At 34.6% G+C, this 72,089-nt stretch overlaps 3 protein-coding genes across 10 annotated transcripts; 1 reads left to right on the plus strand and 2 right to left on the minus strand.

Moving 5' to 3' along the window:
• Positions 1 to 1,165: 1,165 nt before the first annotated feature.
• Positions 1,166 to 4,312, minus strand: LOC131183040 (40S ribosomal protein S15-like). Its single transcript, XM_058152765.1, has 4 exons — positions 4,162 to 4,312; positions 3,848 to 3,996; positions 3,663 to 3,720; positions 1,166 to 1,559 (listed from the first exon to the last, which is right to left on the minus strand). The coding sequence occupies exons 1-4, from the start codon at positions 4,162 to 4,164 to the stop codon at positions 1,311 to 1,313; spliced, it is 459 nt and encodes a 152-aa protein (XP_058008748.1). The 5' UTR covers positions 4,165 to 4,312; the 3' UTR covers positions 1,166 to 1,310.
• Positions 4,313 to 5,355: 1,043 nt separating this feature from the next.
• On the minus strand, positions 5,356 to 41,016 carry LOC110633383 (calmodulin calcium-dependent NAD kinase-like). Of its 8 annotated transcripts, none has more exons than XM_058152767.1 (11): positions 40,656 to 41,016; positions 40,403 to 40,517; positions 8,916 to 9,080; positions 8,639 to 8,815; positions 8,342 to 8,565; positions 7,965 to 8,026; positions 7,476 to 7,697; positions 7,126 to 7,252; positions 6,191 to 6,513; positions 5,906 to 6,050; positions 5,356 to 5,762 (listed from the first exon to the last, which is right to left on the minus strand). In XM_058152767.1, the coding sequence occupies exons 3-11, from the start codon at positions 8,923 to 8,925 to the stop codon at positions 5,502 to 5,504; spliced, it is 1,551 nt and encodes a 516-aa protein (XP_058008750.1). In that variant the 5' UTR covers positions 8,926 to 9,080; positions 40,403 to 40,517; positions 40,656 to 41,016; the 3' UTR covers positions 5,356 to 5,501. The 8 variants fall into 8 exon arrangements, 3 of the variants coding, with proteins under 3 accessions (XP_058008750.1, XP_058008749.1, XP_058008751.1); XM_058152766.1 differs by having other exon boundaries at positions 40,593 to 41,000; XM_058152768.1 differs by lacking the exons at positions 8,916 to 9,080; positions 40,403 to 40,517; positions 40,656 to 41,016 and having other exon boundaries at positions 8,643 to 8,775.
• Positions 41,017 to 46,767: 5,751 nt separating this feature from the next.
• On the plus strand, positions 46,768 to 60,118 carry LOC110632096 (flowering locus K homology domain-like). The gene is made up of 6 exons (XM_058152109.1): positions 46,768 to 47,079; positions 48,891 to 49,128; positions 49,967 to 50,115; positions 57,562 to 57,831; positions 58,719 to 58,913; positions 59,885 to 60,118. The coding sequence occupies exons 1-6, from the start codon at positions 46,768 to 46,770 to the stop codon at positions 60,116 to 60,118; spliced, it is 1,398 nt and encodes a 465-aa protein (XP_058008092.1).
• Positions 60,119 to 72,089: the final 11,971 nt, after the last annotated feature.

Here is a 72,089-nt window from a genome sequence, read left to right on the forward strand (position 1 = left end):
CAAGTGTTGTCCCCTCCTCATCTGAAGAAAAAGAGCCCTGGTACCATGGCTTTTATGGTGATGTTGACTCTGATAGCTCAGACTACAGGAACTATAACATGTCTAGATCTCCATAAAACTATATGTGCCCGTGAACTTTATCACTGTTGGCTTGTCCCTACTTTAAGCGTGTCAGTGTGTATTAATTAAAGTGTGTTGCCTTATTCAAAGTTTGTAATCAGCTTTCTTTTTGAAAGCTTGTTTATATAATTATTTTTGTTTTATCGTATTCTTAAGGTCTCTCCTCTATATAAAAGAGCCTCTTCCAGTTGTAACTCAAGAACCATCTTAGAGAAATAAAAATCCTGTGTGTTTCTCTCCATGACTTTCTAAATTTCTCTATTCTCTTATGAAACTCCAAGAATGTATAATATTTCTTGTAACTCAGTTGCACGTATGCTCTGCACTTGCCTCATATGAGGATCTTGTGTACTAGAAATACATCTGTTTTGATCTTGTAAGTTACAGTCTTCATACTGTATGCTGTATATGAATACAAAAGAGCCCCAACCAGAAAATACTAAAGGTGAGAAGAGGCATTAAACATGAGTATATGTATACAGTATATAATATGAGGCCCTCGGACCCTATATTGAAAATGAAATAGGCGACTCCTGACATAAATTTAAAATTTTGCAGGAGTCATAGATGGTGAACTTCCAGGTGGAAAGCCATCTGAGGGAGGAACAAGGGAGCTAAATGTGTTTAATAAGCAAACCATGAAAATGATTGACAGAATAGAAATGGAGCTGATAATGTGGACTGGGCTTGGTCCTTGCATTGAGAAAGTGGGCTGACCCTCTACTTCGTATAAAATCCTTATCCAGTTGAAGCCCGTTGGCAATGGATTATGGACATTTGTATACCATTATCTTGGGACTTTTCATACTGGATAGCACCAAGCATGAAAAGACGCTGGTTTTCAAGGTGGCAAAACCCAAAGGCTGAAAATTGATCAGAATGTCACTTCCATTCCATAAGAAGAATCATAAGAAGCTCTGCTGATGCAAAAGTTAAGTTCTGGCTGGTAAATTATAGATCTCTCCTAAAAATGATGTGGACCATTTTCTTTCTCAATATAGATATCAAGGCAATATTTCTAATTCATTAACCCAAAAAAAAAAAATTAAAATAAACTGGTTGACATTCCAACTCTCATTCAATGTGAGGTAACATGTTAAAAACAAAAAAGCAGCAAAACAAATGCCAATTTAAACTAGGATAATAAAGCACTCCCACGAGACCAGTGGTTCATGGCACATGCAACATCTTCACTTGAGAGGAATAAACCTGGATGAGTGGGTAGCACCAATACCAGGTCTTCCGTGCTTCACAGGCTTGTAAGAGATGGAGAACTCAGCTAAATAATGGCCTATCATTTCAGGCTTGATTTCAACCTGATTAAAAGTCTTGCCATTGTAAACACCAATAATGCTACCAATCATTTCAGGCACTATGATCATGTTGCGGAGGTGAGTCCTAACAGGCTCAGGTTTCTCACCAGGTGGAGCCTCCCTTTTCTGCAACAAATTTTAAGTGCTTTTCACTTTGTTTTGGACATGAAAATGAACTCACGCCAACATAAAGAACAATAGCAATATCCACTAATAAAAAAATTTATAGATCACATAAACACCAAATGTAAGCATCAGTATCTTGTTGACCGGCTACAAAAATGAAGACATTTTTTTTTTTTGGCTTTAGAAAAGCCTTTCAAGTTAAGAAAGCAATGAAATATAAGCATAATTCAACAATAAAATAACAAATCAATTAGTTTCAAATACGTACTAAAGCATAACAAATTAATAACACAAACAGTAATGCAGGATATTTTTACTACCCAAGTGCTCTGGCAAACTAAAAACGGACTAATAAATGCAACAAGCACAAAGGCAACTCATGCCCAATTAACGAATAATAGTAAAGGGCCATAACTACACAACACCACCTTAATGATGAGCCTACAGAGAAATCTACAGAGGCCGTAATGCTGCAACATGCATACTCAGCTTTCACGGAAAGACTTTAAAAAGAGACACATGAACACAATGCAATAACACCTTCCATATGATCTTATTATTCTAATAATCTAATGCATCAATCAGATAGAAAGACATTATCTAATCTTGGAATAAAACTAGAGATATCCATCAAAGTGAAAAAAAAAAAAAAATTAACACTTGAAAGTATATTTTTTAAATTCTAAGGGCAAATAAAAGTATCCATCGACAACTTGATAACATCATGAGATAATTCTGCCAAAAGAATTTATAGTCACTCTGTCACAGCAGTTTGAATCTTAAACCATCCACATCATGTTCAGTTTACTTCATTGAACCCACCATTACTTTTCTTCCAGTAAGTCACAGTTATCTCACTTTCCTAATCCCATCCATTGCAGTGTTGTTATTCTTTCCTGCAACCTTATACACTAGCTGACAATTCGGCAAGAAATCTATCAAACCCAATAATGCAACACCAATTAAATAAAAGACACAGCAACTTTCTCACAGCATGATGCAACTGATTAGGCTATGACCCAGGAACCAACATCATAAGTCAATAACACATTCAGCTGGTTAGTCTGCCATCCAGTTGGACTTCTTCAATTTCTCAGTCTGACCAAAAATATCAGTAAACTGCATCATTCTCACTACTATCTCCATTAATCTGAATTTCTTTGAATCCAAATTGAAGGGGTTTGAGCAACCATGTTGACAGAAGATTAAAATGTCAGCACCTAGGGTAAAAGGCCAAGAGTTTGCCTTGCAACGTCCATTTTAGTTTCCAACAACAGGTGATTAACAAAGGAAGTCAATATATCGGAGTGGAAAAGGGCATTGACAAAGGGGCATCGTACATCCAAACAGCCATAACTATGCCCACATGGAAAAAGACAGCCACAAGCACTCATGAATCTGAAAATAGGTAGTTAGAGCTGCACGATTGAGAAGTCAAGTTCAGAAATAGAAGGTTGTGGATTTGAACTAGGATCGGGTTCCTCCAAAAAAAAAAAAGTTCTGCTCTTTATGGCTGTATTCAATTGATTGCATATCATAACCATTAATTGCATAAAACTAAATTTCATTTGGTCACTGATGCAGAGAAAGAAGGAGAAATAAGTGTAAAAAATATAGTTCCTGATCCTAAATCACTTGTTAAGAACAAATTTTATATTATTGTAAACTAATAGTTTTCTATTTGAATGTTCCAGTATGGAAAATAGAAGATGGGAATTTAAGTTTGCTTTCATTAAGCATATTGCAAGTATTTAACAGATCCTCAAAGAACATGAAGTAAAACAAAATGCGGCCAAAATAAAAGAAGTATGGATTTTTATTTATTTATGGATTTTTCTTTATTTTCCTAATCCTAAAAAAAAAGGACGTTTGTAATAAGAATTTTAGAAAATTTGAACTCACAGATAAAGAAATTTAGTTGAAAAAGGGTGAAGAGTGATGTAATGCAGCATAGAGATCATCCAAAAAGGAGATGAACAAAGTAAATGAAAAGGCGAATGTTAAAAACAAGAATAACACGAAACAGAAACCAATAAGTTACACCCCACCATACAAGCAAGGTAAACATTTATAATAATATTATTAACAAACAGAAAACCATACCGCCTTGCGAAGCTTTTTGATCAGCGCCATTGGCTTCCTCTTCAAACCTCGCTGAAACCTGAAATTGAACCAGCACATTGGAGAAATCACAATCTAACTACAAAATCATTTGAGACTTTAAAGAGAGAGAGAGAGAGAGAGAGAGAGAGAGAGAGAGAGAGATGCGATTAGTTACTGCACGCCACCTTCTGCGAGCACGAGCGTGAAAGAGCTTGACAAGCTCATCAGTGGACATGTCCAAGAGAGCATCCAAATCCACTCCTCTGAAACTGAACTTCTTGAACGTTCTCTTCTTTGGCTGGCCTGACGCAGCAACATTGACCTCAGCATCTGCCTGATTATCAACAAAATAACAGATGAGCAATCAATGCGAAATATGAAGCCTCTGTATAATCCTTGGGAACATGATAAGAAAAATTCAGATGATTTTCCATTTGCTTTAACGTTCCATCATCTTCAGAGAAAGTTTTGGAGGCGTGAGAGCATTGGGATTACTCACCATGGCTAGAGATGGAAAAGCAAAGCCCCGATTTGCTTATGCCGCGAAGTCTAGGGTTTCCAGGTCGTAATGGTAATATTTAAAGGGTGCCCGATAAGCCGATGGATTGCTGGTTTTTGTTGTTTGGGCCTGCCGGCCTGAACCGAACCAGCTTGCCAACCCAGTATTCATTAGGTGCAAAGCGTACGGATAAAATTTGGCAATGGTGACATTACAGAAACAAAATTAAGGTTCAGTTGGTTAATAAAAATTAAAATTAAGTTCAAATATTCTGAAATCTATAAGATCCTGTTTGATTTAATTTTATACTAAAATTTATTTAATTTTAAAATAAATTTCATAATGAAATTTATAAATAAATTTTTTTATTTGATATATTTTATATTAAATATAAAATTCAATTCAAATAAAATTCATTTTATGTTTAGAATAAATAAAATAAAATAAAATAATATAATATATAATAAGAAGATAATTTTATCACTTGAAATATATAAGTTTAAAATTTATTTATAAATTTTATTAATTTTAATGATATTTGATTTAGTTATAATAAATTTCATGAAATTGAAAATTTTAAATGAACATTCGTCTAAACCAAACACTAAAATTTTAAATTTATAAATGAATTCTATAAAATTTCGTGAAATTCATTTATATCAAATACTACATAAAACTCTTTAGAGAATTAGCAATAACATCACCCTTAGAGGAAATTTAGATAAAAATTTACCTACATCAGGATTAAATTTTACTTTTAGATGATTTTAAAGGTTCATTATTAGTCTGATACATTAATTTTTTTAATAATTTTAAAGTATTTTTAATAAAAATTAAATTTTAATTAATAAAAAATAAAACTCTCAACTTAACTAACTATGTTTAATTAACTCTTTAACTCTGTTTTATTTTACAGGTTGTGTGTAATCCTTGTTTTGAATTTTAACTATCAGAGCTAATTTAGAATTGACAATAGTTGTTAATAGATATTAACACTTGGTAATTGGCATATGTTGTAGTGTGATTCTTGTTCTTTCTTTTTCTAAGTAGTGTTCTCTTGTGCAATTCCAACGTTGAATATCATATATCTTTAGGTTTTGCATTCCAATCAAATTTACTTGTAAAAATAATACTAAGGGGAATTAGAGGGAGTGCATACCTCCCATTATGTAACCAAACAGATGGGCCTACTAATTGACAAAACGAAAGCCATAAAATAAAAAGAGGAATGCTACACATAAAACTAGTCATATTTAGTACAGCCCAGGAACATGATGAAAAGCCAGATGCCTGCATCTGCCTTGATCTTTTGCCTCATGAAGCATAAAAAGCTCAGAACGTCATCTGCATTGAACGTTGGCATATGATTTTGATCTTTCAACTTTTTGGATGCAATACTTCAATTCCTTTTGAATATTTAACCTTGATGGTGACAGCACTATATCTTTCCAAATTGAACCAGCCGCCATATTTGGGTCAGGGGCCTTGTAAAGCTGATATATGGAGTCTGCTTCCTCGTTCAACCTACCCACCCTTTTTATACAGTCTATTTCATCTGGATCAACCAGCAGAGTCTTGTCTCTTTCCTTCCATCCTATCAACTTCACAGTCATTGTTGTGTTAGTATTTTGATGAAACACTATGTGAGCAGACATTTTAGTCACAGCTATAAGCATGATTAAGACCTTGAAGAAGCTAGCAAAGAATAATGAAAGTAAGAGAGGAATAGTTTGTGACTTTGTACCTTAGGTGCGCCTTCCAAAGCGTTGGTGCAGTATAGCCTGGCATTATCAACGAGTTGGCAGTAGGTTAGAAATGCATTTGCAAATCTTTTGTGGGATTTCAACTGTGACCTCACCCTTACAGCTCTTCTGCACATTATGGCTCTCCTGAATGCACCCACATTGTCCCATTTGTGTATATTAGTATCTTAGGAAGAAATACTCCAGTTTCCTCTTTAATTACGCAGTTAAATTAAGAACATAAAATATAAGACCCTAAGTATTTGATTAATAAGTTTTCTGCTCACCTTATGCCTCTGACAACAGCTAAATAAGCATCGCAAACAACCCCCACCAACTCTATCCTATATGGTTTTCTCTTTTTGGATCCATCTAGTGGTGGTTCTTCTTCTTCAATTTGCTCCCAGTAGTTCTCAGTTACAGTTCCATCATCGTTTACCTTGTAACCAGCTCCCATGCGATAACGTTTGCGATGGACATTTCTGGCCATTGTTATTGTCTGCACAACAAATGGTACCCAAGAAAGTGTGCCATCCATGATCACATCTCGCCCTTCATTTAGGGCTGTCACCAAGAGAGATGATGCTGCATCTGTGGATGATTGGTGCACCTATTTGAAAGGGGAAAAAGTAGAAAAACCTTTCAACTCAATCCTACCATTAGAAATATCTTAAGAATCTAATACTACCAAGTAAGAACATCTAGACTATTTTCAGACATCAAGGTTTTTTTTTTTTAATTTCCCTGCCCCCACCACCACCACCCCTCTTCCTTTGGGTTGTCGAATTGAGATTACTAACAGCTAGTGCTTCTTCAGAATATAACAAAAAAAAAAAAAAGATTCTTTCATAAATAAGAAAATATAATAAATTGACAAAATAATGAAATTGCTCCAGGAAACAACTATTGAAGGACCATGTTGTCTACAACAGCCAGATAAAGAATTCTAGAACTAAGAATTTTATTTTTAGGGTCCATTTGGATAAACAAGAATTTGAAATGTATAGGTGTTTTATTTTTAAACTAGTATTGGTGTTCATGATTTTATACTTTTTGTTTATGATAACACAAATGCACTTTCATTTCAAATGCATATCTATCTAATTCCAGTAGTTCCAACTACATTAAGCTATAAATGCCAAACTACTTGCTAATCCCAGTAGTTAATATGCTGGATGGTTTCTGGTTCAGTGGTGTGGGGAAAAGGAACACATTATCTCACCAATTCAGCAGTGTGGATCATGTCAGCATGTCCTCTGGAGCTAAGTGCTCTGTATATGACATCTGTTTCTTTGAAGGCATCTGCCTCAATAATCACTGCATTTCCTGCTGCTCCTGCCCAGAATGGCCTGTTCATGATGAAAGTAATAATTTTTAGCTTAGGATAGCTTGTTTTATTGATCCATGTATTCATCTTTTAGAGACCTGCTTTGCAATCATTGTAGTCTGAATGTAAGCAAGCGTTAAAGTTTCCATGTCATCTGATTTGAATGTAAGATTCAATACGAGAAACAAGTATTTTGGAGATGCCTACAATTATCAAGAAATCATTAAATACACAAATGTTCTTACTCTTTGAGAATGTCCTTAAGCACGGTGCTCTTCCCAGCACCCATCCCACCACCCATGAAGAGGAGGACTGGACTTCTATCGGAGTGTGCCACTGGAGCCATAACCTCTGTACATTGCGAGTCATCATTTGATGCTAATCCCATTGCTTTCATTTCCTCAACCAATGTATTGAACACCCTAGCTACCTTCAGGTTTTTTGTCACCCTCTCAAATCTCTGTTCCCTAAATTGGAAAGGGGGGGCAAGGAAATTTTACTTCTGCAAATTCTAGTTATCTTAATTCTTGATTTGGTCTCAGTACATATTACTATCCTGATTAAACAATAATAAAAGCTGGGAAAAACAACATACCAAAGCAAGTGTGTGATTTTTTCATCATGTTCTAATTCATATTGGGTATCCAATTCTCTTTCTTCCTTCCATTTTAATATTAGATGATTCCATACATAGGTGATAGTTGCATTTATTGTAACATAATAGTAAAACGCACCTTGTTGCTGCCATGACAATGTGCTTAAATTTCTTTTTGGGTTCCGCATCAGCAGTCAGTACCTGAAATCATATGATAAGAAAGCAAAAGAGACATAATACGAGAAAAGTTTGCAAGAGTTATTAATCGACTGTAAATTTGCCACTTAATTTGATGTGGTGCTCATGTCAATAACGTATTCAAATGATTTGATATTATCATTGTTATCACTAAATACATGTGTAACACATTGCACATCTAACAAAAATAGCTAGAATATTTATGATGATTATTATTGAATAAGATCAATTAGATAACATACAATCCCTAGCTATATCCCACATGATGCTTTTTTAAGAATTAATGTAATGATAATTAAATCTTAATTAGTGAATTACCTGATGCATAATAAGATCAGCGTGGCTCCAATGGAATGCAAAATAACTAAGAATGCATCTCTCAAGCTCCTCAAGAAGTTTTACAAAAAGCGAATCTGCTTCAACTTCCTCTGCAAAAAATGCATAAATATCTTCCTCACAGCTTTCACTCTTGCAAATGTATTCTGCAGCTAACTTGCAGAGATGTGGACATTCTCTCCTATCTGCAAATCCCATTTGCCTCGCTGCACCAATCACCAACCAATCAATGTGATGGAGAAAAAAAATATTTATACAAAAATAAATAAATATATTTACCTACATAATGAGGGAACCTTTCAAGCTTCTCTGCTCGGCCTTGTTCCTTTGGTTTTAAACGAGGGACGATCTTCCGATCCCTGGTCTGTCGAAAAAGATAATGCATTGCTACTGCAATGATTAAACCGATCGAAGAGGCTATAAAGATCTCAGTGAAGGTTGGTTTGCTGTTATAATCTGAAGAAATGAGGAAAGAATATGTCAGTTAATCTGAGGATGAAGATGAACGTAAAAAAAAAAAAAAAGAAAGAAATCCATTGTTTGAATGCTTAATTACCTCTCTGCATTTTTGGGATTTCCTGGACAGAGGATTTTCTGTTTGATTTGATTTTGTGAAGATGGGAAAATTTTTGCTTCCTAGTTGCATGGTCTCCGTTATATTTGCTTGGAGACTTTCATACAAGTGACCAGCTCGTTGCATTTTTCATCACAACAAAATCAACTGCCAACACGTGTAATTGCTTCGGCTTATATGGTTAATTATGATTTTTCCTTTTTCGTTAACATTCTTGAGGAAAGAAGGGCAATTAATCACTCTACATTAGACAAAATCAAATTTAGCCTTTGGATTTAAGGAGGAACATGTTTTGCAACGTGTGGTAATTAAGGGTCTGTTTGGATTAACTTTTGAATACAAATGATTAATCGATAGGCAATTGTTAAGTAGCGATATCGATACCGATGATAATCGTTTATATTAAGTGTTTAGTAAAATTATATTTAGCTGTTGCTGTTAATATGTGAAATGACTAATAAAGGTATATATCATATAATTTATTTTATTATTTAAATAAATATAAAATTATAAATTTATTACATTATATTATTTATTTTATTATTAAATTAAATATATAATTATTAAATTAATATATTATATTATTTAAATAAATATATAATTATTAATCTTTTATATTATATCATTTATTTTATTATTGAAATAAGAAAATAATTATTTTTTAAGATAGTTAAATAATTTTAAAAATATAAATAAAATAATAAAATAATTATTATTGTTAATAGAAAATTTTATAATTAATTTTAAGTTTTTGGATTAAATAAATATTTAATATTTTATGTTATTAATAAAAAATATTTTAATAAAGTTGAAATATTTTAATTAAAATATTAAAATTATAAATAAAAAAATAAAAAAATTTTATGTTATTAATAAAAATAGAGCTGATACAGCTTTGTAATATTATTAATATTTTTATTTTTTATTTATAATTTTAATATTTTAATTAAAGTATTTCAACTTTGTTAAAATATTTTTTATTAATAACATAAAATATAAAATATTTATTTATATCCAAAAATTTAAAATTAATTATAAAATTTTCTATTAACAATAATAATTATTTTATTATTTTGTTTATATTTTTAAAATTATTTAACTATCTTAAAAAATAATTATTTTCTTATTTCAATAATAAAATAAATGATATAATATAAAAGATTAATAATTATATATTTATTTAAATAATATAATATATTAATTTAATAATTATATATTTAATTTAATAATAAAATAAATAATATAATGTAATAAATTTATAATTTTATATTTATTTAAATAATAAAATAAATTATATGATATATACCTTTATTAGTCATTTCACATATTAACAGCAACAGCTAAATATAATTTTACCAAACACTTAATATAAAACAGATTATCACTATCGCTATCGCCATCGACTAACAAATCATCGATTGTATTCAACAGTTAATCCAAACAGGCCCTAAAAATATAGCTGATACAACTGCAGCTGATGGGTATCATATCAGTTACCCATCAGCTATCAGCTCTATTTTTTTAAACTTGTCAAACACTATAATTTACCTATTTAGGTGTCTATCAGCTATCAACTACACCCAACAGGTAAATCAAACACCCTCTAAGTAATTATCCCACCATTCAGCCATCTGCTTCTTAATATTGAAAATCATATTTTAGAACCAAGTAATTATGAATTGTGTCGAGCTGTGGTGCAAAAAATTCGGAAATTTTGTCCTGTAAATTAAAGTGAAGACGATAAGAAAAATGGTGCACATGAGTTATACAGTGATTTGATTCTTAGCAATTAAGAATGCTCAATATTGAAGAATTTATTAGCTGGAGAAGTTGTCCTTAACTGTCAAAGACTTATCTACTAAGAAAATAATAAAATAATGAAAAAGGAAATGTAACTTGTAAAGTTGCACAAGAAGCGGCAACTCTTAGATCCAATATTGCCGACTTTTGCATGCTACATATAGGAGGTCATTTCTCTAACCCAATTTTTGAAAGTGTAATGCAATTTTGAGAGAGAAATTTTTTTCTCGTGAGGTTTTGAGTGTAATTGATTTTGAGTGGTTTGTTTTAGTGCTTACAATTATTTTCTCATAATAAAATATTTATTTGTGAACTAAACTTACTCTGAACCACTTTATATTTTATATTCTTTAATTATGAGTTATTATTTCTTAACAAATTGATATTAGAGCCGATGTTTGTAAAATCCAAAAATAACGAGCATAAAATTTGAAGTGGAGCCATTCATTAAGAAAAATAATTTCAGCTTGTAGTAAAGCACTGTAAAGAACGTCCTTGTACAGTAAGGATTAATCAAGGTTTTGAACGATAAGCAACTTGTAACATTCTCGATTCTACTCTAAAATTTTATCTATTTATATTGCATGAGTCATCATGTAGGTATTAAATCTTTATCATGAAAGTTAATTATAAAGAGTAATATCTACATTGTTTAATAAGGAAGAAAGGATTAGAAAGAAGACAGTAAAAAGTTGGGAGGCAAATTAAAAGATATAAGGACCAATTGAAGTAAATTACAAGTTTTGGGATAAAATGTATAAAAAGAGATTAGTAACCATTGGAAAAAGCCTATTTAACCATTGGGAAAAAAAATTTGGACTTATCCCTTTAAACCCCAATCGCCTGCCCCTCTCTCCCTCACTTTCCCATCTTCTTTCTTTCCTCCATAACCATTTCCTCACAAATTTGAAGAAGAAGAAGACCAAGAAAGTAAACCTAGTTTAATTTTTACCTTAATCCTCACAAATCAAGCCTAAGGAAGAAAAAGGAAGCAAGCTATTGAAGTTGTAGATAGTCATCTTCTTTTAGGGTTTTGGGTAGAAGAATTGAAGAGAAGAGGAATCAAGTGATTCTACTAGAGGTTAGTGCTTAAACTCATCCTTGTTGCCATGTTATAAGTGTGAATTTCTTATTATTTGCTAAATAGATGAATTTAGGATTTGAGGTGTATATGAAATCTGAATTCTGTTTGGGTGAGGCTGCTAGATAGCCACATTCAAAAATTTATAACTTGAGCTAGGAAGGTCAAAATGATATGATTTTTGTGGCAAATGAAACTTTGAAGAGTGCCATAAAACTTTGTAGTTCAGTGTTAGCCTTAATTCTGATAATAGAATAGAGTTTGAAGCCAAAATATTTATTTGCTCAAGTGTAAAACTGGTTTGGTAGATTCCAGTAGCAGGGAACCCGAGTTTAGAAATTCATAACTTGAGCTAGAGAACTTGAAATAGGGTGAATCTTATGGCATTGGAAAGCTTAAAGAGAGTTTTAAAACTTTATAGTTATGGCCAGAAATCAATTCTGTTGTTTTCCTATTGAAATTCATACATTTTTATTACTATTCACACTGAGACAGAATTCTGGGCAGATTGTATATTTTTGCTTATATCTTGAGTTGTAGAGTAGATTTTGCCATGATTCCAATTAAAAAACAAAAGACATATGAAAGTTGATTTCTGCAAAATTTGGCATTAAAATTTCGTCTCTATGAATTTTGGTGAAATTTTGGATTTTTCTATTCACCTAGCTAAGAATCTGCAGTTTTTTGCAGAAAATGGTTTTAAATATTATAAACTTCTTATGTAAGTTTGTTTGAGTATTTCCCATTGAATTGCGAAGTAAACTTTGACTGGAATAAATTTAGGTGAAATTTTGGCTATGTATGGTAAATATGAGCACATGAAACATGTATATGAACTGGATAATTAGAAAAGAATGTAATATGTATTCTTAACCCTAGTAAACTTTAGTAGGGGTAGTAGGTTAGTATAAGTTGTGGCATGCCATATATATATATAATTAGTAGTACTGCAACCATAGAATATATGATATGAATCTTTTGGCGCATGGTGCCCTATAGTTATTAGCTTTTGAGCCCTACAGTTCTGGCACTCCATGCCCTACAGTTACAATTTTTTCTTATCTAGCTAGGCAATCATGCTAAGAGTTTATAGGGGCTGAGACATAACAAATATGGTATAATTTGATTAATACTTGTCATTTGATATATTTTTTTTAAAGTCTTTTTGAATCTTGTTTATAAATATGCATGATTGTTAATATTATAGAAATTGTTGTTTCAAATGCATATTATTTTCATGCTTGGATAATTTTTTTTATGGATGAGTTTAGCACCACTAAGCATAAGCTTAGCGCGTTGAATTTTCCCTATGCGCAGATAGCAGAGAGCAGCTGCCAGTAGCTTCGAAGCACATTAGACATTTTGTAATTTTCTTTTTCATTGAACCTTGGAAAAGTTGTAAAATATTAGCTTGTACATTAGAAATAGTTGATGTAATCAAGTAAATCATTTTGTATCAAACTTCTTATTTTTTATGTAATTTATAATGTTCATTACAAACTTTATCTTTTTAATGATTTATTTTTATTATGGATGGATTTTAAATGATATTAAACATGGTTTGGATTTGATGATATAATTTTAGAAGTATTTTGAGTTTGGTTGGTATTGAAAAGAAGTTTAGAGCTAAAGGTTGGTTTATTTGGAAGTGTTTATTTCATGTTTAATAGGAGAAAATTAAGGAAAAACAGTGTAACACTCCTATTTGCATAGCCTATTATTTTCACTATTCCGGTGACCGGTGTCAGTTCGGACAATTAAGAGGATTAGAACTACACTTAATACAACTAGATAAGTCCTGAATATAAATAATTAGTAATTGTCAATTAGTTAAGTATAAATAAGAAAAACAGAACATAAGAAGTTAAACGAGCCAAGAGTCACAGCGATGGGTGACCTTCTCGGGAAGGATTGCGAAGTCAATTTAAACTCAAATTTCGAACCGTAAAATGTGACGCTGCGATCTTTAGGACTATTGCGAACACAGTGGAAAAGAGAAAATCACAAAAAAGAATTGTTAAGCCAGTCAAATGATTAGGTCAGGGATCCGGAAGAAATATTGAATTATTTGTAAACCGAGTCGAACCGGCGAGGGGCAATTTGGTCAATTGACCCCTAGAGTTGACTCCTGACCTAACTGTCAAATAAAATTTGAGAAATGAAAATTTTGAAATATAGAATTAAATTAAAAAAGTATGGAAAAACAAGAGAAAAAGAAAAGAAAAGAAAATAAATGAATGACCTCATCAAGATGACATCATGCATGACTTCATATCTAATTTTAATTTAATTATTTAATTTGACTAAGTCAAATTAAGAGATAAATACACAAAAAGAAAAGAAAAAATTGGTCATCTTCCATTTTTTACTTTCCCGTCCACTTCTCTCTCTCTCTCTCTCTCTCTCAAAGCTCTCTCATCCTTAAAACTCCCTTAAAGCTCATTTTGAGCTTGATCAAACTCTAAATCTCACCATAAAAACTTAAATTTCTATCATTAAACCATGTATTCAAACCTTGATAAAGAGCTTGATAACAAAAAGAAAAAGAAAGGAGGAAGTTTTGAAGAGGTGAAAAATTCCAAGTAAGCTGAAAAAGACTTGGAAGGTCTGAGAGACTGAGTCAAGGCCTAGAGGCGACTCAGATCAGGTTTGTGCACAATAAACCTTCTTTGAGCATTTTGTCATTGAAAAATTGATTTGGTATGATTTATGAAAATTTGGGTTTAATCATGAATTATGTTGCCACTTTGTGAATGAAAGTATGACTTTGGAAATTTATTGGATTTCTCATGAATTATTTGAATAAAATGTTTGAAATAGATTTTTGATTCACACTTAGCATGACAGTGCCTTATTATTTCTCCTTCATTTATGGGGTGAGATCGATTATTTTTTCTCCCTCTCTGGTTTACCAATTGAAGTTGTAGATCGGATGAGTACTCATTAGCTAGCTAGCCACCTCCCTCATTGATTTCGATTAGTAGGGTTGTAGATCACTTTGTCGTGGTGTACAACACGGCATTGATTGAAAATTTTGTATCATGGCTTAAGTTGTGTATGAATTGGCAACACTATGTTTATTAAATTATTTGACCAAAATTGTGCTATAATGAGTTTTGATAATTTGTGAAATGTAATTGTGATTTATCAATAAATGTTTTATGTACTGCATTTCAAATCTTTATTGTGTACCACTGAGTATTTTTATATTCAGCGATAGCTTATTTTGCTGTCGCAGATAGGAGCAAGGAAAAAACAGCAGAGTGAACTGCTGAACTGGAAAAGCCTACGCTGATTTTGTACGGATATTATTTTATACTCAATATAATTTAGTTTGATGTAAATAAATATTGTTCAATGTATTAATGTAAAGTTGAGCAGTTGTATTTATAAATTGTAATAATATTATTTTTGAATTTTATATCTGTAAATTAAACTTGTGAATGTAAATTAGCTTTATTGAATGCAATGTTGATGGAATTATTTTGAAATGGTGTGATTTGAGAATTTTGAGTTGATTTGGGTTGGGAGTTGTGGAAAAATTTATTGGAAGTGTTTTTCTCAGGTATTTGAAGAACTATTTTCTCAAAATACAGGCAGCACTTTGCTGAAATTTTTATAAAATTTGTAGAAAAATAAAATGGGACAAAAATTTGTAGTAGTTTTAAAACTTCAAATAAATGATTTTAATTCCTACCAAAATGCTTACCATTTCCAAAATGTAAGAAAATGATTTTAAAATCCCTTGTAAGATACTTAATGAGTTATCGGTAAGTAAAGTTCGGTAGTTCATTAGGTATTCTAAGGAATCATGTCATGCCTTATAGAGGGGTGAGGTGTGACATGTTTTAGTGGTATCAAAGCATTATTTTTCAGTAAATTTTGACTATGTATGTGAATATTTCTTTGATAAGTACAACTGCTCAAGTGTCTTTAATTGATACATATAACATATTTACATCATGAATATGCACTAATGGAGGTCAACCTCCTTGTGTTTGATCTCAGGAAGTAGAAATTTTTGAGAAACAGAATGGAAGAGGGAGATCATTTCATGGAACAATTTGTTGAGGCTGAGGTTCAAGGGGAAGCCCCTGCACTCTAGAACGTGAGTGGGTCAGCCACTCCAGCACTGCAGTTTCCTGCTCAATTTGCACAGCAGATGGCTGTATTTTTCCAACAAATGGCAGGAAATGTGCCACTTCAAGCTCAGATGCAAGCACCCATAGCACAACCACAGCCCTCGGCTCGGCAATATGAAAAATTAATGAAATTTGGGGCCACCGAGTTTAAGGGTACTGTGGATCCATTGGAGGCTGAACAATAGTTAAAAAGAATGGAAAGGGTATTCAGAAAACTACAGTGTGCCGAAGAATTAAAATTTGAATACTCAGTATCTCTTCTACAAGGGGATGCATATGAATGATGGAAGATCATCCCCCACAGCCTGGTTGAGCCACCTGTACTGACATGGACAGACTTCCTGAGGGAATTCAAGTAGAAATGGGTTCTTGATGCTTATGTAGATATGAAATTATAAGAATTCTTGAGCCTGAAGCAAGGGGACAAAACAATATCAGAGTATGAGCGGGACTTTTCAAGGCTAAGCCACTATGCGGGAAGCTTAGTCTCCACCTCCAGAGATAGATGTAAGAGGTTTGAGGCTGGGTTAAGGCCGAATCTGAGAATGCAAGTTGTGGGATTCATACACCAAAATTTTTCTGAGCTAATTTCACAAGCCCTGTAACTGGAAAGGATGGAATCAGAAGGGGCAGTGAAGAAGGGTATACCAGAGAAAGAGAAGACTGAAAAAGACTACTGGACAAGCACCTGAAAGTGGTTCAGGGAAGAGAAAATAGTCTAAAGGATATAACTCTCGCAGATCTGGCAGAGGCAGATTCTCTAGCCAAAGACCACCTCGGTCTGGTCAGCAGACCCAGCAAGCACCCTGAGGAGCTTTATCAGTATGGCAATGTGAAACTTATGGTAGAACACACGGTGGGGTTTGTTTCAAGGGCACCGGTGTATATTTTAACTATGGAGGGAGCGGACATTTTGCTAAGGATTGTACTAGTCTGCGCCGATCTGGACCTTCTGCTACATCTGAGGGATCAGCCCAAGTCTCTACACCTAGAGGGTCACAGCCAGCTAGTAGAAGTAGAGGCAGAGGTAGGTGTCCAGGTAACACTCTTGGAAGTCAAAGCACTGTTAACCAGCCAGTACCCAGTGGTGCACCAGTCAGAGTGTATACAATGCGTCAGAGGGAGGAGGCTAAAACATCAGACGTAGTAGCTGGTAATTTCTCCATCCTTGACCAAGATGTATATGTGTTGTTTGATCCTGGCTTCACACATTCATATGTCAGTGCCAATGTCATGTGTTCTACTGCTATTCAGTGTGTACCAATGGACTATGATGTGCTAGTAACTAGTCCATTAGGCCAGGAAGTCAGGGTAAATAGACTATATAGAGATTGTCCTCTGGTGATCCAATGACACTTTTCTATCTAATTTGATTGAAATGCCCTTCAGAGATTATGACATTATCTTGGACATGGATTGGTTAGCCAGACATCATGCAATGATTGATCAGAGATCAAGATACCACTTTTGGTCTCCCTCAGTATGGTGATGTAGTAATACATGGGGAGAGGCAGTTATTGCCTTCAAACATCATTTCAGCTGCAGTGGCCAGAAAAATGAAAAGTAAGGAGTGTGAAGCGTACTTGGCACATGTGATAGACACCCAAGTGGGTAGTCCAACAGTGGGGAACATCTCCATAGTATGTGACTTTCCGGATGTGTTTCTCGATGAATTGTCAGGATTACCTCCAGAAAGAGAGGTGTAGTTTGAGATTGATGTTATGCCTGGTGTGGACCCAATCTCCATAATGCCATACAGAATGGCACCAGTAGAACTAAAAGAATTAAAAGTACAGTTGCAAGAGCTGCTTGACAAGGGCTTTATCCGCCCTAGTGTGTCACCTTGGGGAGCGCCAGTGTTGTTTGTAAAGAAGAAGGATGGCACTCTCCACTTATGTATTGACTACCGGCAGTTGAATAAGGTGACAATAAAGAATAGAAATCCATTACTCCGCATTGATAACTTGTTTGATCAGTTGAGGGGTGTAACACCCCAAGAATTTTAAATTTATTATTTTATGAGCATTATTGGTATTTTAATTTTATTTAAATTTTAGGAAAATTTTTTTGAGATTTTTCGGATTTTGAAAATCGGGTTCGATTTTTCGAAAATATAAACTTTGATGATTTTTAAAAATTAATTTAAAGACCACGTGGCAAAACTAAAAATATATTTGGAATCTACGAATTTTTCTGAGTTTTCTGAAATTTTTTCGGAATTTTTAGACCTCGTTTTCGGTCCCGAGGCAGAGTAAAAATTCAAAATTTTGTATCCTGAATCGGACCGACGAATCGAACTGGACCGGATCGGACCGGTCGAATCGGACCGGCCTTTTCTTTTTATTCCTTTTTCCTCCCGTGCACGTCCGACCTCCTCCCCTTTTCTCTCTCTTTTCTCTCTCCTCCCTTCTCCCCTTGCCGCGCCGCCACCTCCCCGGCTCGCCGGCGCCGACCCCCAGCCGTCCCAGCCTACCGGCCGCCGCCCCAAACGGCCGAAAAACGCGCGCAAACGTCCCTACCTCGCTTGCACGACCGTTCGTTTTCCCGGCCAAATTCCGGCCGATCCGGCCACCAATCGGACCGGGTCTTGTGTCTAAACTCATCTACTCGTCGAGAGCTTTCCATAGACACTAAGAACATCGAAATCCATCGAGCGGTTTGTCCAATTTTTGCTAGGGAAGTTTTAGCCCATTTTGATTTTCGGGCTAGATTTCTCACAAACCGTGAACCCCACGAGAAAACCGAGAGTGCCAGAGCGCTCCACTCGTCGAGAGCTTCGCGGGGATATAAATTTCAAAATTTTTCAACACCGTTTTTCGGTGGGTCCCACGAAACTTCGCAATATTTTTCCGAGCATTAAATGAGCTTAGAAAATTCTGAAAAATTTATGTACTAACCCCCGTGTTGTGGGCTTCGTGTAGGTATCCTCAATTCCCCGAAATTCGACAGTTGACCGGGTCTGTGAATTTCCGGCCAGACAGACCCGTTACCGGAAAAGTCTCCGAATTGGGCCAAGGTTTTGGCTACCCCCCATTGTCAGACGTCTCGAACGCGTCCTCGGAGTCGGAATCGGCAAAGGTAAACCCGAACCTTGCTTTTTCATAATTTTCTAATGCTTAAATAGGATTAAAAATCCATAAAATATTCGTGGTAGCTCAGAAAATTATGATTCTTTTTGCAATAGCCTAGTAATATTGCTAAGGACCGTGGGGCAAAGTTTTAGAATTTTTAGAGCTTGTTTAGACAGTTTTTGCAAAAATGATCAATTATAAGGACTAAATTAAAATTTTACATATTGTGAGGAATGATTGATTTGATGGGCCCAGGAGGGGCTGTGTGATGTGATTGAACGGTGGATATATGAGTTGCGAATATAGAAGTGTGTTTTGAGCCCTTTTACAGGTTGGGTAGGTCCTAGGTATAGGGAAGACTCTGCCGGATTTTCGGCACGACTTAGGACGTATTTGGTCTTTCTCTTGGTTTGTATTGAGTCTATTGTATTAAATAACTGTAATGTAATTGTCAGGTGAGCCGGGACAGCCTTCTTCCTCCGCCCAGCCGCCACAGTGACCGTTGTCAAGTCTGTGAGTAAAATATTAATTTTAATTGTAATTTCACTATTATTATATGTTCAAGCATGCCCATGCATCACATATATGCATATATCTATGTAGATAAACTTTAGGCACGATTTATGTTGCATTCATAACTGTGAAAGTGCCATGTATGTTGCTGTGGTAATTTGGAGCAGTGTGCGTGTGTTGGCGTGCGTGTGATGTGGTGTGGACTATGGATAGGACGGGTCGTCACGACTTGAGATCTTCGCTGGGACTCGATCCTTCGGGGGGTAGTCACGGCTTGAGTTCTTCGCTGGGACCCCCGATTTGGTTTATTAAGCGAAAGTCCGGCTTGAGTTTTTCTCTGGCACCAGGTTGGATTTAAGAGAGCTGTATAGGGGATCAGCTCCCATATATTATGATTGATATCACTGGGTGTGTGAGTGCTCCAAATTACCTTTTTGATGTTATGATGTGAAAATGTTGTTGATGTTGCATTTCACTCTATAGGGTGCATTAGTTTTAGATAGTTATAGATATTATGGTTAAAATTGATATTTTATTCTCTGAGTCGAATGGTCACTCCTGTTCAATATTTTTTTCAGGCCACAGGAGGATATTTTTGAGATTAACCTGCTTTCTTCCTCGCAGGTCGATTATTAACGTTTGTATAAACTTGTTAAATCTTAGAATTTCTGCATGTGTTAGAAATGTTTATTTGATATGGGTCTGTAAACTAAATTATTATTTTGGACCTGTAAACTTAATATTCTATGCATGTTTGATGGATTGGATGAGGGAGCTGAGCTCCCATTTATTTTTATGCTGATGAGTATGTGGAGGGTGAGCTGAGCTCCCCAATTGAGTATTTATTGTGTTTACAGGTCGGGTGAGTCAAAAACTCCTCGTTGAAAGGTCCATTTTATGGCCAGACTCTGTCTGGTTGATTTCTTGAAATTGGGCCCAAATGGGCCTTAGAGTTGGGTTAAGTGAATAATTAGGCTTACTACGGGCTTCGGGGGCTTTAGGCTGGCCCAGGTCCTAGTGCCAGTCCGGCCCATAGGTTGGGTCGTGACTGCAGCTATGTTCTCCAAAATTGACCTGAGATCAGGTTATTATCAACTGAAAGTATAAGAGCAGAGTATTCCTAAAACTGCCTTCAGAACCCGCTATGGCCATTATAAGTTCTTGGTCATGCCATTCGGGTTAACTAATGCTCCGGCTGCTTTTACGGATCTGATAAACACCGTCTTCAGACCATACCTCGACCAGTTTGTTGTGGTATTCATAGATAATATATTGGTCTATTCGAGAAGTGCAGAAGAGCATAATAGACATCTGCGGATTGTACTGCAGACTTTGAGGGAGAAACAGCTATACGCTAAATTATCGAAGTGTGAATTTTGGCTGAAAGAAATATCTTTCTTGAGGCATGTAGTATCGGTAGAGGGCATCAAGGTAGATCCAAGTAAGATAGAAGCTGTCCTTAATTGGAAGCCACCCAGAAATATCACAGAGATTCGCAGTTTTCTGGGTTTAGCTGGATACTATCATCGATTTGTGAAGGGATTCTCCATGTTGGCTCTCCATTGACCAAATTACTTCGAAAAGATGTGAAATTTCAGTGGACAGATAAATGCCAACAGAGTTTTGATGAATTGAAGAAATGTTTAACTGAGGCTCCAGTCCTGACTTTACCTACTCCGGGTAAAGAATATACAGATTACAGCAACGCTTCTCACAATGGGTTAGGTTGTGTACTGATGCAAGATCGGAATGTTATTGCTTATGCATCACGCCAGCTGAAACCGCATTAGAGAAACTCTCCGGCACATGATTTGGAGCTTGCAGCTATTGTGTCGCTCTTAAGATCTGGAGACACTATTTGTGTGGGGAGAAATGCTACATCTACACAGATCATAAGAGTTTGAAGTATTTGGGCACCCAGAAAAAGTTGAATTTGAGACAGAGGAGATGGTTAGAGTTGATAAAAGACTATGATTGTCTGATAGACTATCAGCCAGGGAAAGCTAATATGGTGGCTGACGCCTTAAGTTGCAAGACTATGGTAAGTTTACAGGTTACTCCTTTGTCTATGGTACATGAGTTGAGATCATTACATGCCAACTTAGAGATTAATGATAAGGGGCAGACAGCAGTTGCATGGCATGTACAGCCAGTGTTGACTGATCAGATCCGAATGGCTGCTCAGAATGATCAGAAGTATTAGAGACTGTTGGAAGAAGTCCAGCAGGGAAAGAAACCAGAATTCTCAATTAGAGATGATGGTCTACTGCTACATCTGTTAGTAGTATGCCCTAGAGCATGTCATTTAGTATGTATCTTGTACATATTTTTATTAATAAAAGGCATTTCCACTTTTCCATTTACATAATATATTTATGTGTAATAGAAAAGGTCCATTGATATTTTGTTAGAAATATTATTCTTAAGTTGTTAAGAATATGAGTGACAATATTTCTAGCACGAAGTATCATAAATAGGTTCACAATCGAGGATACTTCATAATAAGGACATGACTTATCCAGAAAGATTGTATTCATGTTTGTTCCCAAGTTATTTATATGAGATATAAATAAGATGGAATGGTGAGTCTCATGCCATATAACAAACATGATAGGCACTTATAAATGATAAGTAGGCCGAACCAGTGACACTTATGACAAGCACATGGAGTTTACTCTTGTCAATGTTTTGTCATAAATCATATCGATGCATATAATCTTTAGACTGAGATAGCACAGATTATCTTGTATATAGGTAGTTTGAGTTTGATCTCGCTTTCATACTTGTACTGCGTGTATGGGTATATGGGCATGTGTTGGCTCCTACTAGTTATATATGGAGGTAGGTGTTGATCAAGATGGAATCTGTTCCTCTAAGTAAATAGAGATAAAATCCTATGTTCATTTAATTATTCTTGATGTTTCAAGTTCTGCCAGACAGAGATAGATTTATTCAGAAAAGAGTTTTCTGATGAGAAAATCTTTTAATCAAGAACTGGAATTAAAAGAGAACATAATATTCATAGCAAATGGAGTTTGACATAAACCATGACTCCAGCTTGAGTTGAGATTTTGTAACAGAGAGATTCTAGTGCATGGTAACATATGATTATAGGTTCATTTAAGGTAAACCTTATTACTAATTGGGTGGCTATGGATTGCTATGCTAGGTGTTAACCATGGTCTATGAGGTTCATAAAATAATTTAGAGAAATCATTTATGGTAAGAAAGAGTTCTGATGATATTAAGAGTTGATATCATGTCTCATTGCCAATTAGTGATGAGCCTAGTAAGTCACACACATACACAAGTTATCACCTATTTAAATATGATTTAATTAATTAATTAAAGAGTTTAATTGATTAATTAAATAGGTTTGATTTGCAATTAGATTGCAAAGTCCCTAGCATGACTTGAAACCAAATTTAGATTATTGGATGTATAATATAAGTTAAATTTATATTTAAAGTGTTTAAATATGAATTTAATTAATGAGAAATTAATTAATAGAGATTAATTAATTAATTTATATTTGATATAAATTAATTAGAAGAAGAAAATAATTATTTTGGGTTAAGAACTCAAAATTAAGACACAGGGGCATTTTGGTCATTTTGCAGTGTGACACGTGGCACCATGAGTTGGTGACACATGGCACAACACATAAGCTTGCCAAATGTTTTTTAATCATGTTAGATGATTAAAATCAAGATTAAATATAGGTTTGACACTTGGCACAATGTGATTGGGTCACTTAAACTTAGAGCTAATCAAAGGGTGACATGTGGCAAGGGTTTAATGTGTTAACCTAGCTATTTAAGTGTTGTTATGAGAAAATAAAACACAACCAGCAGCCTCACTCCTTTGTCACGCCACTTTGAGGGTTTTCATCTCTTCTTCTTCATCTCTTATCAATTCAAAGAGATTAGCCATCAATCTCTTGAATTAAGAACGCTAGAAATTGTTTCTAGTGTCCTGTTTACATCTCTAATCTCTTAAAAGGCAGAACTTGAATTTCTAATTAATAGAAAAAGCTTTAGAAGCTGTTCAAGGGCTGCCATAGGTGTTCTTGGTGTGGACAAGCTAGAGGGACAACATCTGGTGTCCTGAAGACGAATCTCAAAGGCGTAGACACGCTGCAGTACATCAAGAGGTTAGTGTAATCATTCTTGATTTAATCTAGGGTTCTAAAATTAATCTGATTAATTTTAAAATCTTAAATGGCAAATACAGATCCAAAAACATATTAGAAGAGTTTTAATATGTTGTTTATCATTGAAATCGAATAGATAAAAATAAATCTTGCATGATGCATGTGACCCTAGGTGAAAATTTTTGAATTTCAATGGTATAAACTTGTGTTTTCACGCTTCCGTTCCTACAATTGGTATCAGAGCCACTATATTTGCCATTTAGATTGTTGATTATATGATTTAATTGTGTGTTTGATCATGAGATCAAAAGTTCATTGCTGGTTGCAAAGCAAGTTGGCGGCATACTTGAAAAAACACCATCAATGGTGCGCATGGTTTGGTTTCCATGGGTGGTTTAAGGTTTGGCTTTTAATTCTGCAATTGTTGTATGATCTAAGGCCTATTCTTTGACTAATTAAAGTGTTTAATTAGTAGTTTTTATCACATAATTAAATTATGATTCAAATCAGAATTTTAAAAATTGTTTGAATGTGATTCAAATCTGAATTTTAAAAGTTGTTTAAATGTGATTCAAATCTGAATTTTTAAAGTTGTTTGAATCATATTTAAATCTGATTTTTTAAAATTGATTGAATAAAATTCAGATCTGATTTTTTAAAAAATGTTTGAATGTGATTCAAATCTGATTTTTTAAAAAATGTTTGAATGTGATTCAAATCTGAATTTTTGAAGTTGTTTGAATGTGATTCAAATCTGAATTTTTAAATTTGTTTGAATGAGATTCAAATATGAATTTTTAAATTTATTTGAATCATATTCAAATCTGGATTTTTAAGTTGAATATGAGATATTCAATTTAATTTAAGTATGTATGTTTTATTTAATTGTTAAATAGTGATATGCGTGATGGATGATCATGGACTATAAAAGACCAATGTGATTGGATTTATTTCTTTTATGTTTCTTTGGGATTGTAAATTAATTAATTTATTTTAATTTATTTTGGGCATGTATTATTAAGTTTGTAATAATTTTTGGGTTGTAATTTCATTTATTTAAGTTCTTGTAAATTCGCCTTGGTATGCCAAGGATTACTATGTAATATTGGATTGCAAGAAGTTCAAGGAGATCAAGAGCATTGGTGGGACCAGGTGGGAGGAATTCAAGATCAAGTGTTGATTATGTACTTTCAGCAACTCTTGTAAAATGAATGAATGAAATGCACCTAGGAATGCCCTGATTCAATTCTTGGTGGCTCAATTGAATCCCTTAGAAAGTCCATGATCATACCATATTTATCACAGTATCCATGAATGCATGAGATGTATGGGAATGTATGCAATTATATGATATATGCATGCTAAATGGATAATGTGCAAAGTGAGACCTTAATAGTAATTAGAATGACCATAAAATCTTCCAAACAAATGATTAAGTTGGAAATGCTATAATTAAAGTAATTATAACATAGGCCCTCCATTGGGGCAATTATTTTAAGAAATTTTAAATAGTTGCATGAGATGCAATTAATTTAAGAGATTTTCTTAAGAATAATTGTTAAGCATGAGATGTTGTAAATATGTAAATGGTTTAGTGGCCAATATTGGATGTACCTGAGGACATTAAAATTATTTGCATAATTACTGGCTCAATGGGATCAACTTAACTAATGCAAGATAAGTCAATAATGGATGTACCTGAGATTTTGAGCATTAGGGGCTAGGTAAAGGATTGAACCTCACATGAGATGTGATGGGCAAGGAGTTGCTCACTTATAGTTTATTGTAATTCCAATAATGGATGTACCTGAGGATGATCAATAGAATTATAAGAATTCAATCACCCACTAGAAATCCATCCAACTAGGATTTCCGTTTCCTACTTTGGAAGTGTAGGATTCGCTAAGTTAGTGGGAGGACCAATTTGATTAAAAGACCATAATCATTTTGGTTAATTACATGATACATTTATTAATTAATCTGGTTATTTTTTGCAGTTAATTTTCTGATAAAAATGAGCACAAAACAACCACCACCATCCAATATCCTTGCAAGCATACTTGATCACAATAGGTTGACAGGACCTAATCTGCGATTGGCTAAGAAATTTGATACTTGTCCTGAATCTTGAACATATAGGATATGTTCTAGATTCAAATGTTCCTGGTCCCTTACCTCCAGAGGCCACACAAGAGGAACATGATACTTTGGACAAGTGGAAGGAGCATGATATGAGAGCTAAGTGTTACATGCTTGCTTCCATGAGTAATGAGTTCTGAAGCAACATGAGAACATGCAGAGTCGAGTGAGATCCTCCTTCACTGCAAGAGTTATATGGTGAGCACAAGAGAATGCTAGGTATGAGATATCTAGACACTATTCCGTATGAGGATGTCCGAGGGATGAATGTTGGTGATCATGTCCACAAGATGATTCGGCTAATTAAGCAGTTGGAACATCTTGACTTCAACATGGATTTCCAACTATAGACGGATTTGATCCTTTAGTCTCTTTCTGAGTCTTTTGGGAATTTCGTGACAAATTTCTATATGACAAAACAGGAATGCACCTTGGCTAGTTTACTCAACATGCTGGTTATTGCCTAAAAGAATATACCGGGCAATAAAGGAAAACAGGTAGCTTTGATTGCATATTTTTCTGCTGGAAAGTCCAACAAGAAGAAGGGCAATATGAAAAAGAAACCTCAGATTCTGGTCCTTCCAAGAAAATAGCTAAGCAGAAAAGGAAGACTAAAGTGATGGAGGCAAAGGAAAGTGTTTCCACCGCCAAAAGGATGGGCACTGGAAAAGGAACCGCCTGCAGTATCTTGCTTCTCTGATGGACTTGAAGGATACACCTTCGGAAGGTATGTCCATATCTTGTTATTTAGATTTTGATGATACTCATAGTTCATCTAGAGCTTGGGTTTTAGATACTGGTGCCAGTTCTCACATTTCTAATGATATGCAGGAACTAGCAAACAGTAGCAGCTTGTGTTCTCAAGATATTAGAGTCCGGATTGGCAATGGCTCAACTGTTGAAGCTTTAGCCATAGGATCTAAATCTTTTTACATGTTTGGACATGTTTTGTGTTTGGATAATATTTTATATGTACCTGATGCTTTTAAGAACATCATTTCTATATCTAATTTGACTAGAAATGGCTATGAATTTGATTCTTGATGATGTTTGCAATATTTATTTTGGAAATAAATATGTTGGTTCGGGTTATATGAATGATGGTCTTTATTATTTGGATAATAATAACAAACACAAATTGAATGCAAGTGATCTAAAAGAATGCAATGCCATGGTGAAAACCAACTCAAGTTCAAAATATATTTGGCACTTAAGGTTATGTCATGTTGCAGAAGATAGGATTGCAAAATTAGAGAAAATGGGGATTCTATCCTCATTGGGCTCTGAGCCTACTCCAACTTGTGAATCTTGCCTTCAGGGTAAAATGACTAGATCACCATTTGTTGGACAAGGGCTAAGAGCTGAAAATATTTTGGAGCTAATACATAGTGATGTATGTGGTCCATTTAAAGAAATGGCTAGAGGGGGTGTTCATTATTTTATTACCTTACTGATGATAAATCAAGGTTTGGGTATTTGTATTTGATGAAGTACAAACATGAATCTTTTGAAAAGTTCAAAGAATTTAAATCTGAAGTAGAAAATCAAACAGGAAAGAATATTAAAGTTCTTCGATCAGATCGTGGAGGTGAATATTTGAGTACTGAATTTGATGAATACTTGAGAGAGCATGGCATTGTTTCTCAGCTGACTCCTCCAGAACGCCATACGGTGAATGGTGTATCTGAAGGAGAAATCGTACCCTATTGGATATGGTACGTAGTATGATGAGCTATCCGATATGCCAATCTTCTTTTGGGGATTTGCATTAGAATCGACTTTGTATATTCGAATAGGATTCCATCAAAATCAGTTTCTTCCACACCTTATGAGATATGGCATGGAAGAAAACCAAGTCTTAAGCATGTTAAGATTTGGAGTTGTCCAGCTTACATCAAAAAGCTGAACACTGATAAATTGGAGACCAGATCAGAAAAAGGTCGATTTGTTGGATATCCAAAAGATAGTTTTGGATATTATTTTTATTTGCCTACTTCACAAAAGGTTGTGATAAGTAGAGATGCCACATTTCTTGAACAACAGTTTGTTCAAGAAGGAGGCAAAGGAAGGCAAATAAAGTTAGAATTGGAGAATCGACCAACCAATGCATCGATGGATATAGATCCATCTAGTCAACCAATACCCGTTGATGAAACATCTACAGCTGTTCCTCGTAGAACAACCAGGGTATCTCACCCACCAGTGAGATATGGTTTTCTTCATGAAGAAGAACAAGAGTTGTCTACTCATGAAGAAGTAGGTCATGGAGATGATCCACTTACCTATGAAGAAGCTATATCAGATATAGACTCTTCAAAATGGATTGATGCTATGAAATCCGAGATTGATTCCATGTATAAGAATTAAGTTTGGGATCTTGTTGACCCACCTAAAGGTATTATACCTATAGGGAACAAATGGGTTTTCAAGAAGAAAATTAGTTCTGATGGAAAGGTAGAGACCTATAAGGCAAGGCTAGTAGCGAAAGGGTTTCGCCAAAGGCAAGGAATCAACTATGAGGAGACTTTCTCGCCTGTTGCCATGCTTAAATCAATTAGGATTTTATTAGCAATAGCTGCGTACTATGATTATGAGATTTGGCAGATGGATGTCAAAACAGCTTTTCTCAATGGATACATTGAAGAAAACATTTTCATGGAACAACCTAAGAGATTTGAATCCCAAGATGGTTCCAAGGTATGCAAGCTAAAGCGATCCATTTATGGATTGAAACAAGCTTCGAGGAGTTGGAACATTCATTTTGATGAAGCCATTAAATCCTTTGGTTTTATCAAAAATGAGGATGAGCCATGTGTATATAAGAAGGTTAGTGACAGTGCTATCACTTTCCTTGTCTTATATGTGGATGACATACTGTTGATGGGTAATGACACAGGTATGTTGACGACTATAAAGGTATGGTTGTCAAATACATTCTCCATGAAAGACTTAGGGGAGGCAACCTATATTCTTGGGATTCGCATCTATAGAGATAGAGAGAAAAGAATAATTGGTTTATCCAAAAGTCTATACTTGGAAAAGGTGTTAAAGAGGTTTAACATGCTTGATTCCAAGAGAGGATTGTTACCAGTGAGACATGGTATCCATCTTTCTAAAGAGATGTCTCCAAAGACACCTGAAGAAAGAGATAAGATGGCCAGGATTCCATATGCTTCGGCTATTGGAAGTTTAATGTATGCAATGTTGTGTACTAGGCCAGATATCGCATATCTCGTTAGTTTGACTAGCGGTATCAATCCAATCCAGTTTGGAACATCGGATAGTCACAAGAATATTCTTAAGTACTTGAGAAGAACTAAGGATTTATTCTTGATTTATGGAGGTGGAGACTTGCAATTGGATGGTTATACTGATTCTGATTTCCAATCAGATATCGATGATAGAAAGTCTACCTCTGGATATGTGTTCATTTGTAATGGAGGTGCAGTCAATTGGAAGAGTTCCAAACAGAGCACGCATTGCAGATTCCACTACGTAAGCCGAGTATATTCTTGCATCGATGTCGCAAAGGAAGTATTTGGATAAAGAAGTTCGTGATAGAACTTATAGCGATTCCTTCCATTGAGTCAGGTTCCACTACATCGTGACAATAATGGAGCGATCATCTGAGCTAAGGAACCAAGGTCTCACCAGAAATCCAAACACATAGAAAGGCGCTACCACATTATCAGAGAAATAGTTGGGCGAGGCGATGTAGCCATGCAGAAAATAGCATCAACTGAAAATCCAGCTGATCCATTCACTAAGCGTATGTCACAGACTCAGTTAGACCAACATCTTGAGAAGATAAGTCTAAGATATTGTAATGAATGGCTCTAGTGTTAGTGGGAGATTGTTAGTAGTATGCCCTAGAGCATGTCATTTAGTATGTATCTTGTACATATTTTTATTAATAAAAGGCATTTCCACTTTTTCATTTACATAATATATTTATGTGTAATAGAAAAGGTCTATTGATATTTTGTTAGAAATATTATTCTTAAGTTGTTAAGAATATGAGTGACAATATTTCTAGCACGAAGTATCATAAATAGGTTCACAATCGAGGATACTTCATAATAAGGACATGACTTATCCAGAAAGATTGTATTCATGTTTGTTCCCAAGTTATTTATATGAGATATAAATAAGATGGAATGGTGAGTCTCATGCCATATAACAAACATGATAGGCACTTATAAATGATAAGTAGGCCGAACCAGTGACACTTATGACAAGCACATGGAGTTTACTCTTATCAATGTTTTGTCATAAATCATATCAGTGCATATAATCTTTAGACCTGAATAGCACAATTATCTTGTATATAGGTAGTTTGAGTTTTGATACTGCTTTCATACTTGTACTGTGTATGGGTATATGGGCATGTGTTGGCTCCTACTAGTTATATATGGAGGTAGGTGTTGATCAAGATGGAATCTATTCTTCTAAGTAAATAGAGATAAAATCCTATGTTCATTTAATTGTTCTTGATGTTTCAAGTTCCTGGCCAGGACAGATAGATTTATTCAGAGAAGAATTTCTGATGAGAAAATCTTTTTAATCAAGAACTGGAATTAAAAGAGAACATAATATTCATAGCAAATGGAGTTTGACATAAACCATGACTCCAGCTTTAGTTGGGATTTTGTAACAGAGAGATTCTAGTGCATGGTAACATATGATTATAGGTTCATTTAAGGTAAACCTTATTACTAATTGGGTGGCTATGGATTGCTATGCTAGGTGTTAACCATGGTCTATGAGGTTCATAAAATGATTTAGAGAAATCATTTATGGTAAGAAAGAGTTCTGATGATATTAAGAGTTGATATCATGTCTCATTGCCAATTAGTGATGAGCCTAGTAAGTCACACACATACACAAGTTATCACCTATTTAAATATGATTTAATTAATTAATTAAAGAGTTTAATTGATTAATTAAATAGGTTTGGTTTGCAATTAGATTGCAAAGTCCCTAGCATGACTTGAAACCAAATTTAGATTATTAGATGTATAATATAAGTTAAATTTATATTTAAAGTGTTTAAATATGAATTTAATTAATGAGAAATTAATTAATAGAGATTAATTAATTAATTTATATTTGATATAAATTAATTAGAAGAAGAAAATAATTATTTTGGATTAAGAACTCAAAATTAAGACACAGGGGCATTTTGGTCATTTTGCAGTGTGACACGTGGCACCATGAGTTGGTGACACATGGCATAACACATAAGCTTGCCAAATGTTTTTTAATCATGTTAGATGATTAAAATCAAGATTAAATATAGGTTTGACACTTGGCACAATGTGATTGGGTCACTTAAACCTAGAGCTAATCAAAGGGTGACATGTGGCAAGGGTTTAATGTGTTGACCTAGCTATTTAAGTGTTGTTATGAGAAAATAAAACACAACCAGCAGCCTCACTCCTTTGTCACGCCACTTTGAGGGTTTTCATCTCTTCTTCTTCATCTCTTATCAATTCAAAGAGATTAGCCATCAATCTCTTGAATTAAGAACGCTAGAAATTGTTTCTAGTGTCCTGTTTACATCTCTAATCTCTTAAAAGGCAGAACTTGAATTTCTAATTAATAGAAAAAGCTTTGGAAGCTGTTCAAGGGCTGCCATAGGTGTTCTTGGTGTGGACAAGCTAGAGGGACAACATCTGGTGTCCTGAAGACGAATCTCAAAGGCGCAGACACGCTGCAGTACATCAAGAGGTTAGTGTAATCATTCTTGATTTAATCTAGGGTTCTAAAATTAATCTGATTAATTTTAAAATCTTAAATGGCAAATACAAATCCAAAAACATATTAAAAGAGTTTTAATACGTTGTTTATCATTGAAATCGAATAGATAAAAATAAATCTTGCATGATGCATGTGACCCTAGGTGAAAATTTTTGAATTTCAATGGTATAAACTTGTGTTTTCACGCTTCCGTTCTTACAACATCAGGGTAGAATGTGTGTTCCTAATGATGTTGATTTGAGGCAGATCATTTTGAAGGAAACATATGAGTCTCCTTTTGCCATGCACCCTGGTGGTACAAAAATGTATAGAGGGCTAAAGGAGCATTACTGGTGGATGGGTATGAAAAGAGATGTGGCCGAATTTATTTCCAAATGCCTAACTTGTCAGCAAGTGAAGGCAGAGCACCAAGTACCTGCTGGGCTATTACATCCACTATCAGTACCAGAATGGAAATGGGAGAGAATAACAATGGATTTTATGATGGGACTTCCGAGGACATAGAAGAGTCATGTTGCAGTTTGGATCATTGTTGATAGACTAACCAAGTTTGCTCATTTTCTGCTAGTTCGGATGGACTACAGTTTAGAAAGATTGACCAAGTTGTACATTGATGAGATAGTAAGACTGCATGGAGTGCCAGTATCCATCGTATCAAACAGAGATCCTAGGTTTACTTCTAGATTCTGGGGTAGTCTTCAGAGAGCCCTAAGAACTAGATTGAACTTCAGTATGGCATTCCACCCACAGACCGATGGCCAGTCTGAGAGGGTAATTCAGTTATTGGACGACATGTTACGGGCTTGTGTGATTGAGTTTGAAGGCAGTTGGGACACACACTTGCCTTTGATTGAGTTTGCTTATAACAACAGCTACCAATCAAGCATTGGGATGCCTCCATATGAAGCTTTGTATGGCAGAAAATGCAGAACTCCCCTGTGTTGGGATAAAGTAGGTGAAAGAAAGATGATTGGGCCAGAAATTGTTTAGCAAACTGAAGAGAAAATCAAATTAATCAGAGACCGACTCAAGGCTGCATCAGACCGTCAGAAGTCCTATATTGATCTGAAGAGGCGAGATATTGAGTTTGCAGTAGGTGAGAAAGTATTCCTCAAGGTTTTCCCTTGGAAGAATTGGAAGAAAATTATGAGATTCGACAGAAAGGTAAAACTGAGTCATCGCTTCATTGGGCCATATGAGGTTCTAGAAAGAGTGGGTCCTTTGGCATATCGGTTGGCACTAACTTCAGAGTTAGATAAGATACATAATGTCTTCCATGTGTCTATGTTGAGGAGGTATCGATAAGACTCATCTCATGTACTACCAGTAGAAGAAATTAAAGTGAATCCAGACCTTACATATGAAGAAGAACCCATAGAGATTCTAGCTTATGAGGTGAAGCAGCTATGGAACAAGCAGATTACGTTAGTGAAAGTACTGTGGAACCATCATTCGAGCCAAGAAGCTACTTGGGAACGAGAGGAGGACATGAGGAGACAACACCCACAGCTGTTTAGAGACTGATACCAGGTAAAATTTCGAGATGAAATTTATTTTAAGGGGGAGATAATTGTAATACCCCTATTTGCATAGCCTGGTATATTTTACTATTTCAGTGACCGGTGTCGGTCTGGACAATTAAGAGGATTAGAACCATACTTAATACAACTAGATAAGCCTTGAACAAAAATAATTAGTAATTTTCAATTAGTTAAGTATAAATAAGAAAAATAGAACATAAGAAGTTAAACGAGCTGAGAGTCACAGCGATGGGTGACACGGGAAGGATTGCGAAGTCGATTTAAACTCAAATTTCGAACCGTAAAATATGACGCTGCGGTCCTTAGGACTATTGCGAACACAGTGGAAAAGAGAAAATCACGAAAAAGAATTGATAAGCCAATCAAATAATTAGGTTAGGGATTCGGAAGAAATATTAAATTATTTGCAAACCGGGTCGAACCGGCGAGGGGCAATTTGATCAATTGATCCCTAGAGCTGACTCCTGACCTAACTGTCAAATAAAATTTGAGAAATAAAAATTTTAAAATATAGAATTAAATTAAAGAAGTATGAAAAAACAAGAGAAAAAGAAAAGAAAATAAAATAAATTAATGACCTCATTAAGATGACATCATGCATGACTTCATATTTAATTTTAATTTAATTACTTAATTTGACTAAGTCAAATTAAGAGATAAATACACAAAAAGAAAAGAAAAAATTGGTCATCTTCCATTTTTTACTTTCCCGTCCACTTCTCTCTCTCTCTCTCTCTCTCTCTCAAAGCTCTCTCACCCTTAAAACTCCATTAAAGCTCATTTTGAGCTTGATCAAACTCTAAATCCCACCATAAAAACTTAAATTTCTATCATTAAACCTTGAATTCAAATCTTGATAAAGAGTTTGACAATAAAAAGAAAAAGAAAGGAGGAAGTTTTGAAAAGGTGAAAAATTCCAAGTAAGCTGAAAAAGACTTGGAAGGTCTGAGAGACTGAGTCAAGGCCTAGAGGTGACTCACGTTAGGTTTGTACACAATAAACCTTCTTTGAGTATTTTGTCATTGAAAAATTGATTTGGTATGATTTATGAAAATTTGGTGTTAATCATGAATTGTGTTGCCACTTTGTGAATGAAAGTATGACTTTGGAAATTTATCGGATTTCTCATGAATTATTTGAATAAAATATTTGAAATAGATTTTTGATTCACACTTAGCATGACAGTGTCTTATTATTTGTCCTCCATTTATGGGGTGAGATCGATTATTTTTTCTTACTCTCTGGTTTACCAGTTGAGGTTGTAGATCGAATGAGTACTTATTAGCTAGCTAGTTAGCTACCTTCCTCATTGATTTCAATTAGTAGGGTTGTAGATCGCTTTGTCGTGGTGTACAACACAGCATTGATCGAAAATTTTGTGTCATGGCTTAAGTTGTGTATGAATTAGCAACACTATGTTTATTAAATTGTTTGACCAAAATTATGCTATAATGAGTTTTGATAATTTGTGAAATGTAATTGTGATTTATCAATGAATGTTTTATGTGTTGCATTTCAAATCTTTATTGTGCACCACTGAGTATTTTTATACTCAACGATAGCTTATTTTGCTGTCGCAGATAGGAGCAAGGAAAAAACAGCAGAGTGAGCTGCTGAACTGGAAAAGCCTTCGCTGATTTTGTACGGTTATTATTTTATACCCAATGTAATTCAGTTTGATGTAAACAAATATTGTTCATATGTATTAATGTAAAGTTGAGCAGTATTTATAAATTGTAATAATATTATTTTTAGATTTTATATCTGTAAATTAAACTTGTGAATATAAATTAGTTTTATTGAATGTAATGTTGATGGAATTATTTTGAAATGGTGTGATTTGAGAATTTTGAGTTGATTTGGGTTAGGAGTTGTGAAAAAATTTATTGAAAGTGTTTTTCTCAGGTATTTGAAGAACTGTTTTCTCAAAATACAGGCGGTACTCTGCTGAAATTTTTATAAAATTTGTGGAAAAATAAAACGGGACAAAAATTTTAAGTAGTTTTAAAATTTCGAATAAATGATTTTAATTCCTACCAAAATCCTTACCACTTCCAAAATGTAAGAAAATGGTTTTAAAATCCCTTGTAGGATACTTAATGAGTTATCAGTAAGTGAAGTTCGATAGTTCATTAGGTATTCTACAGCATCATGTCATGCCTTACAGAGGGGTGAGGTGTGACAAACAGGGAAAACTCTTGCAGTTTTTCCTGTCGTATTTTTGTATAAAATATATTTTTAGAAAACAAATTATCTTTCAAAGATCATGTTACCACAAAAAAATTAAAATAGTTTATTCTATTGCTTAAAAATGTTTTGAATAAAATATTATGCATTTCAACACAGTTTGTGGAATTCCCGACTCAGCTTATTATTGACTGGGTACACAATTGGTGATTACCAAAGATGGCGATTAAGAGAAACTTTAACAAAGGCGATGAGTACGATTAGATTGATGTTAGCCTCTGATGCGAAGTACAATGTCTTGGAAGAGACTTCTAGTTATTTTGTGGAAGAAGCTAAAAAGCTTGTACATGTCCAAATTACTCACAAATCACTTGTACTTAAAGAAAAAATTATACCAGCTTAGAATGGAGGAAGGTATTAATGTTAGTTGTTACCTCAACTGTTTCAACAAATTAATCACCCAGTTGGCTAGTGCTGGTGTGAAAATTGATGAATAAGATAAAACCTTTTTACTTTTAATCTATCTCTCACAATCTTATAAAATCTTGGTGATGGCTTTAATAATTAGGAAAGAGATATTAAAGGTGGAGAAGTTTACTGCAATTTTCTTAGATGATGATAAGTTTAAAATTAGAAGTACTAGCAATGATGGTGGAGATTTTGTGGCGAGTTCTAGTTGTGGAAAAAAAAATAAACGTGGAAGCAATTCGAGAAAAAATAATAAATTAGGCTCAAGACCACGAGTATAAATTGCAAATAAAGAGTGTTACTACTGTCATCAGACCACATTCAATATAATTATAAGAAAATGAAAGAAGATCTTCCAGATTTCAATGAATTTAAAAAGAGCCGTGTAAAACAAAGGACTGCTGCAATTGCAACTGATGAAGAAATTGAATGTGATATTTTAAGTGTGAATGATTGTAAAGAAAAGACAAAGGCTCTCTTACAAGATGAATGGTTAATGGATTCTGCTTATCCTTTTCATATGTATGCTCAAAGAAAGAGTGATTTGATAAAATTAAAATAAAGAAGTGAAAGAAAGTGAAGCTTGTCAATGGCAAAAAGATGGAAATTGAGGGCATTAGAAGAGTGAAGATAAAGTTGTAGGGTGATTGAGTGAAAATATTTGATAAAGTGAGATATGTTCCTAAGTATAAAAGGAACTTGATTTCTCTAGGAAAATTGAATTCCCTAGGTTATGGGTGTTCCATTCAAGGTGGAGTAATGAGAATTTGAGTGATTTGTGAGAGAAAAAATAAATTTAGTGCTTGTAATTTTTTTTTTTTTTTTATAGACTAGGCTTAGCCGAATCACTTTATATTTTGTATTCTTTATATTATTTCTTAACAACATAAGATGTTTCAGGAGCCCCTTTTGTCTGGAAAAATATCAGATGCTATGAAATGATTGGGACTTGTAGAAGGCAAAGGTGCATATTACGGAGTAATTATGTTCAGAAACAAACTTTTAGTTGCATTGACACTGCATCAACTCAATTGATAATGCACTATCATAACCTAAGATAAGTGGTTTACATTATTGGCAGGAGTCTTGGTGAAGTTCTCAAAGGAAGTAAGAGGCTTTACTTGAGCTTGAACCGAGCGTGGAGTTGGAGCAATTGATATAATATGTAGTTAATAATGAAAATTTCCTTGATCCATTGGACTTGTGAATGAAATTACATTGCTTAGTTGGAGAAATTCTACAAGAAATCCTCTACTTCCTCCCTAGAATTTTTATATTTCTGGTGGGGAATTTTGCCTGACAGATGGAAGTTCTGACTGATGAAGCGAATCTGGAGAGTTGAGTTCTTCATAAAAACAGAAGGGAAATAAGTAATTAATGTCTGGCGGGGGATGAAGACTTGAAACAACGGAGTTTCTGTTAGTTGCAGATATCTGAAGTACTTTCAATGTAAATTATATCAAGACAGATTAGCACTCTGCAGATTATTGTTCACTTTCTATATGGTAGAAGAGCTGAGATTGTAAAACAGAATAACCAAAATCAGTTTCTATCTGGGGATTACTAATCTGTCTTGATAAAGTAAACCATCAAACTTGAATTCCTCTATAGTTTATTATACATTTTTTGCTTGTGATTATTTCAGTAGACTGAAATCCTTATGATTAAAAAAAAAACGTTGCCATTTATTTTGAACTATGGAAAGAATCCTTACCGACGGGTTTGGCAACTTTTGTTGGTGAGTGTGAGTATTCCAATGAAGGCAATGGTGGGGGCATATGCAGAAAAGTGAAATAGCAACTTGCCAGAACAGGTTTCAGAATCATACAACAAAGCTAACTGTTGAGAAATTTTCCTCAGACTAACCTGTTTGCATTAGAAAGTGATAACAGAGGGAAAGAAAAGTAGAGGGAAATAGAGGGAAATTTAGAATATATTCCAATCCAAAAAACACCTGTACTACTTGAAAGTTAAAAGAGAAATCAAATTTGCAGGCTCACAAGGATAGAGAGGAACAGTTTTCCCACAAAATCATAATGAAATTAGTACCCAAAAAAGAAGAAAAGAATATGGACCTATCATCTGCTTATTACCTGACTATCTATGCTTCAATCTCCCATTCTTTTCCCAATGAATTTTGGATCCAAATCATTTAAAAACCTTTTCTTGTTATTTCAGGATTTAAAGTTGTTCTGATAATCACCCCGAGAAACCGAATGTAATAATGGGATACCCATCACTTGGACCCACATCCCTTACGAATTTGTCCACTACCTCCTTTAGATCTTCACGAATTAGCAAATGGATTTAGGGTTAATAATAAAGAATATGGACTTATTGGATATGTTGAAATTAATATTTAGTTGAATTAAATATTAAATCACAGAATAATTATCTTTTTTTTATATACCTACACGTGACAAATAGCCTCTGCAACCTATCACATGAATTTGATGTGCTCAATTAATTAATATGAAAGTTGCATGATGATGAGTCATTTATAGAGATAATTATCTGGTCTTGATAAAAGTGTACTAAAGATAGTCTATTGCTTCCTAATTAATTATGATGCCCTACAAAGTGTGCCTTTATGAATGGATTTTTATGTTTGCTGGTTTTGAATGCTTTTCTAAGTATGATTGCACCCAAGTCAATAAAGTTGATATAATTTGGTGGCAACCCATTATTTTGTTGCTTTATTAACCAAGTCATCAGCTGACTTCAATCACTTCTTTTACCTAATCTAATTAATTAATTGACATTATATATCAGTTTTGTAATAGACATTTATTTATTTATTTTAATTTTTTTTACAGTTGACAATTATTTTTACATATTTTTTTTGTTTTCATTTTATATTAAAAAAATTTGAATGGTAGAATTAGACAAATAATCAAAAATTTAATTTTTTAGATTTCCTCTTTTTAATATAAAGAATAATTAAAATTATATATTTACAAGAATCATATTTTTTAATGTTCTAAGTGTATTTTATACATTTCCCGCCTTAATTTGCTATTGAAAATGCATATTAAAAAAAATTATATAATTTGTTGATATATAGATATTATAAGCAATTAAGCATGAAATAACTAATTTTTAATGTATATTTATATCTTTTTTTTATTTTTTAAATTTATCTTAATTTAATGATGAGGTGAGATATTAAAATTAATCACAATGTAAAATCTTTTACCCCAATGATTCAATATTTACCTATTACATGGGTTTGAAATTATAGTTGTGCATGGTAATTAATTCATTAATTAATTATCTACACAGTGGGATTTCTATTTTATGAAATTGGAAAGGCATGTCAAAATGAAATGACTCCAATGCAATTCTCGAATTGTTCAGGCAACAGTAAACTGCCATGCTCACTACCATTCAATTATGAGCAAACATAATCCAATCTCATCATGTGAAGAACATCAAAACAAACTAATCAAATGGAGCATGCTTTCATATAATTAGAAAGCGCAAAAAATCTTTGGTGCAGTTCTATTGTTAAACCCATTCACTGAAATAAAAGAAAGTACATTCATTCATTAAACAGCTTTTAAATAAAAATGCTGGGGATTGAACCTTTTCTTTTTCTATATTTATGAGACGGCAAAGACAATCAATTGCTACAAATTTAATTAATGTGAATTGATAGATATATACATTTCTGACGGCAAATAAATGCATGTTAATATCCTAAGACGAGAAGGAGAAAATAATATATAGATATGATACTTGTTCTGTAACCCTAAACCTAAGCAGTAGAAGCTAAGAATTAAGGATTCCATCGATACATATATTCATGGAAAAGTTAATAATCAGTCCATGGGGAACACATTAGCAGAGTAGACCCTTTGGCTGTTTGGCACCCAATAAACTTTTCTTTTTTTCTCTTTGGTCTCTTCAATCTTCATAATCCCATATGTCAAATCCCCTAAAGGAGTACTTCGATTTTAATTTTTCAACCTTACTTTAAAAGCAACTAGCGTACGTATGATTTCACAGAGGACACGTAGATCATTGTCGTCATATCATGTCTGCATAAAAAAATATTTCTTCTGCTTCATCACTTTAGCTCATTATTTTTTATAGACGACCAATTATTTTACCTTTACAGAAACTCATAATACAACATGATCAGGCAGCTAGCCATGGATCTACTACTGTATTTCCTCGACACAAATGACAACCTCCATGATAAGACCTGACCCACCAGAAATTATGAGCTTCACATGTAAAATCTGATCTGATCCTACGTATATAAATTTGCTAGTTTTTTTTTATTTTTATTTTTATTATTCATTAATTGACCCGCAAGAGTTTAAGACATCTGACCCATTTGGTAGCTAGTTTGTCATGGCCATGGACAAATAGATGGGCTATGATGAGTTTTGAAAGAGATCAAGAAAAAGAGGCAAAACTCAAATCCTTGATATATCCCTCTAATCTTAATTTCCTTATCCATTCCCATATATATATATTTTCTTTGTTTAAACCAAAAAGGATAAGGAAGACCTAATTTTACAGTCACATGTGTTCACAATTATTTGTGTCATGAAACTAAAGACATGGACAACAAAGGGATTGAAACGAACAAGAAATCATACTTACCGACCTGCTGGCTGCCTGGTGGCTGAAATTTCATAATAGCTTTTTCTTTGGTTCCTTTCCCTGATAATTATTTGCATCAGATCAAAGCCGATCGACTAAAGATATATATATCCTCCTGCCATCAGCAATAATATATATGATTAAGCTTTAGAAAATGGAAATAACAAGGGAGAACTAAACTTTCTTGCACCTCTTAATATCTACTGCATCAGACTAAAAAATGATGAAGATGATGAATTAGCAAAGCTATTACATGCTTTAATTAGTCTAGATGAAAATCAAATCAAACCCTGTTGGGGGGAATGAAGCCTGGTCCGAAATCATTCAGTTAAGGTTAATTTGAGCTTCAGATGAATGACATCGAACCAGACAACATTCCCCTCAACTGTTAATAGAAGAGGGGGGCAAAAAGAGAGAGAGAGAGAGAGAGAGAGAGAGAGAGAGAGAGGAGCTATAGAGGATTTCTGATATGGCCATGCATAATATATTTTCATGGGGTCCTTTTATACGTAGGAATGAGAAAGTTATTCTTGCTCGAGTCACATGACACAGAGTCCACTTTCTACACTACCCCTAACTTTGCTTTCACACGTAGGGATAAGTTTTTGTAGTTTCATTATCTACAAAACAAAGTTTTCGTGTAAACATCCAAATAATAATTGCTTTTGGGTTGAATAAGTTTAACTACTTTTTCTCCCAACATCATCAATGGTCTCAAAATTAGGTGCCTACATTACACTCTTCGATGGTCAGGTCAACCCAAACAGCTTCTTGTAGCCCTCCCTAGGAAAGGGGTTTCGGCACAACCTACATGGTCTATCTTCCCCAGCTCCCTTTCCCAACCCCATACTAAAAACTCATGCATATTTTTTCTCCGTCCAATTATATATATATATATATATTCAAGAATTCAATGGTTGAGCATTTTATTTCGTTTGTATCATGGCTAGCTAATACGTCTTTCTTATTTAGTGGAGCTAATTAATTATTAAAATTAATCTTGCTTAGATTAACTTGACCTTCCGCTCGTTAATCTCTCAGAATCTCAAGTAAAGGATATGTCTTTTGCTTGCCACTAGGGTAAAGGGAATTGAAGGTGGGAGGTGGCATGGAGAATCTTCAGTAAATAAATGATGGCACATGCAGCCATTATTTGATGCCAAACTTAAGTCCCAAGCTTAACACAGATTGGCCTGCTTGCTAAAGCTAGCCTACGTAAATATACCTGCAAGATTAAATAAAAATTTTAAAGAGATATGGACGAAAGAAAAGTTGAAAACACATGTATATACCAGGCTAATTGATCACTTGCAAATTAATTTTTCTTAACCCACATTACATATTTATCTTCAACTATGAATCTTGTATATAATAAATGAACCCATGAAAGTAATTGAAAAAAATTATATGCAAGTGTGTTGAATTCTTCCATATATACAGGTAAATTTGCTTTTGCAAAGTGAAAGAAAAAAAGCCAAGTCTATGTTTCAACCGACAGCTTGAATTTGTTGTAAAATAAAGTATTATATTTATCATATTAATTGAACTTTCAAAACATACAGAAATATCAGCAATATTATATGAATGGCATTTTACCATCAGCTCGAATTAGCATTAAATTAACCTTCTGGTTTGGTAAATTGGGTCTGCTGAATAATTACTGTTTCTTAGTTTTTCCTTTTGTTAACCTATTCTTCACTCCCTTTCAAGCTTTCTCCCAATATTATATTGTAGCCCTTATGTTTGGTAGAATTAAGGAAACTTATTCCCAGTACTGTATGTAAAATCCTTGTCCTAGAAAACATTTGTCTTCTCTAGCTAACACATGAATTGTATACTGATATTAATATAAAATCGATATACAAGTTGTAATTATATGGAAGAGAGTGATGGCTGAGGTGCTACAACACAACACAACGCAACCCTTTCAGTCAGAAAAGAAAAGAGAGGGAAATTGTCTATAAAATTTTCATTTCTTTTCTTGGATCGTTAACCTAGCTTATGATTACCTGTAAAATCACATAAAGAAACCGAAAGTTTACCGAGGTTTCCTTGAAGGCTTAGGTTTCGAATTAAAATGTTTAATGAAACAAGACATATATACAATATTCATCCAATAGAGATAATGTATAATAAAAGGACACTTTTGTTATAAAAAACGCCAGACAAACCCTCGCATCACTTTGAAAAAAAAAAAAAAAAAACCCTTGCATCATGCAGCTCTTGTTATTGGTCTAGAGGGCAATCATTCCAAGAAAAATCTCTTTTTTTAAGAGGTAGAGGATTCAAGCTCTCGACGATCTGTACTATGCAATAATTCTCCACTGCTTTTAAAGTCCAAATTGTCTAATCAAACCTACGATGCTAAACGATCACCAGCAAAAGGGCTACTCCTACATCCTGAATTCAGGATAAATACAAAATAACTATGGATCCATCTTGGATCCAACATTAATCAGTATAGGGGATGTACTGGGTGACCAGAGGAAGCAAAGCCAGACAAGTTAGAAACAATAATTATGAGTTCCAGCTAAGGTACTCTGCATTATTATCACATTCCTGTGGACACTAGTCATGGTGGAGCTCCACCATGAAACTCAGCATCAACCAAAAAGAAGAAGAAGAAGAAAAAAAAAAAAAAAGGATGTGTTGTCGACACCTCTCTCACTCTCTTGCAATACAGCCAAACGATTCTTGGCCCAGAAATCTATATGTTTGCACCAAAATTGTAGTCTAATGGAAAATATGGAGTTAAAATAAGCCTTTTGGGTCCCCATTTGATGTAGACTTCCAAAGAAAAAATTGATAGATCTAACACCTATAAATTTGAACCAAAAAGCAAAGTGGAATCATTGCCTCTATGCAGATTTAATCCACATTTTGCAATTGAAATAGCATAAAAGTCAAAGAACCTTTTCAATAGCATTCTGTTTCTACATTTCAAGCAAGGTCCTCCCTGAAAAAGAGTTGCAGTTTTTAATTGTTGGGGTAGGCGTCTATAATTGAGAAGATTTCCACCAAGGATTTGTACCTATTCAAATTAGAGTATAGGCACCTTTTCTTTTGAGTATGCTAGAATTCCTCATTGTTAGACTGTAATTATTAAGCAATAATTTCATGTCCAATCTGTATTACATAGTAACTGGTAGGTCCCTTCACTCTGAAAATTATCTAATAATTGCTAGTATAAGGCCTTGTGTGATTAAATGTCACTTCATCTGAAAATGAGCAATAATTGAAAAAGAGGAGTTGAGAATCCCTTGCTTCTTCCAAGGAAATTAAATGTTATGATTTGGGAGCCAACGTGTTTGTCAAAGTATCTGCCCATTCTAAAATTTTCTAATTCATAATAAAAGTTCTTATTTACTTTATAATAGTAAAATAAAGGATGGACTTTATATAAGAATAAATTTAAATATTTATATTTAATTTTATCCACTCGTTTTATATATTTTAATTAATTATATATAAATTTTAATATAAATATTTAATTTAATAATTATTAAATTTATTTTTATATAAAATTAAGTTTATATTAAGAAGATATTTAATTTAACTTATAAATTAATTATACTTATCTATAAATAAAAATTATAAGTAGATTAATATTTAATAAAATTTAAAAATTAAAAAAATACTATTTAAAATAAATTAAAAGTTATAAGTAAGGATAATTTATCTACTAATTTTAAAACTACCTTTTAACAAAGTAAAATACTTTATTACATATCCTAATAATTTTTATAAATATCTACATTACCTTCATTTTAATAACTATAACACTAAATTATATATTTTTTATAATTTTAATCAATTAAATTACTTTTAAGTATTTTTTTAATTAAATATTTAAATTATTTAAAATTATTTTAAAGTAATTTTATTAAATAATAAATTATTTATTTTTAATTTAACTTATAAATTAAAAAATATATTTTAAGTTAAAAATAACTAAACTAAACATTCTCTAAATATACCTAAAATAAATAAAAAAATCTTAATTTTTTGGCCTACCTTTTGACATGTTTAACAATTAATTTCAAATTGTCTGGAACTGGGGGACTGCAGTAGGATTCAGGAAACAAGATTTGGTCAGCAACAGCACATGAATAAGTCTCCTTTTGCGAGCTTAAGTTGATGATTATAATGAAAAAATAATAAAATATTTAATCATTATAAAAGAAAAATATGACTTGCTTAGATAAACACCAATATGATCAGTTCTTAATTTGTTCCAAAATGTCTGCAACCTTTAATGACTTTTATTTTATCATCTCTAAATGTTTTGCATTTAGGGTTCAAATTGATGTCTGCACTGTCCTTAATTAAATCTTTGCGCATCAACGCGCGTATGATACACGTTTTTAAAGCTTTGCTAGACTATGGGTTTCCTCTACTGGGCTTCTTTAGTTATATGGATTGGGCTGAAGTTTGCTAACCTACTTTAATTATGGACATGGAGTATAATAACTTCTTTAAAAAAATAATTTGAAAAATATAATAATTTTTTATAATTAATTTTCAACATTTTAAAATTTATTATTATTATTATTATTATTATTATTAATTCTATCAAATAATAGAATTTTTTTTTTATAAAATTCATTAACGCACTAAAATCATATAATAATATAGTTATAATACTGCTAGTCAAAACACAAATATACATATTGTTGTCTCGTCTAACTACCGCCTCACCCTCGAGCACCGTTTACCAGTAGCCCAATGAAAAGCGATCTATTGAAAAAGGACAAAGACACTTGCCCTTTTTCCATTGGAGCATAATCTATTTAAGCGAGGCATTCGGTTTAATGTGAATGTTTCTGAAGAGAAGTCATGACGTTGTCGCATTGACTGTTATAGTTGTTGCCATCACTCTAACGGTGCTAGTTTGAAAGAGGAGAAGGAGAGGAGAGGGACGATGGTGGAAGCAGAAAGAAGAAGAATTTGAGCTCGCAAATAATCGATTTTAATATTCGTCTCCTCACATATTGACAAGTTAAATGGTTAAAATGAGTGATTTACAAATTGAAAACGTTAAGAAAATAAAGGGGAAAATAAAATTTAGTACCATGTATTTTCGCATTTTTTCAATTTAAAAATTAAAAAAAATTTTGTGATTAAACGAGGGTTTGAATTATCGTAATAATAATTTGAAAATTTAGTGGCTAATCTATACTGACATTAGCATCACGTGTATGCAGTGTAATTTGATGATATGGCGTTGACATCAGTATATACCTTATATGTTATGTAGGTCAGATGTGATGTTAATATCATGTCATTATGATACATTAGCACTACTTAAATAGAGTTAACGGCGTCAAATGTGACGTTAATATCAATATGATATAATAGCGCCACGTAAATAGAGTTAACGGCATTAATTATTAATTAGCTAATGGTACGATAGTCTAATTATCGATATGTTAGGAAATTTTTTTCAATTTTTAAATTAAAAAAGCACAAAAGTACACTATCCTAATTGTACTATCTAATGAAAATATTGAAGGGCTTGAGCTTGTGCTTCATTGCATTGCATGACCCTTGTTTTGTTGCGTCATAGATTGTCCTCCCATCTCGGTTAGGTGTTGCTTCTCTCTGCATTTCTAGGTAGGTACCGCCAATTTCGTTTCGTAAATTTATCTAAGTGTAGTGACTTCAACATCTTTGTTTGACTTAAACATCTTTGTTTCTTTTATGTGATTTCTCTACTTAATTGTTTATTGTTCTCACAAAACAAATATTTCATGTGTTCTTTGGTCTACATTGGATGCTTCGTGGCTTTTGCTAAAATGTGAAATGTTACTGTCATATCTTCTGTTTTTTTGGGGGGAATGTTGAGGAAATTGATGGAAATTTAAACAATGGCCCTGCTAATTTTGTCAAACTGCACTAGTTGACTGGGCCTTTTGCATTCTTTGGAAATAAATAGCTATGTTGTTCCTGGAGGCCTTTTTTTTTTTCTTTTAATTTTTACTTCCCTTTCCTTTTAAATGTACAGGACTGTTTTATATTGCAAGAAAAGAAATTGTAAATGATTTTCGTTTTCTTGATCGTTATAAGGTAATGTTTTCATTCAACCATTGGGAATTTGGGGAAGGAAGTTGGAATTAATCATTTTTTGTTATGTTGGAATCTGTTGAGGATGAAAGAATTGTCCTCGAGGATGACTACATTATATTTTGTAGGCAAGTTTAATGCTGTTTTAATTGCAAGCTAATTAGCGGAGTAAATTATAGCAAACTGAAGTCTTTAAAAAAATTGGTAGGACGTGTAGACATCATGTCCTTATCCTGTATGTTTTGTGTTGGACATAAATATGAATCGATTTCATGGGTTGTATTTGCCTAGATAACTTTTTTATGGCGGGGGAAGATTTACTGAAACGTAATGATGGAGATGCACCAGAGGACTTGCAGTTGAAACATGATGATGTTGATGTTCTTGAAGACTCAGAGTCTCCAAAAATACAAGAATCTGACCCTGAATTGGCCCATGATGAGGGAAAGAGGTGGCCTGGATGGCCTGGAGAGAATGTTTTCAGGATGCTGATTCCTGTGCAAAAGGTTGGTAGTATCATTGGCCGAAAGGGAGAATCCATTAAGAAAATTATTAAGGAGACAAAGGCTCGGATTAAAATTCTGGATGGCCCTCCTGGGATCTTGGAAAGAGCAGTGAGTTTCACATTTTCATTGAGTTATATTATATACCAATGAGAAATTTTATAATAATTGCTTTAGTGCTATTTTCTACCTTATTGGTAAGTCCTTTTGTCAGCAACTGAACTTTATACTGATTTGCTGATACTTAACCTGTTTCTAGTGCGTGAACTGTTCTCTGCTTTCATTGTTGGATGCATGCTCACTCTGCATCCCCCACCTGTCTTTGGCACACATGTTTTATGGTTTTAATGTATGTATTTCATATTGAGCTGATATTCCTCAAATATTAATTGCTGAAGCATGGTTGACAACACTGAAAAGCTAGTTAATCTCAAATACTCTACACCAATTTTCATGGTTTTGTTTTGGAACTCATCAATCGCATGTGTAGACTTGCCATCTCTTGCAAACATTATTAGATGTTAGGACTTGCCAAAAATTTTATTCTTCTAGGATCATCTTGAATAGTGTTATTAATGTTTCATGTCAAAACAAACTTGTTTCCTAGTTATTTTGATTTTCTTATAATTATGGAAGTGTATATTGTGGGAACCTCTTAGTGCGGTAGATGTTCTCCACTGCCATTTTCCCCTCAATAAGGCAAAATTTATTTGTGGTTGCTCCAATCATGGTTAATTAATAACAATCGGCAAACAATAACAAAACATACATTCTTGAATTAAAAGTTTTTGTTAAACAGTCAGACAGGAAAGATGCAAAGACATAATAAATGGAAATGCCAACTTAAACAACACATTACATGGATGTTTACAGGTTCTTCTCAGATCTAAAGCCACAAATCAATGATGAAAGTGGCATCAAACTAGAAGAACCAAACATCAAGATCGAAGGGGTGAGCACCAAGTGCTGAAAGTACATTTTGACTTAACTATTAGAATTCAGAAATACTTTACGTGGATTTCAGTTCCTAGAAGATTTGCATTGTATCTAGTAACTTCAGAACTTGGTCAGTTAATGTCTCACAAGAAATTGTTAAGCTGTTTAGAAGAAACCTTCAATAATTGACATAAATATTATCCAAAATTACTTAAAGAAATCTCAAACTAACAGCATTTCTTTAGCAAGCTCAAACTAACAGCTCAGCTGTTTAAAATTTGGTCAAATGGTGTATTATAAAATATTTCTTGATCCATTTTATTACATGAGTGACATACAACACATTAACATAACAGCAATCAGATTCTGTTTTGCAAATTATATTTACCTGGTGTAATGTTGTCTCATGGGTACACTCTCACAAGCAAATTCATGCAACCCTCAAGCAAGTCGGAGCAAATGAATATGTTGCTCCAGTTAGGGCATTGTTCCACTGTACCAGCCTGTGGAAACCATGAACCTGATATCAGAACCTGTTATTAGCATAATATCGGGATTGTTATTTTTTGCATCAATGAATGCAGTTTAGGGATTAGCATTTTTTTCTTTCTTCAATTGTCTTGATGTTTTATTTTACAAGTTATACATGTTTATATAACAGTTTATGTGTGCCAACATTTTGATGTGATATTTTGGTTTGGGATGAATCATCTAGCAAATGATGTATCAAAATTATGGATATTGACTATTTATTCTACATTTAATTGATGTTTGATAAAGAGACTTCAATGGGAGTTTAGAAAAATATTTTGGTCTGATCAATTTTTATCATGTGTTTATTTTGAATTTTTTGTACAGTGTTGCATAAGATGCTAGATTTTATTTGCATGTCCTAGTATTAAATTCTGCCGCTTGATCTTACTATACATTAAGTATGAGAATCGTTTGGAAAGTTATTGATTTACCATCTTCTGCTCTTTTTAAAGGTCATGGTTTCTGCAAAAGAAGAGCCCAATGTTTCTATATCTCCAGCTATGGATGGTTTGCTGAGGGTTCATAAGCAAATTCTTGGTTCAGATGATTCTGCAAGTCCTGCTACTTCAGACATCAAAGCCAGACTTCTAGTGGCTGGTGCTCAAGCAGCAAGCTTGATTGGGAAGCAAGGCTCCACTATAAAATCTATTCAAGATGCTTCTGGTTGTACCATTCGAATTCTTGGAGCAGGTAATCTTATGAATTGTAGTGTTGTTATGAATGCTACAACCTGGTACATGCCAAGCACAGGCACACACTTGAGTGAAGTAAAGTTCACATCTTTGAAATGAGTTGTATCATAAAATTTTAAAGAAATGACCCTAAGAAAGCTAAACTTAACATGTTTGCTTAAATGTGGGGGCATTGGGCTGTGACACAAAGATTGTAGTTCCTGGTCATTATGTTGTCTAATCTCATTAAAATTTCTATGTAGTAAGTAATTAAGCAAAACAACTATCGAATCATAAAAATAGTAACACTACTCTTCACATGATTTCCTTTTGCCTTAAAGGCACTTCACCTGAGCGTTTAGAAGTCCACCTTGGGGCTTCGTGTCTTGTGTCTTTGGTGTGCCTATAACAACACTATAAGCATTATGCTCCATATTAGAATGTTTGAATCATTCCCATACTTCAACCATTGCTGTAGAAATGTGGATGCACAATATTATGCTCGATTGGAGACTGCTTAAATCATGTTTGTGAAACTACTCTGTCTGTCTAATTTATTTATGGGCTTTTTTTTTTTCTTAATTTTTTTTTTGTTTAACACTTTTTGTCTCTAATTATCCCCTTGTGTTATTGTTTCATGCAACATTTTCATTTGTAACTGTCTTATATGTCTGTTACTTGAAACTTGTTCTGGTTGAGCTCTACGCACTTCCCCCCTCACCCATTTTTGTGAAATAAAGAAGGGGCTTAATTTAGAAAATAGAAAGTGAATGCATTTTGTTTATCAAACACGCTGCAGTAATATTTGAAGTGTTATGTCAATTTGGCTTTACTACTGTTTAATTAATTTACTGCAGAACGCCTGCCACCTTTTGCTCTGAAAGATGATAATATTGTTGAGATACAAGGTGAGCCAGCAAGTGTGCACAAAGGAGTTGAACTAATTGCTAATCATCTTCGGAAGTTCTTAGTTGACCACAGTATTATTGGAGTGTTTGAAACACAAGTAAGTTTGCTAATTCTTCTCTCATCTATGGTACATTTTTAAAAATGGAAACCGAATGTGGATGGGTTCGATCTAGGTTATTATAGTCAACTAATATCGAATGCAATTGTTTCCTAAAGTAGCAATGGGCTTGTTCTATTGGTGTAGAAAACAGAGAATTTAGAAAATTTTCTTTTATATTTCTTCATACTAAAATAATTTACAAGCATTCTAATTTATATACGAAGGCTAGTACTAACTAGGAAATTAATAATAGCCAACAAATACAATGATTTCTAATTATGTTCTAATTTACAGCTAATTTACATTGATTAAGGGATTTACACTAATTGAAGAATTCTAACACTCCCACTCAAGTTGATTCATGTATGATGCATATGCCCAACTTGCAAACTAGGGTATGAAACCTCTTACAACTTAATTTCTTAGTGAACACATCAGCTAACTGGTCTTTCGACCCTCTGTAAGAGATACTTAAGGAACCATTGACAATTTTTTCTTTTATGAAGTGTCTGTCAATCTCTATATGCTTAGTCCGATCATGTTGAACTGGATTGTGAACTATACTAATGGTAGCTTTGTTATCACAGAACAGAGACAAACTACTAGTTTCCAGCAATTGTAATTCCTCCATCAACTTTCGTAACCACAATAGTTTATAAACACCTTGAGCCATTGCTCTAAACTCAACCTCTGCACTGGATCTAACTGTCACATTTTGCTTCTTGCTTCTCCAAGTGACTAGACTACCACCAACAAAAGTACAATAACCAGATGTCAATCTCCTATCATCAAGAGATACACCCCAATCTGCATCTGTAAAGGCCTTAATCTGAAAATGGCCATTCTTTGAGAAAATAAGTCCTTTCCCAGGTGCAAATTTTAAGTATCACAAGATGCGAAAAATGGCCTCCAAATGAGGTTCACGAGGATCATGCATATACTGACTCACTAGACCCACTGCATATGCTATATTTGGTCTGGTATGCGAAAGGACCTAGCATTCCTGTTTCCTCCAACAAATCTAGTATGTACTTCCTTTGAGAAATAAAGATTCCTTTATCTAATTTGACAACCTCTATTCCAAGAAAGTACTTTAGTCTTCCCAAATCTTTGATTTCAAACTCCTGTGCTAGTTGTTCCTTTAGATGAATCATTTCTTCCCTATCATCACTAGTTACCACAATATCATTCACATAGACAATAAGCAGAGTGATCTTACCCTTATAGTGTTTTATAAATAAGCTGTGATCAGCATTGCTTTGGCAGTATCCAAAAGAAACCATAACCTTACTAAACTTGTCAAACCATGCCCTAGGTGACTGTTTTAAACCATACAGTGCTTTCTTCAATCTGCAAACTTTTTCTTTGGTCTTTCCATTCTCAAACCCTGGAGGGATTTCTATATATACTTTTCTTCCAAATCACCATGTAGAAAGTCATTTTTTACATCAAACTGCTACAAATTCCACTCAAGATTTATTGTACAAGATAGTAAAATTCTGATGGTATTCATTTTAGCAACAGGAGCAAACGTTTCCTGATAATCTACCCCATACATCTGTGTGAAGCCTTTTGCTATCAGCCTAGCCTTATACCTTTCAATTGAACCATCTGCTCTATGTTTCACAGTGAACACCCACTTGCATCTAACTGGTTTTTTCCCCATTAGAAGAGTAACAAGTTCCCAAGTCTCATTCTTTGCTAGAGTTTTCATCTCCTTCACCATGGTTGCCTTCCATTTCGGATCAAGACATGCTTTCTTCTAATCCTGTGGGATAGAAACAGAGGAAACAGACAATAGAAAGGCTCTATAGGATAGAGACAAAGAATCATAGGAAATGAAGTTAGAGATGGGATGTTTAGTACAAGTTCTAACACCTTTTCTGAGAGTAATAGAAATATCAAGATCATTATTAGAAGAAGGAAGAGTAGACTGAGAATTAATCAGGAACCAAAGGAGACTCATCATATACCTCAGGATGTTCAGGAATTGAATCCAGAGATTCCGATTGATCAGCAGTCTCCTACTCGATGGCTACATCTGTCTTGTTCTGTCGAGTATAGATTCTCAAATCTGGTCCATTTAGTCTCCCTCGAGATTTAGGTGACTCTCCCTAAGTATCATTATTATGTATAGTCTTTAAATCCAGATTTTCCCTTTGAAGTTGAAAGTTGGGAGAGCACAAAGAAGAAGGGAAAGAAACCTCTTCTTCCTTCCTATGCTTGCCCTGAAGAGGTGGATAGAAATAAGATTCAGATTCCCTAAAAGTAACATCCATGCTCACAAAATATTTCGTGTAGGAGGGTCGTAACACCTATACCCTTTATGAGTACTGGAATAACCAATAAAGACACTTGAGGGCTAGAGGTTCTAACTTCCCCCTATTAGGCTGATGAACAAAGCAAACACAATCAAAGACCTTTGGAGGAATAGTATATGAATTTTTACCGTACAAAACCTCTAAAGGACTCTTAAACTCCAAAATTCGGAGTGGCATCCTGTTAATAAGATATACAGCAGAAAGAATTGCATCCCCCCAGTAAGGTTTGGGAATATTCATTGTAAATATAAGAGACCTAGCAACCTCAACTAAATGTTTATTTTTTCTTTTAGACACTCCATTTTGAGCACTAGTGTTAACATAATTAGTCTGGTGCAAAATTCCGTGTGACTTTAAATATTTCTGAAAAACTCCATTCATATATTCTGTGCTATTATTAGTTCTCAATATTTTAACATGAGCATCAAACTGGATGCTAATCATTTTGTGAAACTGCTGAAAACATGAAAATACTTCATTTTTCCCTTTCATTAGATATACCAAAGTTAACCTACTGCAACAATCAATAAAAGTCACAAACCATCTATAACCTGATAAAGATACAGTTTGAGTAGGCTCCCACACATCAGAATGGATAGTCATAAAAGAAATTGAAGCCTTATTATTTATTGCAGGATAAGATTGTCTAGTATGTTTGGCAAACTCACTAGCATCACATACTAACAATTCAATTTTGCATTGCTTAAACAAAAGAGGATAAAGTTTCTCTAAAACAGTAAATGAAGGATGTCACTGAATAATTTCTTCCTCAGCACCCATAGACTGTCCCAACATGGCCTGATCAATACAATCATTCAATAGATATAGCCGATCTTGCTCTCTGCCACTGCCAATCATTCTCCCTGTTATCAACTCCTGAAACACACAGTGAGTGGGAAAAAATTCAATTATGCAGTTGAGAGCTTTTGTGATAGAACTAACAGATAAAAGGTTAATAGGAAAGTTAGGCATATGTAAGACAGAACTAAGACTTATAGTAGAAGTCCATTTAATAGAACCTGTTCCGGAAACATTAGATGAGGATCCATTCACAATACAGACTTTTCTTTGCCTGAACATGAAGAATAGGATGTGAATTTATTCCAAGAGCCTGTCATATATGTGTTTGCTCTAGAATCTATAACCCAAGGCATATGAACAGTACAAGATAGCAAAGAAAGAAGCAAAAAAGGCAATTAGTCAAGCAAGAGCACAGGCTTTTGAGAAACTTGGAAATAAAGAAGGGGAGAAAGATATTTATAGATTAGCAAGGAGGAGAGAAAAAAAATATCAAGATCTTAATCAAGTTAGGTGCATTAAGGATAAAGAAGGAAAAGTGTTGGTGAAAGATGAGGACATTAAAGAAAGATGGAGAAATTATTTTAATGATCTCTTTAATAATAGTCAAAATGGTAATAGCGTGAATATAGACTACAGAAAAATAGAAAAGAATGTGAATTATACTAGAAGGATTAGATCTTTAGAAGTAAAGGAAGCATTTAAGAGAATGAAAGTGAGCAAAGCCTGTGGACCCGATGAAATACCAATTGAAGTGTGGAAGTGTTTGGGAGATATGAGAGTAGCATGGTTAACTAAATTATTTAATAAGATTCTAAACTCAAAAAAAATGCCTGATGAATGGAGGAGGAGTATTTTAGTACCTATTTTTAAAAATAAGGGAGACATATAGAGTTGCTCAAACTATAGGGGAATTAAACTCATGAGTCATACTATGAATTTGTGGGAGAGAGTTGTGGAGCATCGACTACGTCATGATACTTCTATCTCTCTCAATCAATTTGGTTTCATGCCCGGTCATTCAACTATGAAAGCGATCTTTTTCATTAGAAGCTTGATGGATAAATATAGAGATGTGAAGAAAGATCTACACATGGTTTTTATTGATTTGGAGAAGGCTTATGATAGTGTTCCAAAAGATGTCTTATGGAATGTGTTAGAATAAAAGAGGGTATCTATTAGATACATACAAGTGTTGAAAGATATGTATGAAGGAGCAACTATTATTGTGCGTACAGTGGGAGGGAACACAAGAGATTTTCTGATCTCAATTAGATTACACCAAGGATCAGTCATAAGCCCTTACCTTTTTACATTAGTTTTAGATGAATTTACGAAACATATACAAGAGACTATCCCTTGGTGCATGATGTTTGCGGATGATATTGTTCTGATAGATGAGACATGAGAATGAGTCAATAGAAAGCTAGAGTTTTGGAGAAGTACTCTAGAGTCAAAAGGTTTTAAGTTAAGTAGAACGAAGACAGAATACATGCATTGCAAGTTCAGTGAAGGCCAAACTGATGATAGGGAAGGAGTTAGTTTGAATGGAGTTGTATTGTCCCAAAGTAATCACTTTAAATATCTAGGCTCAGTCCTTCAAGTAGATGGGGCATGTGAGGAGGATGTTAGTCATAGGATTAAAGTCGGATGGTTGAAGTGGAGACGTGCCACTGGAGTTTTATGTGATCGTAAGATTTCCAATAAGTTGAAACGAAAATTTTATCGTACAGCCATACGATCGGCTATGTTATATGGTAGTGAGTGTTGGGCACTGAAAGAGTCGTATGCGTCTAAGATAAGAGTTGCCGAGATGAAAATGTTAAGGTGGATGAGTGGCCATACTAGACTAGATAAAGTCTATAATGAGAGTATTAGAGAAAAGGTAGGAGTGGTGCCAATTGAAGATAAGTTGAGAGAAGGAAGATTGAGGTGATTTGGTCATGTGAAGCATAGACATACGGAGGCTCCAATTAGAGAAGTAGGGCACATTAGGTTAGAGGATAGAAAGAAAAAAAGGGGTAGACCTAAATTGACTTGGAGGAGAGTAGTACAATATGACCTAGAAGCATTACATATTTCTGAGGATTTAACTCAAAATCGTTTAGAGTGGAGAAAGTGAATCCATATAGCCGACCCCAAATTTTTGAGATAAAAGCTTAGTTGAGTTGAGTTAAGAATCTATAACCCAAAATGAATTATTATGATTGGCAAGAAAAGCATTACCTGAGTTGATGAAGTTAGAAGAGGCAACTGTAGTGAATTGTGATTCAAGTTATGATAGGAATCGTCTCAGAGTCTGTACCTCTTCATTGGAAAACATCCCAGTGATAGCAGTATCTTCAAAAACACTCACAGCCTCAGATACATTTGCTTATGATCTAGCAGAGCCCGTCCTTTCTTCTCCACGCCCTTTAGCTGGGCGGCCGTGCAGCTTCCAACATTGTTCTTTGGTGTGCCGAGATTTTCCACAGTAGTCACAATACAAGTGATCCTTATCTAATGGACCATATGACTATTCTCGTAAGGAGTTAGCAGTCAACTCAGTCTTATCAATAGCTGTAGAATTGATCATGACACTCCTTTTGCTCTTCTCCTGCTGAACATAAGAGTATGTCTGCCTTAAGGTGGGCAAAGGATCCTTACCAAGCACTTGAACCCGAATCTGATCATACTCCACATTTAGCCCAACAAGAAAATCATATATGTGCTCATTCTCAACCAATTTCTAGAATTTAACTGCATCAACTAGACATAAAGCCTGAAAGTCCTGATAGAAATCCAACTCTTGCCATAGATCACTCAGTTTCGCATAATACTGAGCAACAATCAACTCACCTTATTTCATTCCATTAATCTTGTTTCTAAGCTCATAAACTTATGCATCATTCTCAACTTGAGAATAAGTCTGAGAAACAACACTCCAAATAGTAGCGACACTATCCAATAGTAAATACCCACAAGCTATATGATGTTGCATAGAATTGATGAGCCATAACATAACAAGAGAGTTCTCCAACTCTCACTGGCTGTGGGTAGAACTAATACTTTTTGGCTTTTTTCTATCACTAGTGATATACCTCTACAGTCTTCTAGCCGGAATGAACAGTAGACAAGATCTAGACCATGTCAAATAATTAGTTCCATCCAACTTTATAGGACTAATTTATAAAGAGAGATTATTATCAACAAATCCAGCCTTTGTTTCAGAGGCTTTCTTCTTTTTATCAGTCATTTTTCAATTAAAAAAATAGGTACTGAGACAGAAAGCAAGAAATTGGGCAACAGAAGGTATCCAAAAAAATAAATGTGCAAACTAGGAGTAAAAACATGTTGGTTAGAGGCCCGCCGGACAATGAAGGTTGTTAGTAAGAGGCGCGGTCGAAAAAATCACTGAAAAAAAGGGTGCACGCGCCGGCGTGTAAAGAGTGACATGAGACTTCTGGAGGCGCGTTACCTCACGCACTTCATCGGACGGTGGCAGGACTCCGAGCGTAGGCCGATCAGATGGTGTCCTTCCTACTCAAGTGGGTGGTGACACTCACCTCCCTTCCTACAACGACATAGAAGCTTGACCAAAAAAAAAAAAAAACCCAGAACTACACTGTTCATGCCAATAAATTTTGGCACTGCTCTGATACCATGTAGAAAACAGAGAATTTGGAAAATTTTCTTTTATATTTCTTCATACTAAATTGATTTACAAGCATTCTAATTTATATACAAAGGCTAGGACTAACTAGAAAACTAATAATAGTCAATAAATACAATGATTCCTAATTATATTCTAATTTAGGGCTAATTTACACTGATTAAAGGTTTTACACTAATTGAGGGATTCTAACAATTGGTTTTCAGGATAGTTGACCAGTGGCTGGTTCATTAGTCATCCATACATTACTTGATTGGCCCATTCAATCAGCTGTTGGCATGGTAGTCAAATTTGAGTGCAACATGACTACTAAGATTAGGCAAAAACTTCCCATATTTTCCAATAATAATTCAAACTTGGTTCAGACAGCCTATTTTGCTTGTACTCATATATAAGGTCCTACATATGTGGCCAACCTCAAAATCCTTTGGACTCAAACAACAAAACTAATCTCGTTCAATTCAACTTTTTAGGTCATTTAACTTATTTCCTTCTCAAGTTTGCGTTTGTAAAATATAGCATGTGAAACTTGTTGATGGATTGCATGGGGTTCAAGTTATTGTAATGGTTTTGGTAACTTTGCAAGATGACGCATATTTATATATTGCACATACATTTGTAGGTTTATCTGCAGCTTGTGTTTATTAAGAATTAGAAAATTTATGATGTCAGATGCAAATGCCAAATGTTCGATCAAACCAGAACATGATCCCACAACAATCTTGGGGCCCTCTGCAGGCTTTTCTGAACAATGCTGGTGGTAGAAATGTTTATGGGCCCAATTCCCAATATTTGCTGCCTCAACATCAACATGATCATTATCATCCGCATTCTGATATACCTTCTTTTGATAAGCAGCCCCATCTAGGTCCTTCCATATATGGAAGAGATACTTCTATAGGCCATTCATCAAATGCCCAGCCACAATCAGTGGTTGGAAAGGTTTATTTTCTTCGCTTTGATCTTGATTTATTTCTTAGTTAATAGCATTTTTCGATTAGCAAATAGGACAGTAGTAAAATTTTGGCAAATGATGTTTTCTGTTGAACTTTGTGCTTCCTCTGTTGAGGAAATCACTAAATTAAGTCCTTTAAGTGTCTCACACAGAGGTTGTTTTTGTTTGATTAGTATGGTTCTTAAATATATAATCCTAATTTCTAAGGTGTGGTACCATTAAAAACAACCTTAGGATATGACTGAAATTTGAGGGCCTTGAGGATAGGTTTTCTAAACATAAACTTCTTTCGTGTTGATTTTGTACTTGATCTGGCATTTGTTATTTGGTAAGGGTGCTTCCAAGGAGCCTCTTTATGCATATAAATGCCACTGCTTTATACACATAAATTCTACTTCTATGTTCTATGGATACCTTATATAAGATCTATTGCTGAATATACAGTTGTGAATGCTTAATTAATTTATCATTTTCACCTTGAGTTAGTATTCACTTGATGTGACATTATTCAAATTAAGAGGTATTTTTGGTTAAATTGACTGTTATTACTTTGGAATGTTTGTGTTTTGTGTTAAATGCAATTACTTAGTATTAGTTAATAGGTTGAATTCAGAAGTATCATACTGGGTTTGGGTTTTTCATTTTCTTACTGTTGGTTTTAGTCTTTTTGCTCCAAGTTTAAACAGTTACACTCTCTGTTAAGCTACACACTTGAAGATGTCATATACTAGGGCTATAATTACGTCAAAAAATTTAAAATTGATGTGGAATTGGTTTCTAATAGAGCTGAATTGCGAATAAGGATTGATATATCCAACCCCAACTTGTTTGGAATTTAGGCTTAATTGCTGTTGTTGTTGTTGTTGTTATGTAGATGATACACCATATGCAAATCCCTCTATCATATGCTGATGCTTTGATTGGGGTATCTGGTGCAAACATAAGCTATATACGTCGTGCCAGTGGGGCTGCTATTGCAGTACAGGAAACAAGGGATGTGCCTGGTGAGATGACTGTTGAAATTAATGGAACTGCTTCACAAATGCAAACAGCTCAACAGTTGATACAGGTATTTCTATTATTTCCCTGATGATCTTTCGAAGGAGCTCAGCCCAATATTTCTGTTTTCTTATTTAACTACCGCATACAGAAAGGTAGACAGCTGTTGTGTCATGAAATTGTCCTGGGCTCAAAGTCTGGTGCAGGCACAGACTATTCAAAGAAGTGCTTCCAGTTTGATTAATTTCATGTTTGTTGCTGCCCAAACATTGATTTGGAGAAGGGATATCTGTCCATTAATTAATTTTCTTTTCCCTACTCTATCTGTTTTTAGGGATCAGGGTGGGCAGGTGGGTTGTGAATGAGCTAGCATTTTAGCTATTCTTTATGGCATCAATATTGAGAGTTCAGGTCTAATATTCACAATATATTTGAGCAAAGATTAAGCTAAAAGAGGCATGGTGATTCCTAGGATTCAGCATTTTGCTGGTTCATCAATTAGATGTAATGTAGCTAGTGCATGGCAGTATGAGCATGTCAATAAATGTATGGCAACAAAGCCTGGAAGATGTTTCACTTATGTTAGAATTGTATTTGCACTTTTCTGTTGTTTAGCCGTATATAAAGTTGCATTTATTCATCTCCCTGGTAAAGCCTGTTTAAAGATGGAGTCACGTTTCATGCTGCAATTATTGTCCTGGGAAAATTTGCTTGAAACACAGAATTGTCACTACCAGTTGCATATAATAGGATACCGATGTCTTTTCGTGTCTTCTTATTGACCTGCCAATAAAATTTGTTTCATTCTGATGAGCAAGAGTTGCATTGTTACGCTGATATCTATTCACGTCTTTTTGTTAACTTGCCAATAAAATGTGTTTCATTCTGATGAACTAGCAACAAGAGTTGCATTGCTATACTGGTTACCTTAATAGTACATGTTGAACTAGTTTAGTTTCTTTTTCCCTTTCTTTTTGGGGGGATTGGAGGAGCATTTGTTTTGTTGATTTATTTAAATTACCCTCTTTTTTTGTGATGCAGAACATCATTGCTGAAGGTAAAAGTAACTCGCAGAACCGAACAAGAGAATCAATTGGTCAGGGATTTAATGCTTATCCAGCTTTCTCATCCAGTGGATCAGTCAGTCGAGAGTACACTCCTTATCCAGCTAAAGGTCTGATATACGCATCGCAACCATCTAAAGTTACTAGACATGTGGGCCATGCACCAGCTGAAAACCATGGTTCAGGGCATGTCACTGATTATGGCTACTGAGAAGCCAAGGTTCTACATTTGGGGTTTTGATTTGCTTGCGATAGAATATATATTTGGGTCCATTCACCTGGAAATGTGGTGAATTTGATATTAACTATTTATGTTTTGGTTTACAAATAGTTTGATTTGTGTTTAGTGAATTTGAACAAAAGGACTATTCCATAAACAAAAATATATCTCAGGGATAAATTTATTTTTCATTAAAAATTAAAAAAAAAAAGTTAAACTGTGATTTTTATTATAATTAAGGGATTAAATTGTAAAATATCCAATATTTTACTTAGTAATATTGTTAAAATGTTAATTGGTAAATATGAATTTTAATAGCAGTGAATTTATTGAAATAAACTTAATTTAATGCATTTAAATATACATATAGATTAATTCTAAACGGAAAAAATAAAATTAATAATTATGTTTCTAAGTGTTAGAGATATGGGGAGTTTAAAACGCTTTATGAGAATCCTTCTTGATCTAAGAAATAAACATACTCATCTAATTAAAATTTTGCAATGGATTTATCGGTTCTTCTCACTTATATGTCTCGCATTTATTCTTTCTTTTTTCCAATATGAAAATTTCACACTTGCATATTTCCTTAGACAATTTAACTTTCACAATTTTAATTGAATCTCTTAGGTTTTTCGATAATTTTTAATTAATATATACTTTTTCACTTATTATTGTTGGATGTTTAGTATTTTGAGTGTTTAAATAATTAAATGTAAACGTTTACATTTCAGTTTTTATTTAATAAAAAATAAAATTGAAATTGCACACTGTAGACACCACATTTTAGGTCGATCTCTAGTCACGACTTGCATTTTAGCCGATCTCCCTCATAGGCGTTTTACCCGATCTCTACCATTTACTTGACCTCAAGTCATTTTCTCCGAATCCACAATAACTTGTTTTCAGATGAATAGTAAATCCAGAGTCTATCTGATCTCATGAACAAATTAAGTATTTTTCGATCCCTATGTTTATTCGACCTGTTGTCGAACCACCAGAATTTGCATTGTGTTTTCCGATCCCCTAACCCCAAACTTCAGGTAATTCTAGGTAGTTTCAGGATCAGGTCTCGCTCGCATTATTCAAATTAATATCTTATCCGATCTGTAAATGATCCTGAACCTAGCAAAATTAGATCGAGACCTGGTCTCAAATCATTTATTTTCAAAGGTTTTCTAATCTCATCTTTGCGCTTAATGTTTACCGAGCTCTTTAAGCAGTCATGTTCGATAACCGATCTTAAACTTTGTGTTTGGACTTATCCAATTAATTGGGAATTGAGTTAATGCTCATTCGTTCTTAGTTTGGTATTTTTTTGATCTCATCAAGAACCGATCACTAAAGAAATTAAAATTCATTCCAAAGAAAAATTATACAAAAGTTATTCGGCAGGAGGGTCTTCCCTAACCTGCTCTTCAGTTACATTTTCGATCTCAACATTCTCTCTCTCCTCTCTCTCAGGCTCTTCCTCGCTCTCATCTTCAGCTCCCAGGATGAGCTTCTCCATCCAGGAGAAGTCTTCTTCAGGATAGCGCTTCACGAGTTCGGCCAAAAGATCGCTATGGGCATTCACATAGGCACCAGCCTCTCTCGCCAGGGCCTCTTCCTCCTTCGCTTTGATCTCTTCAGTAAATTGAGCGAGATCGGCAGATCGGCAAGCCCGAGCGTCTTCAAGTTCCCACTCCAATTCGGTTATCCTTTCTTCATAAGACTTTGCCCGATTTTCTAACTTAGCAATATGATCATTGGCAGTTGAGAGTTGGGCTTTGGCGGCTGCAGCATCCTAAACCGCTTTCATAATCTCCCTTCTTAAGAGATGAGCCTTCTCTCTAATCAGATGCTGGTTTGTAATAGCCTCCAAACCCAAGCTCATCGCTTGAGTCAGGAGATCGTCAATGCTATTGTAACATCCTTATATGCATAGCCTGGTATATTTCACTATTCCGGTGACCGATGTCTGTCCGGATAATTAAGGAGATTAAAATCACATCTAAGACACCTAGATAAGCCCTGAACGTAAATAATTAATGATTGCCAGATAGTTAAGTATAAATAAGAAAAACAGAACATAAAAGGTTAAATGAGTAAAGTCACAGAATGGGTGACCTTCAGAAGTGGTGCGAAGGCCATTGTAACTCGAATTTTGAACCGAAAAATATGATGCCGATGTCCTTAGGACTATTGCGAATATAGTGGAAAAGAGAAAATCACAGAAAAGAATTATTAAGTAGGTCAAATAAATAGGTCAGAGATCTAGAAATAAATATTAAATAATTAACAAACTGGATCAAACCGGCGAGGGGCAATTTGATCAATTTACCCCTAGAGCTGACTCCTGACCTAATTGTCCAATAAAATCGGAGAAACGAAAATTTCGGAGCCGAGAATTAAATTAAAGAAATAAGAAAAAATAAATAAAAAAAAGAAAAAAAAAGAAAAGAAAAGCTTTTATTACATCACTTTACCTCATATATATGACCTCATAATTCAAATTTAAATTTCCTACAATTTTTGACTAAGTCAAATTGACTTAATAAATACAAAATACATAAAAATTAAAACAAAAATTCACTCTCTTCTCTCCCCACAAGTTTCGGCAGCCCCTCACTCTCTCTCTCACCTCCATGTGAAATCTCCATTAAAGCTTGAACTCAAGCTTGAATTTCACCCAACTAAACATAAATTCCCCAAAATTATTACACAAAAGCTTGCTATCTTCACTTGAGAAGGCATTTGAAGAAGGAAAGAAAAGAAGAAAAGAGAAGAAAGTGAAGAAGTAAAAATCAAAGAAAGGTTAGTAGTTTGAATTGAAACTTTTTGTTTAACACTTATGTTCTTAGTTTAATTAACTTAGATTTTAACTTAAAATTTAAAGAAAACCATTATGAGGGACCGAAGGGGATTTTCGGCCAGCAATAAAGGGAGTTAGTAGTGCATGAGTTTGATGAAATTGAATGGCTAATTGAGGTGACACATAGACAATGAATATATACTTTAATTTCATTAGATTTCATAATTATGAAATTAGGGTTCTTAAACATCTTGAAGATTGGGAAAAATTGGGAAAATGGTCAATTGGTGCAAATGACTCTAATTGAAGTGAGAAATGGTCAATTGGGACTATTTGCAGTATGTTTGAATTGGTAGAAACCAAGTGCAATTCAGATTGGTTAGGGTCACTATTCTGGCAGCTTGACCCAGGTCTCTTTCAGAGACTAAAAATGAAAATTTATCAACCCAATTGATGTGAGGCTAATTGAGAATGAAAATAGACACATAATGGCACATTTTTCATAGGAACCATGCCCAGAAAATGACATTAGGATAGTGAACAATTAGGTCAAACTTGGGTGTAGTGCATTGTCACTGTACCAAAATGACCAATTTGTTCATTTGGCCATAACTTGGGCTATACAAGTCCAAATGACCTAATTTTTGTGGCATTGGAAAGGATGACATAGCACTACAACTTTCATAAAGAACACCAACCCAAATTCTGCCCATAACATAGTCATTTTGCCACCTAAAGTTAGTGGTCCATAACTGCCAGAACCAAATTAGGTGCCCAGAAATCTGGGTTAGACCAATCTGGCCAGCCATGTTCAAATGGTCATATCTTGGGCTATAAAACTTCGAATGGAGTGATTCAAAAAGGGGATTAAAGCTAAGACAGTAAGGAACAACTTCTATGAAGAACACTTAGCCAAATTCCCACAGCAACATGACCAATGGAATAGTGCAAAAAAAGGACACCAAATCTGAAAATTTGAAATTGTACTTAGGAGACCTAAAAATTGAAGGGGCAACTAAAACCAACAAATTTGGTAACCAAAATGTGTTATGTGGGTGTAATTGAAATTTCCATACCTATTAAGCATAAGAAAGTCAACGTTTTGACTTGAATAGTACCGTGAATAGTAACTCCGAAATACAAATTTTAAAGAACGTTAATTTAAGCGTATTAGAGCTAGAAATAAATAGATGTGAATTTGTTATTGGATTTATTATAAGTTGTGATACTGAAACACTGTGAAATTTTGTATTTCAGTTGAAAAGAATACTGGAAAAGAACCCGAGACATTGAGTCAAGGCCTAAAGGCGACTCGCACAAGGTTTGTGCACAACATAAAATTTTTCTGCAAATTCTCTTTGACAATTTATTTTGATGAATAAATTATGATTTATCTTTATTGCAAATTTGTGACTGAAATGAATATTATACTTTTGACCTAAATTGTTGGAAATGCAATTGTATGTGTTTGAATTGTTAATAAATGTTTAGTAAAATATTAATATAGTTTTGAAACTACAGTGTCATGACCATATATCTGAATGCCTCACTAGCATGCCTAGTGGGAAGAATTAGTTTTGAATTTTGATTCTCTCTCTGGCTGAAGTGTTGAAGTGTGTGCCAATAGAGGAAGAAATTGAATGGGTACCCATAGATTGAGCTTACTAGCCTTGAGATTTCTCATAAGCCTCTGGCTATTGAGATGAACATTGTACTGATGGCATGATATAACTATGTGTTTTTATGAAATTGTTTTGTGACTTCCAAAATGAGAATGTTTGGTGAAAGTATAAATTGTGTTTTGTATACCTTTTCCTTTCAGTACCATAATTGAATAAATGTGATTTGATTTACACATAAAATTGTATTTCTGTTATGTTGTGCACCACTGAGTCATTGTACTCAGCGATAGCTTTTCATTGCTGTCGCAGATAGAGAGACTAGTAGAGCAGCGGAGTGAGCTGCTAAGGATTTCAGAGCTACTTCTGGACCTTTTGTCGGGTATAATCTTATACCCTGATTGTACATGTTTATTTTGATGTAATTAACTGTATGTACATTTGTAAATTGGTCATGAGCAGTTGTACAGATTTTGTAATATTATTATTTTGGATTTTTAGATGAAATTTCTGGACTGATGAATGTAACTTAATTTTTCTTTAATGAAATATGTATGAAACTAATTATTACTATTTTCGAAAATATTTGAATTGAAATTTTGAGTTGTGAAATTTTGATTTGAATTATGGGAGTTGAGCTAATTTGTGTCGATTTGAGTTGAAATGGTGGTTGAGATTTGATGAAGTGTTATATTGGAAGTGTTTTCTACAGGTTAAAATTTTTGGTTTTCTCAAATACAGCCGGCACTCTGCCGAAATTTTTTCAAAATTTACGGAAAAATAAAAATGGACAAAAATTTTATCAAATCTTTAAACTTCAAGTAAATGTTTTTAATACCTGCTAGAAAAGCTCACCACTTTCAAAAAGTAAGAAAATTGTTTTAAAATCCCTTGTAGTGTATTTAATGGGTTATCAGTAGACGGAGTCGGTAATTCATTAGGTATACTACGGGATCATGTTATGCCTTACAGAGGGGTAAGGTGTGACATGTTTTAGTGGTATCAGAGCAAGTTTTTAAAGTATGTTTTGATTTGTGAATTTGTCTATTTCTTTGATAAGTACAACTGCCCAATGTCCTTATTTGTTATATACAGTGCATTACATTATAAATATGAACTAGCGGAGAGAAATCTCTTTGTGTTATTTGTTCAGGAGATATCCTACCCCAAATTGTAATGGAAGAAAATGACCGCTCAGTTGAGCAATCTGTAGAGGCTGAAACACAAGAGGAAGCCCCAACTCTCCAAAATATTAGTGGTTCAGTGGCACCAGCCCCACAAATACCGCAGTTTTCTGCACAATTTGCACTGCAGATGGCTGCAATGTTCCAACAGATGGCTGGAAGTATGCCTGTTCAAGCTCCACTTCAGACACCGGTGGTGCAACCTCAGGCTCCAGCTAGACAGTATGATAAACTACTAAAGTATGGGGCTGCAGAGTTTAAAGACACAGTGGACCGTTTAGAGGCAGAGCAGTGGTTAGAGAGAATGGACAGAATATTCAAGAAACTGCACTGCCCGGATGAATTGAAGTTTGAATATTCAGTGTCACTACTTCAAGGGGATGCATACGATTGGTGGAAGACCATTCCCCACAGCTTGGTGGAACCACAGATCGACACAGGACGACTTCATCAGAGAGTTCAGACAGAAATATGTCCCAGATGCATATGTGGATCAGAAATTGCAAGAATTTTTAAGTCTGAAGCAAGGCAATAGATCAGTGGCAGAGTATAATAGGGAGTTCTCCCGCCTGAGCCACTATGCTGGAAGTCTCTTTTCTACCAGCAAAGAAAGATGTGAGAGGTTTGAAACTAGTTTGAAGCCTAGTCTGAGGATGCTAGTAGTTGGATTCAAACATAATAACTTCTCTGAGCTCATCTCTCAAGCAGTTGAGTTAGAAAGAATTGAGTCAGAAGGGGCACCAGTGAAAGAGAAATCAGAGAAGACCGAAAAATCAGAGAAAGATAAAAGTGGCAAGACAGTGGATTAGGGTCCCAGTGGTACTACTAGAAAAAGGAAATACTTTGGGGGACCGAGCAAAGGAAGAAGGTTTGGAAGGGGCAGATCTTCTGAATAGAGACCTCCTCGGTCTGGTCAGCAGTTGACCTGGGGTTCTTATCCTCCCCGCCCCTGTGAGACACGTGGTAAGACCCACGGTGGTGTTTGCTATTGGGCTACAGGAGCTTGTTTTAACTGTGAGGGCTCGGGCCATCTGGCCAAGGACTGCACCAATGCCCGTAGATTTGGGCCAACTCCTACTACGGCAAAAGGATCCATTCAGAGTTCTGCTACCAGAGGTTCACAACCGGTTAGCAGAGGTAAAGGCAATGCTTCTGGCAGTCAGGTTACTGTTAACCAGTCAGAATAAGGGAGTGCTCTGGCCAGAGTTTACATGATGAGACAGCGAAAAGAGGCAGAGACTTTGGATATTGTGGCCAGTATATTTTCTATCTCTGATCAAGAAGTATTTATCTTGTTTGATCCCGGTTCTACCCATTTGTATGTTAGTGTTAGCATCATCAGTTCCCTTGTGGTTTCATGTGCCAAAATGGATTTTGAGATGCTAGTAACAAGTCCGTTAGGACAAGAGGTCAGAGTCAACCGAATATATAGAGATTGTCCTTTGGTGATCCAAGGACATGTTTTTCTATCCGATTTGATTGAAATGCCCTTCAGACATTATGATATCATCTTGGGCATGGATTGGTTAGCCAGGCATCATGCAATGATTGACTGTAGACTGAAGACAGTCACTTTTGGTCTCCCTCTATACGGTGATGTGGTAATACCCGGGGAGAGACAGTTGTTGCCATCAAAAATCATTTCGGCTGCACTAGCCAGAAAGATGATTAGAAAGGGGTGTGAAGCATACTTGGCACATGTGATAGACACCCAAGTAGAAAGTTCAGCATTGAGGGACATCCCTACAGTATGTAATTTTCCAGATGTGTTTCCTGATGAGTTTTCAGGATTACCTTCGGAAAGAGAGGTGCAGTTTGAGATTGATGTTATGCCTGGTGTGAACCCAATCTTCATAACACAATACAGAATGGCACCAGCAGAACTGAAAGAATTGAAAGTGCAGTTGTAAGAGCTGCTTGATAAGGGCTTTATTCGCCCTAGTATGTCACCTTGAGGAGCGCCAGTGTTGTTTGTTAAGAAGAAGGATGGCACTCTCTGCTTATGTATTGACTACCAGCAGTTGAATAAGGTGACAATAAAGAATAGATACCCATTGCCCTGCATTGATAACTTGTTTGATCAGTTAAAGGGTGCAGCTGTGTTCTCCAAAATTGACCTGAGATCGGATTATTATCAATTGAAAGTACAAGAGCAGAGTATCCCTAAAACTACTTTCAAAACTCGATATGGCCATTATGAGTTTTTGGTCATGCCATTCGGGTTAACCAATGATCCAGCTGCTTTTATGGATCTGATGAACATTATTTTCAGACCACACCTCGATCAGTTTGTGGTGGTATTTATTGACGACATATTAGTTTATTCGAGGAGTGTAGAGGAGCATGATCGTCATCTGTGAATTGTGCTACAGACTTTGAGGGAGAAACAACTATATGCAAAATTGTCAAAGTGTGAATTTTGGCTGAAGGAAATATCCTTCTTAGGGCACATAGTATCAGTAGAAGGCATCAAGATAGATCCAAGTAAAATAGAAGCTATCCTTAATTGGAAGCCACCCAGACATGTCACAGAGATTCACAGTTTTCTAGGTCTCGCTGGATACTACTGCCGTTTTGTAAAAGGATTCTCCATATTGGCATCTCCATTGACCAAGCTACTTCGAAAAGATGTGAAATTTCAATGGACGGATAAATGTCAGCAGAGTTTTGATGAGTTAAAAAAATGTTTGACTGAAGCTCCAGTCCTTACTTTACCTATCTGGGTAAAGAATATACGATTTATAATGATGCTTCTCATAATAGGTTAGGTTGTGTATTAATGCAAGATCAAAATATCATTGCATATGCATCACGCCGTGAAACCACATGAGAGGAACTATCCGACACATGACTTAGAGCTTGCTGACTATTGTATTTGCTCTTAAGATGCGGAGACATTACTTATATGGGGAGAAGTGTTACATCTACGAGATCATAAGAGTTTGAAGTATTTGGGCACTCGAGAAGAGTTGAATTTGAGATAGAGGAGATGGTTAGAGTTGATAAAAGACTATGATTGTCGATAGACTATCGACCAGGAAAGCTAATGTTGTGGCTGATGCCTAAGTCGCAAAACTATGGCAAGTCTAGAGTTTCTCCTTTATCTTTGGTACATGATTTTAGATCATTGAATGCTAGCTTAGAGATTAATAATGATGGGCGACAATAGTTGCATGGCATGTACAAGTGTTGATTGATCGATCGTAATGGCTACTCAATGATGAAAGATATCGAAACTACTAGAAGAAGTTGGGCAGGCAAGAAACAAAAATTCTCAATTAGAGAAGATGGTCTATTGCTACACGCAGGTAGAATGTGTGTTCCTAATGAAGTTGACTTGAGACAATCATTATGAAGGAAGCACATGAATCTCCTTTACTATGCACCACTGGTGGTATAAAATGTATAGAGGGCTAAAAGAACATTCTTGGTGGATGGGTATGAAAAGAGATGTGGCAGAGTTTGTTTCCAAATGCCTAACTTGTCAACAAGTAAAGGCAGAACACCAAGTACCCACTGGGTTGTTACATCCACTACCAGTACTAAAATGGAAATGGGAGAGAATAATAATGGATTTTGTGATGGGACTTTCAAAGATACAGAAGAGTCATGATGCAGTATGGGTCATTATCGACAGACTGACTAAGTCTGCTCATTTTTTGCCAGTCCGAATGGACTATAGCCTAGAAAGATTGGCCAAATTGTACATAGATGAAATTGTGAGACTTCATGGTGTGCCACTATCCATTGTATCAGACAGAGATCCTAGGTTCACTTCTAGATTCTGGGGTAGTCTTCAGAGAGCCCTAGGAACTAGATTGAACTTCAGTATGGCATTCCACCCACAGACAGATGGCCAGTCTGAGAGGGTAATTCAGATCTTGGAGGATATGCTACGGGCTTGTGTGATTGAGTTTGAGGGCAGTTTGCATACACACTAGCCTTTGATTGAGTTTGCTTATAACAACAGCTACTAATCAAGCATTGGATGCCTCCATATAAAGCATTGTATGGCAGAAAATGTAGAACCCTGTTGTATTCGGATGACGTGGGTGAAAAAAAGATGATTGGACCCGAAATTGTTCGAAGCGAGGAGAAGATCGGTTGATCGAGGTCGACTTAAGACCGTTAAATCGGAAGTCCTACATTGATTTTAAGAGACGGGAGATTGAATCTGCCGTGGGTGACAAAGTATTCCTCAAGGTTTCTCCTTGGAAGAGGATTATGAGATTCGGCAGAAAGGGGAAACTGAATCCTCGCTTCATTAGGCCATATGAGGTTCTGGAAAGAGTGGGTTCTTTAGCATATCGGTTGGTACTATCTCCAGAGTTGGAGAAGATACATAATGTTTTCCATGTGTCTATGTTGAGGAGGTATCGATCAGACCCATCTCATGTACTACGAGTGAAAGAAAGTGAAGTGAATCCAGACCTCACATATGAGGAAGAACCCATAAAGATTCTGGCTTATGAGATGAAGCAGCTACGGAACAAGCAGATACCGTTAGTGAAAGTGTTGTGGAACCATCATTCGGGCAAGGAGGCTACTTGGGAATGAGAGGAGGACATGAGGAGACAGCACCATTGTTGAGAGATTGATACTGTAAAATTTCGAGATGAAATTTATTTTAAGGGGGGGAGAATTGTAAGACCCCTATTTGTATAGCCTGGTATATTTCACTATTCCGGTGATCAGAGTTGGTCTGGACAATTAAGGGAATTAGAACCACACTTAAGACAACTAAATAAGCTATAAATACAAATAATTAGTAATTGCCAATTAGTTAAGTATAAATAAGAAAAACAGAACATAAGAAGTTAAATGAGCCGAGAGTCACAGCGATGGGTGACCTTCTCGGGAACGACTGCGAAGTCGATTTAAACTCAAATTTCGAACCTTAAAATGTGACGCTGCGGTCCTTAGGACCATTACGAACACAGTGGAAAAGAGAAAATCATGAAAAAGAACTGTTAAGCCAGTCGAATAATTAGGTCAGGGAGCCCAAAGAAATACTGAATTATTTACAAACCGGGATGAACCGGCGAGGGGCAATTTGGTCAATTGATCCAGAGTCGACTCGACCTAATCACAAATAAAATAGGATAAAAGAAAATTTCGGAATCGAGAAATAAATTAAAGAACTAATAAAAAAATAAATAGAAAAAAAAAAGAAAATGGAAAAGTCAAAAGGTGATGACATCATGCATGACCTCATGATGCCATAAAAATAATAATTAATATATTAAATTAAATTGATTTTTGGTCTTTCATAAGACATAAAAGGATGAAAAAGAAAAAGAAAATTTAAAAAGTTATTACATTATGTTTATCTCACTTTTATGACATCATAATTGATTTTTTTTTATTTCCCACCAATATTGACCAAGTCAAAAATTGTTTAAAGAAGACAAAGTAAAAAAAAAAGGAAATTTTTTATTTTGCTCTTCTTCCTTACCGTGAGTTCTCTTCCTCCTCACCCTCTCTTCCAATTTCCTCCATTAAAGCTTATTATTAAGCTTTTTAAACCCCAAATTACACCATAAATCTTTTGTGAAAAATGGTAGAAACCTCAAATTAAACCTCAAGAGGAAGATTAGAAGGAGAATAATTGAAGAAAATTGAGAGAAATAGAAGTTAAAATTCTGCTCACTTAAGGTTGGTATTCTTCCTTCATTCTCTCTTTGAATTTATGTGTAAGTAGTTAAGTTACTCTTATAATTAACAAATAAGTGAATAAAATCAAGCATGGTGGACCAAATAGAAATGTGGGCAGCTAGGGTTTAGGTTTGAGGATGAATAATTTTGATACAAATTATGAATTAGTTAAGTGTGAATGAGTGTATAAATTCCAAATATGCATGTAGAATTCAACAAATGAGCTAAACATGGAAGTTAGGGTTTTGGACCTAGGGTTTAGAGACAAAAAATGTGAGAAACTTGTAAATGGTGTCTTTGACCTAATGTGAAGTGAGAAATGGTCATTTGTGACCTAATTAAGTGTGTTAGAAGTGTTGGAATTAAAGTCAAATTCGAAGGGAGTGTGGTCATGCTGCTGCAGCATGACCAAGTCAACTTTGAAGGACCAAAAATGAAATTTTACAAGTCCAATTGGCATGAGACCAATTGGAAATAAAAATAGGCACTAAATGACTCAATTTTCATTAAGGAAGCATACCCAAAAAGTGACTAAAACCTAGCGAACAAATTGACCAAAGTTGAAAAATTGCAAGCTGCCCTGCACAAACTGACCAAATAAATAGTGTTTGTTCATTTGGTCATAACTCAAGCTAGGCAGGTCAAAATGACCTGAAATTTTACCAGAGGTTATATGAGATATAGATCTAAAACTTTCATGAAGAATACAA

The sequence above is a fragment of the Hevea brasiliensis genome, chromosome 9 (genome assembly GCF_030052815.1).
Source record: "Hevea brasiliensis isolate MT/VB/25A 57/8 chromosome 9, ASM3005281v1, whole genome shotgun sequence".
NCBI classification, from domain to species: Eukaryota; Viridiplantae; Streptophyta; class Magnoliopsida; order Malpighiales; family Euphorbiaceae; genus Hevea; species Hevea brasiliensis.

What these genes read in the sequence shown, in the direction of transcription:
- LOC131183040 (XM_058152765.1), bottom strand. An exon ending in CACGCTCGTGCTCGCAGAAG is followed by an intron (nt 3,721 to 3,847) that starts GTGGCGTGCAGT and finishes GTTCAATTTCAG; the next exon opens with GTTTCAGCGAGGTTTGAAGA. An exon ending in TCAAAAAGCTTCGCAAGGCG is followed by an intron (nt 1,560 to 3,662) that starts GTATGGTTTTCT and finishes AATTTGTTGCAG; the next exon opens with AAAAGGGAGGCTCCACCTGG.
- LOC110633383 (XM_058152767.1), bottom strand. An exon ending in AAGGTTCCCTCATTATGTAG is followed by an intron (nt 8,566 to 8,638) that starts GTAAATATATTT and finishes TGATTGGTGCAG; the next exon opens with CGAGGCAAATGGGATTTGCA. An exon ending in GCTGTTGTCAGAGGCATAAG is followed by an intron (nt 6,051 to 6,190) that starts GTGAGCAGAAAA and finishes GGGTGCATTCAG; the next exon opens with GAGAGCCATAATGTGCAGAA.
- LOC110632096 (XM_058152109.1), top strand. Translation starts at nt 46,768, where the DNA reads ATGGCGGGGGAAGATTTACTGAAACGTAATGATGGAGATGCACCAGAG. An exon ending in CTGGGATCTTGGAAAGAGCA is followed by an intron (nt 47,080 to 48,890) that starts GTGAGTTTCACA and finishes CTCTTTTTAAAG; the next exon opens with GTCATGGTTTCTGCAAAAGA. An exon ending in CATTCGAATTCTTGGAGCAG is followed by an intron (nt 49,129 to 49,966) that starts GTAATCTTATGA and finishes AATTTACTGCAG; the next exon opens with AACGCCTGCCACCTTTTGCT.